The 72,089-nt window shown below is 45.9% G+C and overlaps 1 long non-coding RNA gene across 1 annotated transcript; it reads right to left on the bottom strand.

Annotated features, from left to right (window-relative positions):
- Positions 1–20,580: 20,580 nt before the first annotated feature.
- On the bottom strand, positions 20,581–41,956 carry LOC146857700 (uncharacterized). The gene is made up of 7 exons (XR_014979602.1): positions 41,832–41,956; positions 41,242–41,368; positions 40,943–41,048; positions 22,096–22,169; positions 21,506–21,632; positions 21,208–21,313; positions 20,581–20,691 (listed from the first exon to the last, which is right to left on the bottom strand). It is a non-coding gene; the product is annotated as an uncharacterized LOC146857700 (long non-coding RNA).
- Positions 41,957–72,089: the final 30,133 nt, after the last annotated feature.

Genomic DNA, 72,089 nt, shown 5'->3' on the forward strand with positions numbered 1-72,089 from the left:
GCTATCACGCCTACTGAACTGTCCATTTTAGAGAGCTGTAGTTACTGTACTTCCTTTCATAATTATGAAATAACAATATCCTGCCATACCTTTATTAAAGTATGACACTATCTGCAAATTTATGTTTACTTGTTCTTTCTTCATGGTGTGGCGACATTCATGGAAACATCCCTGGGGATCCCATTCTGTACTTGGAGAATCATCCTGTCTCACGGAGGACAATGAGTTGCTTGTGAGGGTAGAATCTATGCGTTTGGAAGAGAACAGTCAGACACACTCGCTATGCCAACTCCAGTGTCTGGACATGCATCACAATTAGCTGCTGGCTGCAGGCTCCAGCTTCTTACAGCCAACTTCCCTTCAAGGTCATCGGGCAAACATGAGCCCTGGCTTTCCCTCCTGAAACACAGTGCTCATAGGAATTCTGTATCATCCAGGGATGAGCAAACTCCATGCCCATCTCAAGCACAAACACACCCTTTTCCCCAAGAAAGCAATATTTTCAGAGTTGCTTAAAACACATAGCACATTCAGAAAACACAAAATTAACTGGTAAGCCGATTCAATGCGTTTTGGTAGAGGACTATCGATAAGACGACTTAAATGTACACTTTATACACAATTATATGTTCTAATTCAACGTGAGATAGGTGTTGTAGTCTTTCACTGTATTGCACCCAGTACTCAGCGGGATTTGCACCGTTGAGCCTTTAACGAAACTCCTATTCGCAGGCCTTGGTGTAATCTAGGTCAATAACACTCAGTTTGGATGTCAGTGAGCCCCCTGCTAAGTTCCAGTTTGTTATTTTTGAAATGTAAACTAAGCCTCTATTAACATACAGTACCTCTGCGCCGAAGGAACCAGGTTTTTAATGATAAATTCCTTTTAATTTACCACTCCATGTCGACGATCTCTTACTAAGTGCTGTAAATAGCACTTATCATTATGACTACCCAAGTGATTGGTACTCAGTTTCCTGTATAAATGAAGTTGTCAAACTGTACATTTCCATATTTATTTAACTGATAGACGTGCATTCATACTTTGATGTCTGTCGGCTTAATCCCAATTTTCGAAATATCTTCACACCTGTACCCACTCTAAATCATTCTAGGAAAGTTCACCCTACTTACACCACTTCATGGGGCCTTCTACTCCCAAATTCTGCTGAAGCCACATATCTTTCTTCCAATCTTCTCAATCCCTGCCCTTCCCTAATCTGTGTCCATTTCCAAAACCTGCTTTATTGCAAATCTGTTTTCCTTGTTCCAATTTATACCTCCCCGACTCTCATACCTTACTCTCTTCAATCACCACACCTTACTCACCTTACCTTTAATTACCTCAACTTGTCACACATGCTGCCCATATCATATTTCTGTCCCTCCATTAAACCCAGTCTGTTTAATTCTACTCCCCTACATTACGCCCATCACCCCTATTACTCGTACCCCATTTCTAGAGGATGTAGCCTCACAGCTAGAGCGGTTGACCCGGGAGCCGAGTTCGAGTCTCCGCAACGACGCTCAACATCCTGTGATTCTAGGCAAATCACTTAATCTCCCCGTGCCTAACAAAAATGAACGTGATCATCTATAACAAAACCGGTGCTCATGTAAAGCGCTCTGGTACCTGATTTCTTCAAGTCTAGTTTGCGCTATATAAAACTCTAAAAAAAATAAAAAATTCTGACTGTCACCCACTTCAATTTGTCTCCCATTTTGCACACTCCATCCTCCATTATTTTTCAACCTTCCACACCTCGACTCCTTACTTCAAAGCACTTCACTTGTCCGAAACCTTAATTTACCCAAACCCTACCTGAGCCCCATTTTGCAACAATTCAACTTCTCCATTATCATTACAAGTTTGGGTTACATCGGATATATATATATATATATATATATATATTACCTACTGGCGGTCGCCAGTAGGTAGTTATAATTAGGACCCCTTTTCCATAGGAAAACCGCAACATTCTATTTGGAATAACTTTGGCGCCGGTCGACGAATCCTTGCGAAATTTTCAAAACTAATGGGGCGCTACGCTCCGCTCCTACCCTGAAAGTCTCGGGGGGATTCGTCAAGCGGGGGCTGAGAAAAAAGGGGGGTCCCAAAACACGTTTTTCCCATGCATTTTTCCATAGGACCTTTAGACACAGCTACAGCCCGAACGGCTGAACAGAGTTATTTGAAATTTGGCAGAGAGGTAGTCCTCAGGTCAAGGAAGTGCCTTTTGTAGGTCTGGTGTAAATCTGTTCAGTAGTTCCTGAGAAAATAGCATTTAAATCAATATATATATCTGTGGCAGCTTACGGTGCGCTTACGGTGCGCTTACCGTACGCGTACGGTGACGTGCGCGAGCGCGATTCTGATTGGCTGTTAGATCTTAGTAAACATTCGAATCGGTCGAAACCAGGAAGCGGCGGCCGCCATTTTCTCTCTCGCACTCTGAGGGGGGAGGAAAAACAAAGGCCAAAAACATGTAAAGGGACTGTTTAGACAGCTCCTAACCACCTAGCCTTGATGAATGTGTCCCCAAAGAACCCCCAAGGCCAAAAATTCATTTTTATTTTTTTACAAAAAATCGCCGATTACGCTTACCGTACGCGTACGGTAAAAAAAATTTAACAAAAAAAAATAATCCTCTATTTCCCCACCCCGTGTGCAAATGGTACCTGCAGGGCACCATTTGTGCATGGCATATGTATAGCTGCAGAAAATGTAAAAGCTTATCTTTCACAACGAAAGAAGCGCACCGTGCGCGCACGGAACGAACTGCGTTAAGTGGGCGCGCACGCCACGAATGGCGTAAAGTAACTTAGCATTTAAAAAAACGTACAAATTCACTGAAAAAACCATAGGTTTCACACACGTTATAGTTAGGAATTAGCATTTAAAAAACCTTGCAAATTCAGTGAAAAAACCATAGGTTTCACACATGTTATAGTTAGCTGGACATTTTACTGATAAAAAACCAATGAAATTCCCCCGTTATAGTTAGTGCAGGCAACTATAACTCACGCGACCGCAATCCTCTGCTGATGACATATGTGTCTTTATGAAAAAAAAATATTTGTAATATATGTATAGCTAAAATTTAATGGAAGAAGACCTGGGCAAATAATTGTCTAAATACAGTATTAGCATCAGCAGAGGATTGCGGTCGCGTGAGTTATAGTTGCCTGCACTAACTATAACGGGGGAATTTCATTGGTTTTTTATCAGTAAAATGTCCAGCTAACTATAACATGTGCGAAACCTATGGTTTTTTCACTGAATTTGCAAGGTTTTTTAAATGCTAATTCCTAACTATAACGTGTGTGAAACCTATGGTTTTTTCAGTGAATATATATATATATATATATATATATATATATATTATTATGTTGTTTATGGAAGTGTTTTGTGCTTTTATGGCTTATTGATGAATACAGATGGTTTTGACTGGCTGCTTCGGATATTGTCCATAAACACGGTTTGAGCCTGATCTTGAATTCGGAGTAGTGTGAAATTGCTGCCCTTTCGGTTGTCAGGCATAACAGATTGTAAAGTGGGAAATGTGCAGATTTTGGGCGTGGCAAACCCTCATTTGCACGTCATTTCCTATTCCGACCTCATTTACTCTGAATGCGGAAGTGAAATCGTCGGAGCAAAACAATGTTAATCGAGTTACCCTGGGGAGATTTTTACTACGCCGTAATTCTGTGGCATTTGTAACGAAGCCATTGATTTCAAAAACATTTTTTGATAAAACAGACTGTAAAATCCTGATCACCCAAATGTTGGTCTTACATGAACGTGTCTACAAATAAATTGGACTTATTTATCCTTTATCGAGCACCAGCGCGAATGATGTCATGTCTGGAGCTCAAACAGTAAATTTGCCCACTAATATAGGTAGGGAGCATGGCTGAATCTACAAGTTGACATTTTTGTAGGGAGATAATGAAGTAGGGTCGAGATTAAGCCAATCCATATTATGGAGTTTATCTCTCTGCAAATTATGTTTTTGGAGTTTCTGTTTCCATGCGGAACCCCCATGTGAGAAGAAGGATGGAAAAGCTACTTGGGGAGGATGAAGGGTTGTCTGGTAAAATTGTGGGTGTTCCCTGGAGCCTCGACTGAAGAGGGTAACATTATTTTTCTTCTCCCAGTTTCAAGCCTTTCAATGCTTTGGCTTCTGGTATTGCAGTGAACACCAAGCTAGGTATGCAGGGCACGAGTCGAGGGTACACGCGTGTGGACGGCGTCCACCCACTAATTTCACAGGGTGAATGCCATCCACCCTGCCTAGAAATTGGGCCTCACTGAATAATGTGCTGCACTGCTCCCAGTGTAATTTCCACACCGGGACACTTTCAGCAGCGCCTGCACGTTGTCTGCTTTCAGTCTGCAAAAGCAACAACCTGCAGGTGGGGACAGGACTTTATTTTACACTCCTGCTGGGCCCATAACAAAGGCCGACTTTGAGGTGTCAGCAGGCCTCCTTTTGTTTGAGTCTCTTGGCTGGGAGCAGTCAATAGCCCCACACCTCACCTGATGCAAATGAAGCAGAGGGGAAACAAAGGCTTACACCTTGTTAGCACTTCACACATACTCAAGAGAGGCAGCTTTTCACTTTGTTCCCTCTGTTTATGGGATATGCATGCACTGTAAGAATGTTAGATGTGTTGATCTTTTCCAGTATTTACACAAAACAAATTGCATTTATATAGAACGTATAAATAAAATAAATAGGGGCGTATAAATAATTTAAGTACCACTATTTTTTCTTGTATAGCCCTGCTCATTCCAATGCACATTGTCAGAGCTCTTTACATCAACATGTGCATATTACATGTACAATAAATTGTATAAGTTTGTAAATTAATGTACAGGGTGTTTTACATAAAACTGGGGGGATTGCAAGGTGTAGAAGTCACATATCCTCTTCCATAGCTCACTGTGCGATTATCCTCGCAATGCCCTCAAACGAACACATGATAGACCTGCTAAACATTTATGTGAGGGCTTTAGATCTGATGTCACTTCTTGTGATACCTCTTCCTGTAAAGTCGTGGCTTGTGATGCCACTTTCTATAATGTCAATTCCTGTGATGCCATGTGTGATGTTGCGCGCCGTGATGTCACTTGGATACTGCCTAACTAGGTTAGCCCCCTACTTATTTATTTTAGGACTTGTGCCCTATGGGTATGCCGCCTGTAACTGATTTGTAGTTGGTGCAGCAGGTCTTGACAGAAAGGCAAGCTATATTATCTCCCATGCAATGAAGAAGAAATTTAAGACTGGGCTGGGCTGAATGACTAGAATTAAGCACACAGGGTTTAAATGCTCCACTAAGTAGAAAAACATCCATGCAATTAGATATTACGAAAATAAGCGACGTTTTAACATATTCCCTTCAAATATTAGTTCATACACCCTCTGTTGACATGCCCATTCGTACACACACCACTACAAAAATACACAAATACCTGATTAGTTCACGTTATGGGTATATTTAACGAAAATTTAAAAGATCACTGCGGTCTGATAATCTTTTAAAAATGCACTTTTCTTGCCACACAACATTTTTATTATGTGGGCGTTCAATATTGCTGCCTTTAAATACGATGTCTTTCCTTTTTAAATAAGACTGACTGCTGACTCTCTGAAACGGAAGTCACATTCAGTTCTCCATCACTGCTGTTGGTCGTATTGTAATGTACATGCCTGGAGAAATCAAATGGAACGCCTTAAATTAGGTATAAACAATAAACCATCTCCTACTGGTTTAAAAAAGGCCTTACAAAAGTATTTCCTCTCTCATAAACGTGGTTCGGAGGTCATTGTTTATTCAGTCATATTCTTTTATTCCTTTCCAGGGATGCGCGGTGTGATTATCGTGTTTTTAAATTGCAACAAATAAATGAAAAATGTAAGTAAATAATATAATTCGAAGTCTGACCGCGATCCAGAAAAGAGGCTTCCGAGCATTTGTTGAAACTGAAAGGTGACCTGTGACCCTCTCCACCCTTTTCGAATGTTTACTAAATTGTCGTAGAGAATGGGGGCAAAGTACAGTAATACACCGATGAGGTGATCTCAAAGAAGCCAAAAGCCTAACCCTTTTATGGATTTTGCATATCTCCATAGCATCAGCATAAAACCCTGATGACATCACACCATCGGCACTATGATGTCACAAGGCGCGAGGAACATGAATACAACGTACTCTAACGGGGACGACTTCGCTGTAGCAGAAGCAAGGAAAGAACATCGTAAAATCAGCAATCACCTCAGAGAATACACGACGATCTGTCCACGTTACTGGTTAAATGAATTAACAGGTAGATCCATTACTTGGAAAACACAACTGCTGTGATTTTCCGTTCCACCCCCACAGCCTAAAGGCACACCGTCTTTCCGAAGTGTGATGAGGAACACATGGTGACATATTCGGGGTACATAAAGGTCAGTTACTAGGGAGCCGTTGCACTGAAGACCCTGACATGGTCACGAGGCAACCTCTGCTGGAGCCAGAGACCAACGAGAAGACGGAGTCCATGGCTGAATTACAGGAACTCCCTCAATGGAAGAGAGAGGGTTACGCTGCCTGCCACAGAGAGAGAATGTGAGTCAATGAAGCAATAATGCTCAAAACAGACTTGAAACCCGATATGATAATCCACCTTAACCCTAATTTTCGAAACTTATTCACACCTATACACACTCTAAATCGTTCTAGGCAAATCCTCCCTTCTTACACCACTTCATGAGGCCTTCTATCCCCCATGCAGGAAGACAACACAAGCTGTACACAGACAATGGGTACATGGATATGCGCCCCAATGTACGAGATGTGACAGAAAATTGTAACTATATAATCCAGAATCCCAGTGCTAGCCTATCCTTGTAGAATTAGATGCCATTATTTCTTAGAAACAAATGTAATTATACATATGTTAAGAAAAAATGATATAAAGTTTGTATTAAAAAAAATATGAGGCCTTCTATACCCGAAATCTGCAAAGCCACTTATTTTTCTTCCAATCCTTCCCTAATCTGTCCTTTTCCGAAACCTGCCTTATTACAAATCTGTTTTCCTTGTTCCAATTTATACCTCCCCGACTCCCATACCTTACTCTCTTCAATCACCATACCTTACACTCCTTACCTTTAATTACCTCAACTTGTCACACATGCTGCCCATATCATATTTCTGTCGCTCCATTAAACCCAGTCTGTTTAATTCTACTCCCCTACTTTACGCCCATCACCCCTGTTAGTCGTACCCATTTCTAGAGGATGTAGCCTCACGGCGAGAGCGGTCCACCAGGGAGCCGAGTTTGTCTGAATGAAACTGGCATTCTTGTAAAGCGCTCTGATATCTTCGGTTCACGCTATATAAAACTCTAAAAAGAAAACCTTTTGACTGCCACCCACTTTAATTTGTCTCCCGTTTTTCACATTCCATCCACCATTATTTGCCAAACTTCCACATTCAAATTCCTTACTTCAAAACACTTCACTTGTCTCAAACCTTAATTTACCCAAACCTCACTTGAGACCAATTTCCCAACAATTCCACTTCTCCATTATCATTTCAAGTTTGGGTTACATCGTATATTGCGCATAAACACTGTTTGAGCCTAATCTCGAATTCGGAGTAGTGTGAAATTGCTTTACTTTTTGCTGTCAGGCATAACAGATTGTAATGGGGGAAAAGTGCAGATTTTGCAAGTGGCAAACCCGCATTTGCACATCATTTTCTATTCGACCTCATTTACTCTGAATGCGGAAGTGAAATCGTCGGGGCAAAACACTGTTAATTGAATTACCCTGGATAGATTTTTACCCTGGATAGATTTTTTTACTACGCCGTAATTCTGTGGCATTTGTAACAACGCCATTGATTTCCCAAAATCTTTTGGTAAACCCCAATCACCCAAATTTTAGTCTTCCATGAACGTTTCTACAAAAAAATTGGACTTATTATTTATCGAGCACCAGTGCGAATGATGTCACGTCTGGAGCTCAAGCAGTAAATGTACCCACTAATATAGGTAGGGAGTTTGGCTGAATTTAGAGATTAAATACAAATTGACATTTTTGCAGGGAGATATTTAAGTAGGGTCGAGATTAAGCCAATCCATATTATGGAGTTTATCTCTCTGCAAATTATGTTTTTGGAGTTTTTGTTTCAATGCGGAAACACCATGTGAGAAGAAAGATGGAAAAGCTACTTGGGGAGGATGAAGGGTTGTCTGGTAAAATTGTGGGTGTTCTTTATCCCTGGAGCCTCGACTGAAGAGGGTAACAGTATTTTTCTTCTCCCAGGTTCGAGCCTCTCAATGCCTTGGCCTCTGGTATTGTAGTGACCACCGAAGATGGAGTATTTTCTGCTAGGTATGATAATTAGCCTTTTGTAACAGATTCGTAGTTGATGCAGCAGGTCTTAAAGATGATACAGGGCCACTACAAACAAGAATGGTTCCCAAGGATATCAACTACAAACAGAGCAATATTTTTCTAATAGTGCAACAGTAATTGAACCAAACATCATTGGGCCAATGAAAGTGGTTTATAATAATAGTAGCTCCACATTATATTCAGGCCGTCTCCATCTTCTTTGTGATAAGTTGGTTGAAATATAGGTTGCTGTTTTAATGTATAAGCAAATGCTCGTTTAAAACAAAAAAAATATATAAAAACATTTAGAAAATGGGGAATTATTTAGTTTATAAATGTAACTTATTATTACATTAGGATATAGTAACTTTCTTGAATAATCACTCTATAATTAATTAAATTTATATTTGACACTTTCAGTCCTATTTACTAGGAAGTGGAGCGCAGCGTTAGCCACCTTGGCTTAACGCCGTGCTCCACCACTTCCAAAATACTGGGCTGCATCGTTTTTACAAGGATACGGTGCAGCCCTGCATTGCTCCCTGCACTGGTGCTAATTTTTGCTGCCCAGTGCCAACGCAGACACCCTTGCACCATAGTGCAAGGGTGCCTGCGTTGTAGGGAAAGACTGTTTATGTGCAGGAAGGTGTCCCTTCCTGCACAAGAAGGTTTCCCTTCCTGCACATAAACAATCTGAAATGGCATTTTGAAACTTCTATGTGTGCTGCTTAATGCAGCACAAGTAGAAGTTGCAAAACGTCACATTTTCTTAATTGATTGTTTATGTACAGGAAGGGTCACCTTTCTGCACATCAGTGGTCTTTTGCTGTTTCTATTTGTGCTTCACAACGCAGCACACATAGAAACAGCAAAAACGAGGAGAAATGAAACATTTCTCCTCGTTGCACCTGTTTCAGACCTGGTTTTCCCTGGTCTTAATTTTGGTGCGGCCCCATATTTACGCTGCCCTTGTAAATATGGGGCAGCATCAAAACCAATAGGTGTTGCGGTGGAACGTCCACCACAACACCCATTGCCCGCCCCTTTCACGCTAAGTATAGCGTGAAAGGGGACCTTATTTACAAGACAGCATTAAGACACGTTAAGTGGCTTAAAGGTGCCTTGTAACTAAGGCGAAGCCGATATTGCCACAGGAACGTCACTCAAAGTGATGTTTCTGTGGCGATAGGGGCTTGTAAATATGCCCCATAGATTGAGTGCTTAAGGACTGGTGAAAAATGACAAAATACTTTGCAGGTTATTCAGTGCTTGGTGGATGTGGGACACCTGCAAATAACTGATGGATTACTGTCAATACTAGTTAGATTTAATCCTGGATATGCTCTCTTAATAGTGCACACAGAACATTCATAATTTATTGGTAAATCTCCCACATCCACCAAACTCTAAATAATCCCTTTGGCCATTTTTCTATTTTTGCATGGAAGCCAACTGAGCTAAACCTTTGCTTAAAATGGCGGTGAATGTATGTCTGTCCATATATTTGTTTTTTGTTTGACCTCATCCACTTTAAAATGGGGTGTGACTGGTCCATTGGGGCTGAGGGGCCACACCCCTCCTCCTTTCGCCCTCATGAACAGTGTCTGTCAGGCTGCACAAAGGTCGCCTAACAGACACTGTTCACTTTCAGTTCAAGCTGCCAGGAGCCAGACATGCGCATTTGGCGCAGGCACCTGGCTGCCTGAGCCGAACTTTGCTGGGCTGAGGAAGTCACAGCTCCTGTGGGCCTGACGTCCTCAGCTTAGCATAGGTCCCTGAGGCCCTCCCTCAGTGCAGAGGGGTAGTGTCACTGATTGCTTCGCACCTGGACACTTCAGTTTTAAGCGCCGAAGCTGCCAGGGTCGAGTGTCAATCAGTGACACTTCATCACAGAGTAGGGTGGGGTCAGCAGTCTCACTGACCCCATCCCACTCTGTGATGACATTGGGACTGCTGCCTTCCCTCATTGGCTGACCTTAATGAAGGAAGGCAGCAGTCCCAAGCCTTCTGGAACCTCCGAGGCAGAGCTGGATGCAGGTAAGTGTTTGTTTTAGTTGTAAGCTGTTTGGTGCGTGCGTGTATGTATGTATGAATGTTTGGTGAAGAGTGTTGTGAGTGAATGTGCTTGTGGGTGCGTGCGAGTGAATACATTGCTTTAATTGTTCTGTGTTTGTTTGCGTGACAGGGTGTCCCGTCCGCCCCCCCCATCCAAAACGTACCTCAAAAATAAGATTTAAGCACACCATGAAACACAGACTAGACAATCTGTTCCTTATAACTTCCATAGTAATCTCTTGTGTGAAGAATCCAATCAACTGCTGACATTTATGTTTCTTTTCTCCCCTGCAGAAACACTGGAGCTGTGCTCCCATCCTGTAAAATATGAATATATTCATCTCATGGACTACCTTATGGTTTACCCTTACCTTGACAGACTTCTGGACAAAGGTGTAAATGTCCATTTTACGTTACACCGCATTTGCAGCATTTGATGCCTCTTTCGTGGGGTTTCATACTGAGGTCCGTGAAAAAAAGGACACCCGCTCCAGAGGTTTTCATATGTATCCATGAGTGTGCTACTTGCGACTTATCTACAACATCAAGAATGAAGCTGAAGTGTTGGAGAACAGTCCAGAGAATGAAGTCTAAAGATCCTAGGAATCCTTACTCATGTGAGGAGCGAAGAGCTGAGATGAGGGGTCTTGTGCAGTTTCTTAAAGAGGAGCTAGAATTTGACGAGTGAGAATTGCAAGTAGAAATTATGTAAGCAGTGTGGCTACTTTTGAGAACTTCTTGTTTAGAGCCTAAGAGGGAGGTACAGTCCATCAAAGCATCAAGTGGCTAGAAGGAAGAGCATAGTGCTGATGCAGCAGCCAAGAAAGAAGCAACTGATCCACAATGGAAAATCAGAACGTCTGAACAGTATAGAACAATCAAAGTACATATTTCCAGAACTTGATTAACTGAAATCAATTTAGCCTGAACAGATTAACAGACTAGGGCGCAAACTAGAACTGTATTCTCTCCCCCAAGAAAGCACCAACCCATTCCAAATGTACTGCCTTAGAAGTTGAACCATCTTAACAAAATCTCTACTATTAGATCATCCTTTGCTATTCTATGTGGTTTGGTTTAAGCCGTTGCAATGTAAAAGTGTACCCTAACAACAGATTACACCCTCATAATGCTTGCCGCCATCTCACACCTATCATCATTGCTTTTCAGACATTCATCCCCTTCATGCCTCATACCTTTGCACTCATTTTAATTTTGGTTCCTTGTTTTGAGTTACTTACACCCACAATTGTACTGCTCTATACCAGTCCACTTTACGCCACTCCACTCTACGCCATTCCACTCAACACCACTCCACACAATTGCATTCTACTGCACTCTACACCACTCCACTCCACACAATGCCTCTCCTTACCACTCTACTCTACACCACACCACTCTATGCCTCTCTACTCTAACCCACTCCACACCACTCCTCTACCCCATTCCACTCTACGCCACTCCATTCTACACCACGCCACTCCACACCACTCCATTCCACTCTACGCCACTTCACTGTATGCCACATCTATGCAATTCTACTCTACTTCACCCTACTTTATGCCATTCTACTCTACAGCATTCCACTCTACTCTATGCCATTCTACTGCACACCATTCCATTTAACTCTACACAAGTCTATGCCACTCTACTCTACACCTCTCCGCTCAACACTACTCCACTGTAGTCTACACAACTCCACTTAAACCACTCCACTCTATGCCACCCCACTCCATTCATTCAACTCCACTCCAATCTATGCCACTATACTCTACCACTTCACTCTACGCCCACTCTACGGCACACCACTCCACTCTACTCAATATCACTCCACTCTAAGGCACTGCACTCTACTCTACATCGCTCTGCTCCATGCCATTCTACTCTACACTACTCTAGGCCACTCCACTCTATGCTACTGTCCTTTATGCCACTCTCCCCTATGCCATGCCACACCACTAACTTTTAGCCATGTGGAACAGCTGCCACGCCACTGATCAATATGGCTAAGAGACTGGCAAAGCCAATGGGTCTTGCAAAGGCAAGAGCTATTGTCTTTGTCCATGGTTGTTTGTGTCTGCTGCTGCCCCAGAACTTTTCAGGTGCCTCCTGCTTGGGCAGCAGTGTCTGCCTACTTCAGCTACTGATAAGTTTTTGTGCCATTCACATTTTACTTCCACCTAGCACAGCATACAACACAGGGCAGTGCGATAGCCAATTTCAACTACTGACCAGTTAGCCAGCTATTCAAGTTTTTGGATGCCCACGGTATTTAGGACAACACTAAAGTATATAAAACTGTGATGGATAGAATGCTTGAATTAATCTCAGCCACTGGTAATTACTCAGGCCGCATCCCAATCCATTATTTAGCACACCATGCCATCTTAGTTTGAACCTAGCCATATGAAAATCTGTTTTGACCCTGCTCCAATGGAAACAGTCCAACTTGAACTACCAGGTCAGGTCCTTCATGAGATGAAGTAGGTTTAGGCCATCAATGTGTTCTCGGATCGTCTGCATTTTTTTCACTGAAGAAGAGGTTGATGGCATTGCACTTTGCTGTGGAGTGAGAAATAGGTGAATCTGGCAGCAGGGATGCAGTTCTTGATTGTCTTGAAGAACGTTCTGCTTCTCTTGGTGGATTTGTTGATGGTGGTGGTGTAGTACTGTACTTAGGCGGATGTGATGACCTGTCTGCATGTTGCACTGAGGACCTTCACTATCAAGAGCTCTCAGGAGTTCTGTTTTTCTTACCTGTATCATATGGATTGTATATTGCCAGGAATGTCTTTAGAATGCAAGGGCGCTAAAGGATTTGGCTTGCACTTGCATTTTGTAATTTGGGTGTGGATGTTTGTAGGAAGCTGGCTCTGTATATACTGTACCAAAAAGAGGTATAGTGTGCTCAGAGTCCAGTGAGTCCCCAAAGGTATGGCAGAGGTTAAAGTAGAAAATACCGTACTCTCAATTTAGTGGTAACTGGACAGAGCAGCTAAGCTTATCAGAGGGTAGTGTTAAGCATTTATTGTACACTCTCAGGCAAGAAATGATGTTTCACACTCAAAGACTGAATCCAGACCAATGGGTTGTACAAAAAGTTGTTACTTTGTTGTTTTATTTCTCGAACTAAGGATCATTTACTGCAGGTAAGTTTCAAAGTGGTTTAAAATTAGCAATACGTTTCAAGAATGTAGTAATGTTTTGTAAATGCAGTTATATACTTTACAGTATTAAGAATTTTTTCAGTAGATGTCAATTAAGTACAGCTGTATGCTTTTGCAGTGATAAAGATTGACAGTTCAATGCAATAGATAGAACTACAATGCAAATCTATGGAGGAAAACAATGTTAAACAGTTTGCAGGTAAGTATCTAAACTTACTTCCCCAGGATTTGAGGGTTTAGGACAACACCAGGCAAGGTTCAAGACCAGGTAGGTACTGCACCATAAGCGGCACTGGGGCGGAAGAGTGCAGAGGCCACTGGGCCCAATGTTATCCAATGGAGCCATGGGGTACCTCGAAGTGGCACGGTTTGAAGGTAGGTACCCATGGTCTAAGGGCAAATTCCACGGGGTTGAAGTGAGCACAGGGTGGCCACAAAACAGCACCTAAGCTACACCAATAGCGGCACAGGGGTGGCCGGGTCTAGGGTGCAAATCAGTGTCGGGCACCTTATGCTTTCCAACGGAGTTTGTCGTTTTTGGAAAGAACCTGCAGGCTTGGACTAGGAGGCTGGATGACAGCGACCAACAGTAGGGCAGGTAAGTTGGATAGCTGGGGGACACCATCAGCTGGGCTCCCTATAGTCAGGGGGCGGAGGATGCTGGGGTGTATTTTGGTGTCTGGGCTTCTCAACTGGTTCCAGTTGCAGTCCGGCTGCAGGCTTCGAGGGGGAGATGGGGTCCTGGATAGGTCAGCCACTGATGCAGATGAGGGCAGGATCACCAGGGAGACTTCACAGGATCGGTGAGTCACTCGAACTCGGGCCGTGGGTGTCAGGTGCAGAGTGTGCTGGGGACACCCATCCGCCTGGATCCAGAGTTCTTGAAGTTGGAGTTTCTTTGTTGGACAATCTGTGTCCTCGGAAGACAAGAGTCTTTTTCGAAGGTAGGGCAGGTCTCCAGGGTTCCTGGAGGCTGCTTCGCTGCAGGACTCGCTGGCTTCAGCTAGCAGGTTCTCTGAAGCAGAGGACAGGCTGGCAGGGATGGGGCCAAAGCATTTTTTGTTGTCATCTTCTCTGCAGCACGGCTCTTCTGTTCTTCTTCATCTCAGGTTGTCGTATGTAAGGAATAAGGTTCAGGGGTGCCCCTAAGCACCTAGATTTAGGAGCGTTACAGGGGGATGCAGGTTGGGACCAATGGGTCCCTTCCCTGGGGTGTCTACATCCCTCTTATGCCACCCTCCAGTGGGGGGGGCATATGCCTCGTCCTCATTGGGGGATACCCGATACCCCTCATCCTAAAAATGGAGGGGAATGAGATGTTTGTTTCACTTCATATCCCCCACCCCTCGCAAAGGTGGGCTCACCTTCCTTTCTCTCTAGATTTTTCCGCCAATACTCCTGCCCAAAGTGGGGGTCAGAACTGGTGGGAGCCAGTTCATGATAGCAGCAGAGGCTTTGGCTAACTTACAAAGGAAGCAAGCCTTTGAAGCTTCCAGTTCGTGGAACCTGCCCACCCTGGGGGAGGAGGAATGACACCTCTGCACAGGATGTGCTTAGTTTCAGGACCCATAGAGGTGGCAGATGGAGGGTAGCCATTCAGGAACCACTGCAGGATGGTCATTTTCCAGGGGGCATCTCTAAGATGCCCCCTGAGTGCCTTTTACATTAAATCAACACTGGCATCACTGTGGGTTTAATGTGCTGTGAAGTTTGGTACCAAACTTCTCAGTCTTCAGTAAAGCCACCATGGAGCTGTGGAGTTCGTGCTGAAAAACTCCCAGCCCATGTACTCAAAATGGCTTCACTGCACTTACAATGTCTGTGAATGGCACAGACACTAGCATTTTTTTTCACTGAGTTTTATATAGTGCGAACTTGACCAGGTTTCGGGTATCAGAGCGCGTTACATGAGGACAGATTCATTTTTGTTCGGCACGGGGAGATTAAGTGATTTGCCCAGAAACACAGGATAATCAGCGTCATTGCAGAGACTTGAACTCGGTTCCCCAGATTCGAGGTCAACCGCCCTAGCCGTTAGGCCAACTCCTCTCCCCTATTGCTCATGCAGCTATGCCCTCACCCGCGGTATGGTGTACCTGCTTTTAGGGCTGTAATGCACGCTAGAGGGGTGACTTACCCATGCTGCAGGCACTGTGAGTGGACATTGCACACAGAGATGTGGGCCATGTCAATTCTTTAGTTTGGTCTGCACCAAAACACGCAGCCTGCAGTGGCAGTGTGTGGGTGTTAAGGTGAGGGGGTCTCCGAGTGTGGCATGCCCACAGAGGGACCTCTCTGGTCACAAGGCTCTTGGTATCAGGGGTACCATTTACAAGGGACATGCATGTGGGCCAGAGGTGTGCTAATTGTGGAGACAAAGGAACAGTTTTGGGAAAGAACATAGGCCCTGTAAGCCTGATTGGCAGGGACTCAGGGCACACTCAGTCAAGTTGGCATCATGTATCTGGCAAAAAGGTAAGGGGTAACCATGCAAAAAAGGGCACTCAAAGACTGGATTCAGACCTTTAGGTTGTAAAACGTTATTTTGTTATTTTATTTCTAGAACCAAAAATCACTTAGTGCAGGTAAGTTTCACAGTGGTTTAAAAGTAGCAATACTTTTCAAGAATGCAGTAATCTTTTGTAAATGCATTTGTATACTTTACAGTATAAAGAATGTTTTCTGTAGAAGTCAATTAAGTACAGTTGTATGCTTTTGCAGTGATAAGGTTAGACAATTCAGCGCAATATATAGAACTACAATGAAATCCAATAGAGAAAAACAATGTTTAAGTTTTCAGCTAAGTACTGAACTTACTTCCCCATGCTTTAAGGGTTTAGGACAACACAGGGCAAGATTCAAGACCAGGTAGGTACTGCACCACCAGTGGCACTAGGGCGGCCGGATGCAGAGGTCGCTGGGCACAATGTTATCCAATAGAGCCTTGGGGTACCTCGAAGAGGCACGGTTTGCAGGTAGGTACCCAGGGTCTTAGGGCAAATGCCCTGGGGGATAAAGTGGGCACAGGGAGGGGCCACAATGCAGGACCAAAGCTACACCACCAGCGGCACAGGACAGTCGGGTGAAAGGTACAAATCAGCCTCTGACGCCCAATGTTCTCCTATGGAAGTCGTCCGTTTCGGAAAGAGGCTTCAGCCTTGGACCATGAAGCTGCACGAGGCGATCAACGACTGGGCAGGTAAGTTGGAATGCTGGGGGACACCTGGGCACCGTCAGCTGGGCTCTCCAAAGTCAGGAAAGGAGGATGCAGGGGTGCCTTTTGGTGTTGGGGTTTTCTCATCTGGTTCTGATTGCGGACGGGGGGACCCTTCGAACAGGAGCCAGTTGCTGATAGCAGCAGGGGTAGCTAACAAAGGCAGCTGGTCCTTTAAGCTTCCCCTTCATGGATCCTACCCATCCTGGGGGAGCAGGCATGACACCTCTGCCCAGGATGTGTTTTGTTTCAGGACGCAGAGAATAGAGGCTCTCTACGCAGGGGCCAAAAACCTGTTTTGAGGTGGTAGATGGGGGGTAGCCATTCAGGAACCACGCAAGGGGCTTGTTGTTTTCCAGGGGGCATCTCTAAGAAGCCCTATGAGTGCATTTTACATTAAATCCAACACTAGCATCAGTCTGGGTTTAATGTGCTGAGAAGTTTGGTATCAAACTTCTCAATCTTCAGTAAAGCCATCATGGAGCTGTGGAGTTCGTTCTGACAAACTCCCAGCCTAGGTACTCAAAATGGCTTCACTGCACTTACAATGTCTATCAATGGCACATACACTGTAGGGGCATATAGCCCATGCAGCTATGCCCTCACCTGTGGCATGGTGTACCTGCCTTTAGGGCTGTAATGCCTGCTAGAGCGGTGACTTACCCATGCTAAAGGCAGTGTGGGTGGGCATTGCACACTGGGATGTGGGCCATATCAACTCTTTAGTTTGGTCTGCACCAAAACACGCAACCTGCAGTGGCAGTGTGTGGGTGTTTAAGGTGAGGGATCTCCGAGGGTGGCATGCCCACAGAGGCCCTCTCTGGTCACAAGGCCTTTGGTACCAGGGGTAACGTTTGCCATGCACTTGCATGTGGCCCAGAGGTGTGTCAATTGTGGAGACAAAGGTACAGTTTTGGGAAAGAACATAGTCCCTGTAAGCCTGGTTGAAAGGGACTAAGGGCACACTCAGTCAAATTGGCATCATGTATCTGGCAAAAATGTAAGGGGTAAACATGAAAAAAGGGGCACTCAAAGACTGAATTCAGACCTTTTGGTTGTACAAAATGTTATTTTGTTATTTTATTTCTAGAACCAAAAATCACTTAGTGCAGGTAAGTTTCACAGTGGTTTAAAAGTAGCAATACTTTTCAAGAATGCAGTAATGATTTGGAAATGCAGTTATATACTTTACAGTATTAAGAATGTGTTCTGTAGAAGCCAATCAAGTATAGTTGTATGCTTTTGCAGTGATAAGGTTAGACAATTCAGTGCAATAGATAGAACGACATTGCAATCCAGCAGAGGAAAACAATGTTAAACAGTTTGCAGGTAAGTACTCAACTTACTTCCCCAGGCTTTGGAGTTTAGGACAACTCAGGGTAAGGTCCAAGACCAGATAGGTACTGCACCACCAGCGGCACTAGGGCGGCCGTGTGCAGAGGTCGCTGGGCACAATGTTATCCAATAGAGCCTGACGGTACCTCGAAGAGGCACAGTTTGCAGGTAGGTACCCAGGGTCTTAGAGCAAATGTCCTGGGGGTTGAAGTGGGCACAGGGAGGAGCAACAATGCAGCGCCAAAGCTACACCACCAGCGGCACAGAGCAGTCAGGCACAGGGTGCAAATCAGCGTCTGACGCCCACTGTTTTCCACTGGAGGACGTCAGTTTCGGAAAGAGTCTGCAGCCTTGGACCATGAAGCTGCAGGAAGGCGATCAACAACTGGGTAGGTAAGTTGGATAGTTGGCGGACACCTGGGCACCGTCAGACGGGCTCTCCAAAGTCGGGGACGGAGGATGCAGGGGTGCCTTTTGGTGTTGGGGTTTTCTCATCTGGTCTTGTCGCGGTCGGGGGGACCCTTCAAACAGAGGCTGGCAGGAGTTGAGGGGGGGACCTTGAGAGGTCAGCCACTGATGCAGAGGAGGCCAGGATCGCTGGGGAGACTTCACTGGATAGGTGAGTCACTCGATCTCGGGCCACTGGCATCAGGTGGAGAGTGTGCTGGGGACACGGCTCTGCCTGGATCTGGAGTCCTTGAAGTTGGAGTTTCTTTGTTGGACAATTCATGCTCTCTGGATTCAAGAGTCTTTTTCGAAGGCAGGGTTGGTCTCTGGTGTTCTTGGAGGCTGCTAGCTGCAGGACTCAGCAGTTTCAGCTCGCAGGGTCTCTGAAGCAGGAGACAAGCTGGTAGAGCTGGGGTCAAATAGTATTGTTATCCTCTTCTCTGCAGCACAGCTCTTCAGGCCTTCTTTTTCTTAGGTTGTCGTATCTAAGGAACAAGGTTAGGGGTGCCACTAAATACCTAGATTTAATGACGTTACAGGGTCCCTTCCCTGGGGTGTTTACGCCCCCTCTTATGCCACCCTCCAGTGGGGGGGGGGGCATATGCCTCATCCTGTTTGGGGGAGTCCCCTCATCTTCAAGTTTGAGGGGACTGAGATGTGTGCTTCGCTTCACCTCCCCTACCTCAGGGGTGGGGTTGACAAAGGAAGGCAAACCTCCCTTTCCTCTCTAGGTTTTCCTGCCGATTCTCCTGCCCAAAGTGGGAATCAGAGCCAGTGGGAGCCAGTTGCTGATATCAGCAGGGGTAGCTAACAAAGGCAGCTGCCCTTTGAAGCTTCCCCTTTGTGGACCCTGCCCATCCAGGGGGAGCAGGCATGACACCTCTGCCCAGGATGTGCTTTGATTCAGGACCCAGAGAGCGGAAGCTCTCTATGCAGGGGCCAGAAACCTGTCTAGAGGTGGTAGATGGTAAGTAGCCATTCAGGAACAATACAAGGGGCTTGATGTTTTCAAGGGGGAATCTCTAAGAAACCCTATTAGTGCATTTTTCATTAAATCCAACAGTGGCATCAGTGTGGGATTAATGTGCTGAGAAGTTTAGTATCAAACTTCTCAGTCTTCAGTAAAGCCACCATGGAGCTGTGGAGTTCGTTCTGACAAACTCACAGCACACGTACTCAAAATGGCTTCACTGCACTTACAATGTCTGTGAATGGCACAGAACACTGTAGGAGCATATTGCTCATGCAGCTATGCCCTCATCTGTGGTATGGTGTACCTGCCTTTAGGGCTGTAATGCCTGCTAGAAGCGTGACTTACCCATTCTGCAGGTAGTGTGGGTGGGCATTGCACACAGGGATGTGGGCCATGTCAACTCTTTAGTTTGGTCTGCACCAAAACACGCAGCCTGCAGTGGCAGTGTGTGGGTGTTAAGGGGAGGGGTCTCGGAGGGTGGCATGCCGTCAGAGACCCTCTCTGGTCACAAGGCACTTGATGTACCTTTTACAAGGTACTTGCATGTGGCCCAGAGGTGTGCCAATTGTGGAGACAAAGGTACCGTTTTGGGAAAGAACATAGGCCCTGTAAGCCTGATTGTCAGGTACCCAGGGCACACTCAGTCAAGTTGGCATCATGTATCTGGCAAAAAGGTAAGGAGGTAACCATGCAAGAAGGGGCACTCAAAGACTGAATTCAGACCATTAGGTTGTACAAAATAAAAGTGCCAATGGAACTAACAATGGAACCTTCTATTTTGCCAGCACCTGAAATTAATATCACCCTTTAGTATCTTTCCCACAATGATATGTTATTACACATAGATCAAGGGGATGTGTGCATTCTGAGTAGCACCCATTGTTACAATGCTAGTTCCCTAGGGAACATAATCAGATGAGTTAGACAAAAGCTAAGATGCACCACAGATTTGTAAAACAATCCAAAAATATCAATATATATATATCAAAATCAATTTCAGAGAACAGAGTATTCCTTGTTTTCAGTTTCTTTATTCCAAATTCATTGGACAATGCAAAGCAATACAGCCGACGCGTTTCGTCCTAACACAGGACTTCTTCAGGGCTGTTTAAAAAATACATAGATACAATACAGTTACAAACAAGTCATACAGTTAAAAATATCCTACGCTAGATATTGGTCTAATACACTGAACCTACATTACAACAGACAGTTTTCATAAAATCTTTTAAATTCAGAGAAATGATTTGCAATCCAATACAAGTATAATGAGAGTTGTTGTATTATATCTCATGTCCATAATCTCTCAATGGACCCCACATTGAAAACACAGCTAAACAATCTTATATTTTTTATTTTTTATATGAGATGTTCCTGTTGATAGTCATCTTGCATAAGCATCCAGAAACACGGAGAAAGAGGGGAAGAAAGGACGAAAAGAACAGATGGGAGCAGGAAGGGAGGAATAGGGAGATAGAGTTATACTGCCATTCACTTAGTTTCTTCGATCTATATTATGTCTTATAAGTAGGGTTATTCCTTATTTGCAGATATTTGTGTGTAAAACACCTATGTGTCCAAACCGGACCATACACTATAATGTGTCTATAATATACCTACCAAGTTGTAAATGGAGGTTAGAACACTCCTAAATATAATAATTTGAGTTTGTACGATAGAAGCTGAGAGTCTTCTGTCCAAATTATTTTCATCCATTTAGCTTAGTCTGTAATATGAGACAGATACTTTTAAAATAAGCAGGATCTGTATAATGTTTATATTTATTTTGTAAATATTATGAGTGGGCACAAAATCCATTATAGAGGCTGTCCACATAAAAACATTAGTATCTATTCAACAGAATATTTAAATTTAAAATATGAAATGAGAACACATGGTTAGTCCATATATCACATACCTTTGTCAGAGTATGGAATGTTCAAAACCATGTCCTTTATGAAGTTTTATGCAGGAATTAATTTTTAACTGACTTTGATATGAGGAAGTGATCCACTCACAAATATGGAGAAGACATACAATCCGATCTAAAGGAGGAAAGCCAAACAAAATAAAAAGTGAAGTGTAGAATATTTAGGGCAAGACCCTCTTGTATATGCTACCATATACTAAATGCGTGAAATTCGAAAAATATAACCACTCTACAAATTATTCCCCAGTGTTTCACTCCTACACTTTTCCACTTAGCGCTGCATCTACATGTTGAGCAATAATAAGAGCCTGGGATACAATGCAAGAGGAGAAACATTCAGATCCTATATTAAAATCCACCTCATGCTAGGATGACTAGTTCCTATGTGCCACTCTAACGTCATAAGCCCATGTCTGAGCAATGTCCAAACCCAGTGTTTCATCTCGTTTTAAACAGAGTTCAGCAATTAAAATCAATAAGAGAATACAATCTCTAAATCACTGATCTTGCTAAGTCCATATTGAAACCTACGGTAGTAATCTTTAACCTACAATGCAGTAGGGCCAGCGTGTACTTACCGTAATATGCTAGTTACGACAAACGAGCTGCAAAACAGTCTACGGCAACAGGAACGGTCCCTCGATCCGGCAACCTATTTAGTAGAAAGCAATCGCTTTATATATTTTTCAAATGGCCCGGCAAGTTCAGTCACCTGTGTTGAGTTACAAGGCGACGCCCCCTTGTGGATCACATGACATTTAGCGTGAACGTCGTGGCCATCTTTAAGTTGTGTATTTTCTCCTAATATAAAGAATAGTGAGAAACCAACGATGTTCATAAAAGACGTGTGTCAGACCAAAGCCACTTTATTAAGTATGATTTTTTAGAGTAGTTAGATAGTGCTAATAGAATTTGTAGTCAGTTGACTAAAAGGTAATCTCCTCGCATAAGTTATTTCGTAAAAAGAAATTTCGCATTAGAAAGCCCTTGCGGGTCATGTGATTATCGGCATGAGCAGCGTGGCCATCTTGGGATGTATAAAATCCCCATCAGAGAGTGGTGAACAACGGAAGGATGTGTCTTAAAAGGCCTGAATTTCTGCTGGGCATATGCAGAGTCGCAAAAGCAGTATATGAATTGCAAATAAGAAGACAAAATATGTATTAGAGCTATTTAAAGATCTCGATCTATATCAATGAATTTCCGATCTAACAAGGGATATGGCGATCATTCTATAGTATGTATATGGTCTGCCTGTAATGATAGCTAAAGTTTATTTATTAAGTTCGAGATGAAAGCTTTTTACAGTTCCTAATCAGTAACAACACCAGTGTGGTAATCGGAAGGAGTATACGGGTAAAGTTCACTGTATGGCGGCCATCTTGGGATGGGTTCATATAAATGAACATACAGATAGTACTAATTATACAAATACTGTAGGGACAACAGAGTAAACCTATTCTATGTACAATCATATTGTGATCAATGAACTGATCTTATCCTGTGTTCTTCCATATTATCCACGTGTTTAATTAACGATTTGAAAATTATCATAGTCTGTATCTTTAATTATCTACACCAGAAAATATATATTTTTGTTGAAATAATAGTATTTAAAGAAAATAATTGGAGTAAGTTTGATACTAGGTTCCATTTAAACACACTCAATATATGGCAACCAGCTTCAAATCGATTTGTATCTACAGTCATGCAGGCAAGTCCAAGTATACATATAATAACTGGTCACAACATAGCCCTGTTCTATATTGTCTACAGCTTCATCTTTTCAGATTGGAGAATCTATGTGTTTCCAAAAACTACATCAGGATGTACCCTTTGGTGAATTAGCAGTATAATAAAAGATACTTCATGCAAGTTTAATACTTGGTTTCATATATATAGAGAAGATGATACAGGTTTTGAGGAAAGATTGAATGACAGAAACAAGAGCATATGACAACAGCTTTGCATAGTTCAATATACATGTTGTGTTAACAGCGACTAGTATAGGGAGTGCCACAGTTAGGGCAAAAATTTTTATAGGAAATAATGCATCTCGTTGTCACTGTTATGTCCCATCTCAACACTCCGTAATCTACATATCCATTCTGCTTCCTTCTTCCTGAGTGCGAGTTCTCTATTTCCACCCCTGGGGTGTGCTGGGACATGGTCTATACCCATGAACCGAAGCTTGTCTACACTAGAATGTTTTTCCTGCATGTGAAAAGTCAATGGGTACCTCATGTCCCCATTCCGGACAGCTCGAACATGTTCTTGGATTCTGGTTTTTAGGGGTCTTTTTGTACTGCCCACATATATTTTATTACAGGGGCAGCATATTATGTAAACTATGTATTTTGAGTTACAATTAATGAGATGTTCAATTGTATGTTTGCGTCTAGTGTTGAAGCTAAAATTCTTAGTCTTATTCATCCCTAAATCACAGACGCTACATTTGTTACATGTAAAGAACCCTACTGTTTTTGTAGTGAGCCAGGTTTGTTTCTTGGTGGTGGTAACATAACTTGGACAAAGCATATCTCGAAGATTTTGTCCTCTTCTGTATGTCACCATAGGCCTTTTGTCCAAATGTTCATTTAGACCCGGTACGTCTGTTAGTAGATGCCAGTGCTTTCTGAGGGTATTATACACCCTACTACTTTGTTCATTAAACTGAGTATTAAATGAAATGTAACTTTTATTGGGCACTTTCTTGTTCTTAATGGCTAACGTAGTAGTTCTATTGATATTCTTTGCTTTGTTTTGTGCTTCACTCAGGATATGTTTAGGATATCCTCTTTCCAAAAACAGTCTTTCTGTCTCCCTTAAATAGGAAGTAAAGTCCTCATCCATGCTGCAATTCCGGCGCATGCGTATCATTTCCCCATAGGGGATATTTTTGATCACATGTTGTGGATGTGAGCTTTGATAGTGTAGAGTACTATTGCAGGCTGTGGTCTTTCTATGTGTTCGGCTATGGATATGGTTGTTTTGGATAAAAAAAGTTATATCCAAGAAGTCAATTTTTTCAGAGCTATGATTAATGGTAAATTTAACATTAAAAGGATTGTCATTGAGATAGTCATAGTATGACATCAAATCCTCTACCAGTCCGTCCCAGAGTATGATGACGTCATCAATATACCTGCCCCAAAATATCACATGGTGCATCCATGGTGATGCATGTTTGCCCCAGGCATGCCCCCGCTCAAACCAGCCCATGAAGAGCCCGGCGTAAGCAGGAGCAAACCTGGAGCCCATTGCAGTGCCCTGGATTTGATGGTACCAGTTAGAGTCATGGAGGAAATTGTTCTTGGATAAAATAATGTCTGTCATTTCCAATAGCATCTCATTGTGATGGAAGTGGTCCGCAGCTCTCTGGCCCAGGAAGGATTGTAATGCTATAATACCTGTTAGACCTGTCAGCCCTTTGGGTGGTCCCTCCTCATCATTATTTATTTTGTCCCACTTTTGCCTCAAACCCTGTTTGAATTTTTCCTTTTTGGGAACCACCAGACTTTTTAGTGTTGCTGCAGATTCAGGGAGCCATTTTACCTACCCCTGAAACTTCTGTCTGAGGGCCTGAAGCACAAAATGGTGGCCACCTGTGACATCACCAGCATCCACTGGAACCTACCAGCACCTTCCAGAACATTCCAGAACCCTGTGACAGTTGGAGGCGGTTTGGAATGTTGGGGAGTTAAGAGAGAGAGTTGGCAGTTGGAGCTGGCAGTTGGCACCTGACTGGTGAAGAGAGAGCAGCACAACAGTGAAGGAGGAAGGAGTGAAGCAGCAGGGGTGGAAACTTGTGCCTGGAGTGGGGTCCATAAACCCACCCTTGATACTTGTCCCTACTGATGGATCCCAGCCTGTAGCCCTGTGTGGGAAGAAGCCAGAAAAACTCATCCTAAGGACCTGGACAGCAGGAACAGGCCTTAGAAGCAGAAAGCAGCAAGATCCTGACCTGGAAACTGGTTTCCCTGGAGTCCGGCGTCGAGTAGCCTAAGACCTGGAGCCCGAGGTGGAGAAGCGGCGCTGACTGAAGAAGCAGACGTCGTACCCGGAGCCGCCTGAGGTCGTGAGAGGGCGCCGACGGAGGTCGTGAGGAATACCAAAGGTCGAGGAGGAAGTTAACCGAGGTCGAGTGAGCGGCGTCATCGGAGGAGTGAAGTCCGCCCTCCGGAGTCGTCGGAGACCGAGGTGAGGTGTACCGGAGGTCGGGAGTGAGGATCGCACTCCGGAGTCGCCCGGAACCTGAGAGGAGGAGCACCGGAGGTCGGGGGTGAGGATCGCACCCCGGAGTCGCCGGAAGTCGACATCGAGGCCAGGCCGGCCGACGTCATCGAAGCCGAGAGCGCCATCGGACCGGAGCCGCCCGAAGTCGACATCGAGTAGAGACTGCCCGACGCCGTCGAATCGGAGGTCGAGATCGAACCGAGGCCGCCGACATCGGACCGGACCCGCCTACCGGCGTCGTCTAGAACTGACATTGTGCCGAGGCCGCCGAGACCGAACCGGAACCGCCTCACGGCATCGACACGACTCCAGCGGCGTCGGAACATCAGAAAAAGGGCAGTAAGTGGAGTAGAGGGCGCCTAAGGCCCTGTGGAGACCTGAGAGACTGCTCTAAGGGGCTAGGGAGGTGCTGGAACCAACCTGACTGTGCCAGGGGTGAATTGGGACTAACCTAGAGAGGTTGTGTGGAGAGAGAAAGCCAGGGCACTGGTATCCCCCCCTTGATCTACCTCAGTTTAGGCCTCAGCCTTGTCCCAGCCAGGGAGTAGTACCCCTCAAGCCTTCCACAACCCTACAAGCTGTGCCTGGGCCAAATCAGCCCTTAGGGATTGAAAAGTGATCTGATTACATGAGTGCTGCTGTATACTTTTAATTACTTATTGAAGGCACTGTATTTATTGTGTTTAACCTATTTATTGCTTCACTATATTTATTGGTCCACAGGACTGGTTGGTGTACAATATTTATTGGTACAGTATTTATGCCTCAGAATATTTAATTGCCTGTATTACCTGCACTTATATTTATGTCCCTTGTATTTATGATCACCCCTATTTATTGAATCTCCAGACAGTAATTATTTGATCTGCACTATTTAAAATTTGTATATTGTGATTGACTTATTTATTTTCTCCAATCAGCAACTAAGAGAAAAAGCAGATAAAGAAAGTTATTTTCATAATTTTTACGGTGTAGAGTCGTTTTTGGAACGGATGCACGCATGGTTATTGTTTGGGTATGTTGTATGCTTAGCACGGAGCCTGATTCCTGACCACTCGAGCCAAGCTACCACAGTGTGTCCGGAAGACCACCACCACCCCTTCTAGTGTGGGAGTGGTTTTCCAACATAAATTGGTGTTCAGTGGTGGGATAGAGCTGTGCCTACGCATACTCAACAATAACTGTGGGTAGTCCATAGGCCTACACCGGGAGTTTTCTCAAGAGCGGCCTTCCTAATTGTGGGTTTTTGTTTTTTTCCAAATTTACTCTGGTGGTGGGAGGAGGTATTATTAAAGGTACCCCCCTGCATTGTTACTGCACAAAACCTGTCCTCTAACCTGAGTGGGCAAGATGGAGTTTGTACTAGAAAATCTAGAAACGTACACTGTGGCCCAACTCAGGGAGTTTTGCCAGCGGGAGGGGGTGTACTGCCCCCCAGGAGCAAAGAAGGGTGCACTCCAAACCAGCTTAAGGGCTTGGGGGGAGGCACGCAGGGAAAGCAAGGCTGAGGAGGAAGACAGGGATGGAGAGCCTGACCCCGAGGGGGCTGAGATGTACCAACCTGAGGTGGGGAACCTGTCAGCAGGGCCCAGAACCATTTCTAGGAAGGGCAGCAGTGCCTCTAGCGGTGGCTTGTCTGAAGTGGAGCTAACAGACCGGAGGGAGAAAAGACAGCTCACATGGGACTTAGCAAGGCTGGAGAAGGAGAAGGAGGAGCAGAGGATGGCCCACGAATTGCGACTGAAAGAAATAGATCTTCAGATCTTGAGAATCGGGGCACAACCTGTTCCTAATGGTGGCAGCCAAACCCAAGAGATCACCAGGGAATCCAAACCTTACCTGCCAAAGGACATAGTGGCTAGCTATGGAGTGGGCGACGATATCGCCAAGTGGCTAGCGGCCTATGAGGTCTCGTTGAGGGCCCATGGGGTTCCAGAGAAGTACTGGGGAGGGGGATTGTACAAGTACATGCCTCCAGCTGGTAGGGATGCTTTATTGGCCCTCGAGGAGGATGAGCAGACCCACTACCCCACCATGAAACTGGCGCTCATCAGAAAGTTTGGACTAACACCTGAAAAGTACAGACAGAAGTTCAGGGGTAGTCACAAGCTGGGCACGCAGAATTGGGTGGACTTCCTGGACTATGCGAAGAAGGCAATGGAAGGTTGGATTCAGGGCAGTGAAGTGAGGAACTACGAGGGGTTGTTTGACCTGGTACTGAAGGAACACCTGCTCGAGAAATGTTTCCCTGAACTGCGGCAACACCTGGTGGATAGCAAGCTGACCAGTCCCCGGAAGCTTGCTGAGGAGGCGGACATTTGGGCTAGTACCCGGGTGTCCACAAGGGGGACTGGAGGGGATACTCAAAAGGCCGGACAGGGCGCCCCCCAGAAGAAAGAGGGAGGGGAAAAGAAAAAGGAGTTCTCCAAAGGCCCCCAAAATAACTTCCAAGGGAAGGGAACAGGATTCACCTCTAAGGCTAACCCACCCAGAAACCCTAATCCTGGCCAGAGTCAGCAGCCAAGGGTTGTCCATTGCTATGAGTGCGGTGGCGTTGGACACTATAAAGGAGATCCGAAGTGCTTGAAACGACCACCCCCTCCCACTGGAGGAAAGACCCCCGGAGTAGCTAGTGTAGTGCTCGGGGAGGAGATGCCCTTAACTAAGGGAAGGGAGTGGGCGGGTGTCACTTTAGTGTCCCTGGGAGAACGGGAGATGGTTCCTAAGATCCAGGTGCCCGCAAATACCGCAAAGTATGGGCAGTGGGTCACCATCAACGGCCAAAGAGGGGAGGCTCTGAGAGACACAGGAGCCAGTATGACTATGGTGCGTAGCCAACTGGTGTCTCCAGAGCAGGTAATTCCCGATGTACTCCACCCAGCCGCGATGGCTGACGGCAGAACAGGCCACTATCCAGTGGCCGAGGTTCCCTTTGAATGGGGGGGGGTTGCAGGTTCACTTCGAGTTGCCGTAAGCCCTGCCGTGCCAGTCGATTGTCTGCTGGGGAATGACATGGAGCACAACGCTTGGAAGGAGGTGGAATACCGGACTCACACCGAGATGCTGGGTACACCTGACTGGGCCTGTGTTAGCACAAGGTCCACGACTACCCGAAGAGGGAGTTCATTTCGGCTGGAGCCTGGAACAAAGGCCCAGCCAGCTGCCAGTCAAGGGAAGAACCGAGGACAGGAGGAGCCTGCCTCGGCGTCCCCACCCCGTAGGACGGATAGGCCACCGGAGGTGGTGGACCAGGAGTCTGCGGTGGGGGACGTTACCAACCTGGAGGACCTACCCATCCCGGCCGAGTGGCACGTGGAGGGAGGCCCGTCCAGGGAGGAATTCTGCCAGGGCCAGAGGGAGTGCCCTACCCTTGAGGGGCTGAGGCGACAGGCCGAAGCCCAGGCAGCAGGGAACGTTGAAGGGAACTACAGTGTTTACTGGGAGGATGGCCTCCTCTACAGTGAACCCAAGGCACCCCTACACGGATCGTCACGAGCCTTGGTAGTCCCTCAACGTTATCGAGCCTTCCTTCTGGAGTTGGCTCACGAGATACCATTGGCAGGACACCTGGGGCAAGACAAGACCTTCGCCCGTCTTGTCCCACACTTTTATTGGCCTCAGATGAAAGTGTCGTCCGATACCTACTGCCGGACATGTGTGTCTTGCCAAGCCAGTGGGAAAACAGGGGTGAAGCTGAAAGCTCCCCTGGAACCACTTCCTGTCGTTAGCACCCCCTTTGAAAGGGTGGGCATCGACATTGTGGGTCCGTTAGATCCACCGACTACAGCTGGTCACAGGTTTATCCTGGTTCTGGTGGATCATGCCACACGGTACCCAGAGGCAATACCTCTGAGGACCATAACAGCACCTGTTGTGGCAAGGGCCCTGATGGGAATCTTTACCCGAGTGGGTTTTCCCAAGGAAGTTGTGTCCGACAGGGGGACCAACTTCATGTCAGCGTATATGCGGGCGATGTGGAAGGAGTGTGGAGTGACCTACCGGTTCACAACTCCTTACCACCCCCAGACCAATGGTCTGGTGGAGAGGTTTAACAAAACCTTGAAGGGCATGATCAGAAGTCTGCCTGAAAGCCTGCGGAGGAAATGGGACGTCCTCCTACCCTGTTTACTTTTTTCCTACAGGGAAGTGCCACAGAAGGGAGTGGGCTTCAGCCCCTTCGAGCTTCTGTATGGGCACCCTGTACGTGGACCTCTCAACCTGGTGAGAGACGGATGGGAAAGAACTCCCAGAAAGCTTCCCCAGGATGTGGTGAGCTACATGCTGGCCTTCCGGAGCCAAATGGCTAAGTTGTGGAAGCAAGCTTCTGACAACTTGGAAGCCAGCCAAGCAGTGATGAAGGCGTGGTATGACCACAATGCTCACCCGGTGGAGTTGGAGCCTGGCCAGAAGGTGTGGGTGATCGAACCGGGAGAGCTTAGTGCCCTCCAGGATCGCTGGTCAGGACCCTTTGAGGTGTTGGAGAAGAAGGGTAAGGCTACCTACTTGGTGGACCTGAAGACCCCTCGTCAGCCCCTGCGGGTGCTGCATGCCAACCGCCTCAAACCCCACCACGAGAGGCCCGAAGTCATCTTGATGATGGTGACTGACGGAGGAGAGGACGTGGAAAGCGAGCCTCTCCCTGATCTGTTTGCGTCTCAAGAGAAGGATGGGTCGGTGGAGGGAGTGATTCTCTCCCCATCTCTAACTCCTGAACAGCAGGAGGACTGTCGCCAGGTCCTGGGGCAGTACTCCTCGTTGTTCTCCCTTGTCCCGGGTAGGACTCACCTGTGCGTCCATGACGTGGACACAGGAGACAGCCCACCTGTGAAGTCCAAGATCTACCGGATGTCAGACAAGGTGAAGGCCAGCATTCATAGTGAAGTCACTAAGATGCTGGAGCTAGGAGTGATCGAACCTTCTAGCAGTCCCTGGTCCAGTCCGGTGGTGTTAGTACCAAAAGCTGCACCACCGGGTGCCCAACCAGAACTGAGGTTCTGTGTGGACTATCGGGGACTGAATTCAGTGACAAAAACTGATGCTCATCCGATCCCTAGGGCGGATGAATTGATTGACCGGCTGGGAGCTGCCCAATATCTAAGTACCTTTGACCTTACTTCAGGGTACTGGCAGATCTCGTTGACTGATGGAGCAAGGGAAAGGTCAGCCTTCTCCACGCCCAATGGCCACTACCAGTTCTGTGTGATGCCCTTTTGGCTCAAGAACGCACCTGCCACGTTTCAGCGCCTGGTAAACCAGATCCTCACCGGAATGGAGAGTTTCTCTGCTGCTTATCTGGATGACATAGCCGTCTTCAGTAACAGCTGGGAGGATCACTTGCGTCACCTGCAAGCTGTTCTCCAGGCCCTGAGACAAGCTGGATTGACGATCAAGGCCAGCAAGTGCCAGATCGGGCAGGGGTCGGTAGTGTACCTTGGACACTTGGTGGGTAGGGGAGCGGTGCAACCCCTCCAGGCGAAGATCGAGGCCATCATGGCCTGGAAACCCCCCAAGACTCAGACTGAGGTCCGAGCATTTTTGGGCCTCACGGGATACTACCGCCGCTTCGTGAAGGGGTACGGTACCATCGTAGCCCCCCTCACGGAGCTCACGTCCAAGAAACAACCTCGACGGGTAGTCTGGACGGAGGCTTGTCAGCAAGCCTTTGAGAGATTGAAGAAAGCCATGTGCGAGGCCCCGGTCTTAAGGGCCCCAGACTTTTCCAAGGAGTTCATTGTCCAGACAGATGCATCAGAACATGGCATTGGGGCAGTGTTATCGCAACTCAACGAAGAGGGTCTGGATCAACCCGTGGTCTTCCTATCCCGGAGACTACTTCCCAGGGAACAGAAGTGGAGTGCAATAGAGCGTGAAGCCTTTGCAGTGGTATGGGCTCTGAAGAAGTTGCGGCCATACCTGTTTGGCTCGCACTTCCTAGTTCAGACCGACCACAGACCCCTTCGTTGGCTGATGCAAATGAAGGGGGAGAATCCCAAGTTGTTGAGGTGGTCTATTTCCCTACAGGGGATGGACTTTCAGGTGGAACATCGGCCTGGAGTGGACCACGCCAATGCAGACGGTCTCTCAAGGTATTTCCGCCTTAGTGATGAGAACTCCCAAGGGGTTGGGTAGCTCTCCCCCCACTTTCAGCTGGGGGGGACGCGTGTTAGACCTGTCAGCCCTTTGGGTGGTCCCTCCTCATCATTATTTATTTTGTCCCACTTTTGCCTCAAACCCTGTTTGAATTTTTCCTTTTTGGGAACCACCAGACTTTTTAGTGTTGCTGCAGATTCAGGGAGCCATTTTACCTACCCCTGAAACTTCTGTCTGAGGGCCTGAAGCACAAAATGGTGGCCACCTGTGACATCACCAGCATCCACTGGAACCTACCAGCACCTTCCAGAACATTCCAGAACCCTGTGACAGTTGGAGGCGGTTTGGAATGTTGGGGAGTTAAGAGAGAGAGTTGGCAGTTGGAGCTGGCAGTTGGCACCTGACTGGTGAAGAGAGAGCAGCACAACAGTGAAGGAGGAAGGAGTGAAGCAGCAGGGGTGGAAACTTGTGCCTGGAGTGGGGTCCATAAACCCACCCTTGATACTTGTCCCTACTGATGGATCCCAGCCTGTAGCCCTGTGTGGGAAGAAGCCAGAAAAACTCATCCTAAGGACCTGGACAGCAGGAACAGGCCTTAGAGGCAGAAAGCAGCAAGATCCTGACCTGGAAACTGGTTTCCCTGGAGTCCGGCGTCGAGTAGCCTAAGACCTGGAGCCCGAGGTGGAGAAGCGGCGCTGACTGAAGAAGCAGACGTCGTACCCGGAGCCGCCTGAGGTCGTGAGAGGGCGCCGACGGAGGTCGTGAGGAATACCAAAGGTCGAGGAGGAAGTTAACCGAGGTCGAGTGAGCGGCGTCATCGGAGGAGTGAAGTCCGCCCTCCGGAGTCGTCGGAGACCGAGGTGAGGTGTACCGGAGGTCGGGAGTGAGGATCGCACTCCGGAGTCGCCCGGAACCTGAGAGGAGGAGCACCGGAGGTCGGGGGTGAGGATCGCACCCCGGAGTCGCCGGAAGTCGACATCGAGGCCAGGCCGGCCGACGTCATCGAAGCCGAGAGCGCCATCGGACCGGAGCCGCCCGAAGTCGACATCGAGTAGAGACTGCCCGACGCCGTCGAATCGGAGGTCGAGATCGAACCGAGGCCGCCGACATCGGACCGGACCCGCCTACCGGCGTCGTCTAGAACTGACATTGTGCCGAGGCCGCCGAGACCGAACCGGAACCGCCTCACGGCATCGACACGACTCCAGCGGCGTCGGAACATCAGAAAAAGGGCAGTAAGTGGAGTAGAGGGCGCCTAAGGCCCTGTGGAGACCTGAGAGACTGCTCTAAGGGGCTAGGGAGGTGCTGGAACCAACCTGACTGTGCCAGGGGTGAATTGGGACTAACCTAGAGAGGTTGTGTGGAGAGAGAAAGCCAGGGCACTGGTATCCCCCCCTTGATCTACCTCAGTTTAGGCCTCAGCCTTGTCCCAGCCAGGGAGTAGTACCCCTCAAGCCTTCCACAACCCTACAAGCTGTGCCTGGGCCAAATCAGCCCTTAGGGATTGAAAAGTGATCTGATTACATGAGTGCTGCTGTATACTTTTAATTACTTATTGAAGGCACTGTATTTATTGTGTTTAACCTATTTATTGCTTCACTATATTTATTGGTCCACAGGACTGGTTGGTGTACAATATTTATTGGTACAGTATTTATGCCTCAGAATATTTAATTGCCTGTATTACCTGCACTTATATTTATGTCCCTTGTATTTATGATCACCCCTATTTATTGAATCTCCAGACAGTAATTATTTGATCTGCACTATTTAAAATTTGTATATTGTGATTGACTTATTTATTTTCTCCAATCAGCAACTAAGAGAAAAAGCAGATAAAGAAAGTTATTTTCATAATTTTTACGGTGTAGAGTCGTTTTTGGAACGGATGCACGCATGGTTATTGTTTGGGTATGTTGTATGCTTAGCACGGAGCCTGATTCCTGACCACTCGAGCCAAGCTACCACAGTGTGTCCGGAAGACCACCACCACCCCTTCTAGTGTGGGAGTGGTTTTCCAACAATACCAAACTCTTTTTTGATACAGGTATACAAGCTTGTCACATCTAAGGTGACAAAAATTAGGGTTTCGGACCATGTGAAGCCCTCAAATTTACCCAAGATGTCCTTTGTATCTTTTATGTACGCTGGTAAATTTTGTACCAAGGGTTGAATGTATTGGTCCACGTACTCAGATAGCTTTTCTGTTGGTGAGTTTACCCCTGAAATAATGGGGCGGCCAGGTGGAAAAGGGCCGCCCTTATGTATTTTGGGTAGTATATAGATGCAAGGGAAAGATGGCGTTGTTACTTTCAGGTATCTGCATTCGTCATCACTGATCAAACCATCCTCCCGCCATTTCACTAGTCTCATATTAATGTGGTCTCCCAGTGTCTTCATAGGGTTAATTGCGATTTTCCTATAGCAATTACTGTCCATAAGTTGTCGTTCTATTTCCTTCATATAACAATCTTTTTCCATCAGAACCACATTGCCCCCCTTGTCCGCCTCGCGAATAACAATTGTGTGGTCAGTTCTTAGATCTTTTAGGGCTGCTTTTTCCCCAGATGTCAAATTATGGGCACGTGTGTTCGCACGGATTGGACTTGCTGACAATTTGTGAAAACCTTGTGTAACCCTTTCAAAGAAGATGTCTATATTGGGATGGGTGCCAATAGGTACAAACTTAGATTTTAGTTTCAACCCGCTATCAATACATGTATTTTCAACAACATTAAGTTCATCACATACAGATTCCATATCAATTGAAGTTTCCAACTCTATGGACATCATTGTTTGAATAGTTTTTATTTCTTGTACAGTATACGTAGACAATGTTATTTCATTAGGCGGTTGGTTACAAGTAGGTGGGTTACGTATGAAGTGGTCTTTAAGTTTAAGCAATCTAACAAACTTAAATAGGTGCACAAAAATATCAACATCACCACCCAGTTGGTTGGGGCAAAATCCCAAACCCTTGTTTAAGACAGATATTTCATTTCTAGACAATTCTCTATTTGAAAGGTTTACAATTAATGTTTTCAGTGTCCCCTCCTCGTTGGTTCCCATTATTTCCCTGTTCTCTTGGATCTCGTGATTCTGACCCCTGGTTCTGGTTTCGATTTCTTGTTGTCGTTTTTGTTTAGATTTCTGCCATTTCCTCCCTCCCCTTCTTGTCTTTGATCTCTTGGTGTTGTTTTTGCACTTAGTTTTAGTCTCTTCATCTCCAATAAAAAAGTATTGGACCTTGTTTCACTATCTGCAGCCCCCACCGAGTCTTCTGTGGTTACTGAACTGACTGCCGATGAGATGGAGGTTATGCTATTTGTAGAGGCGAGTTCTGACGTCTCCTCCCTTTGTCTTTTTCCCTCCCCTGGTGTCTTAATGTTGTCATATTTATGGGAGAATGTATAGACCCTACCGTCTCTGTAGTCCTTATCATCCCTCTTTATCTTTTTTAATTTTTTGTCCCTTAAATATAATTGATATTCTTCAAGGATTCCATACAAAACTGCATAGTTCTTTTTGATGGTATCGTTAAGCTCTGATGTTTCAATTTCTTTTTCTAATTCTTCAATATCCTGTTGTAATTTGGCTCCCTTGATCTCTGCATTTTTTATCAAAATTCTCATCATATTGAATGAAGCATTGCGGAGGTTACCCTCCCAATCTTCCAGCTGCTCCTTGTTTAAGTCCTCAAATGTGGGGAAGATTAAGATTCAAAGACCTCGTGGGATTTTTTCATTCTGTATATATTTTTCCAGAGTGGTGCTGTCCCACCACCTGGACATCTCATGCTTTTTTAGTTTTTCTAGTCGCTGAAATTTTATTTTTAATCCCTCTGTAGCTGGGATATTTGTATTAGAGCCACTGGCAAATAAGTCTTGGGCCAACTCCTGTCGTCTGTCTTTAAATGTAGGCATGATTGAACTTTCGAATTAATACTTCAAGTTCAAATTGACTTCTATAAACTTGTAAAGGGTTTAATCAGTGCCACAGAAGGGAAGTAAAACAAAAGTGCCAATGGAACTAACAATGGAACCTTCTATTTTGCCAGCACCTGAAATTAATATCACCCTTTAGTATCTTTCCCACAATGATATGTTATTACACATAGATCAATGGGATGTGTGCATTCTGAGTAGCACCCATTGTTACAATGCTAGTTCCCTAGGGAACATAATCAGATGAGTTGGACAAAAGCTAAGATGCACCACAGATTTGTAAAACAATCCAAAAATATCAATATATATATATCAAAATCAATTTCAGAGAACAGAGTATTCCTTGATTTCAGTTTCTTTATTCCAAATTCATTGGACAATGCAAAGCGATATAGCCGACGCGTTTCGTCCTAACACAGGACTTCTTCAGGGCTGTTTAAAAAATACATAGATGTATGTATGTATTTAATACTTGTTAAGCGCGGCTGTCACCCAAAGGGTATCCTGGCGCTGAGATCCTATCGAGCCATCACAGATGTTATCTTGCGCTTGGAAACAGGAAGGTCTTAAGCTCCTTTTTAAAGGAAGGCAGATGTTGACTACTCCTCAGTATCAAGGGTAGAGAATTCCACAATGTGGCGGCCGTATAGCTAAAAGCACGGCCACCCATCCTTACTCTAGTGATCCTAGGAATCCTCACAAAAAACGCCGACGACGATCTCAATGGTCGAGCCGTTTGATACCATGAGAAGAGATGCTGAAGAGGGATAGGCCCCAATCCATGCAGCGCTCTAAATACCAGGCAAAGTGCCTTAAAAGCAATCCTCTGCTGCACTGGCAGCCAATGCAGATCGGCCAAGGCTGCTGAAGAGGAAGCAGAGCGTGGTCGCGACAAAGCCAGTTTCGCAGCCATGTTCTGAATCCTCTGTAGTTTAAGGATCAGAATTTTTGGAGCTCCTAACAGTAGTGCGTTGCAGTAGTCTAACCTACTGAGAATGGTACTACGCACTACCTCTGCTCTTGCACCTGGTGGAAGCAATGGCAAAATTTTACGCAAAGCCCGAAGCAGGCCCATACAGGTCGCTGTGATCTTATTTACTGAAGCATCCAGCTGCAGGCCAGGTTCGAACAGCACTCCCAGGTTGCGAGCCGATTTAGCGGCTTCCACGGAGCCTGGGATAGAATTTGGCCAAAAGTCATCCGGTAGAACACGAGGAGAGCGATCAGAGGAGCAGTAAAGAACTTCCGTTTTTGATCCATTAAACTGAAGGGCATTAGCTCGCAGCCACTCAGCAGTGGCCGACATGCAACGATGGAAAGTGTCTTTCGAGACAGTCTCACTACCCTCAAATGAGAAAATCAGCTGAGTGTCATCGGCATAATTGATGACTGATATGCCGAATGACTTGATTAATTTTATCAGGGGTTGGAGATATAGATTGAACAGGATCGGACTAACCGCCGACCCTTGAGGGACACCCTGGTTTACCTGACGCGTAGCTGAGCGAAATGGAGGTAACGCCACTGCTTGCTGTCTGTTGCTGAGATAGGACATTAGCCATTGTAAAGCCAGATCGGTCACTCCCACGTTTCGGAGACGATTCAAGAGAACCTCGTGGTCAACGGTGTCGAACGCGGCCGACATGTCGAGCAGCACCAGAAAAGCTGACTTGCCCCTGTCGACACGCGTACGCAAATCGTCTAATACTGTAACTAATGCAGTTTCAGTACCGTGGGCCGGTCTAAAGCCAAATTGGGCTGCATCCAGGCAGGAGTTAGTTTCCAGGAAGTTGGACAAGGCTCTCGTGACCCATCTCTCAAGGATTTTTATCGCAAACGGTAAAAGCGAGATGGGTCTATAGTTTGCTGAGCATGAGGGATCTAAGGAGGCCTTTTTTAGTAATGGAGTAACTATTGCCAACTTCCAACTGTCTGGGACTGTCCCTGTCATCAATGACTGACAGCAAATAGAATGGAGTGGAGGAAACAGCTCGTCTTGAAATGCCTTCCAGATCTTATGAGGCATTGGGTCAAGAGGTGACCCTGAGGATACTCCATTGGCCAAGACGCCAAATTCCTCTAGCGAAAAGATAGGAAAACAAGGCATGCAAGGAGAATCCGTCTTGTTATTATCCCATACCAACGCCGAGGATCCAGAGGATTCCAAGGAGAAAGGTAGCGACGATGCCAACTGTCCAGGCACTGAGAGTCCTTTCAGGATGTTTCTAATTTTCTCCTCAAATGCGAGGGCCAAAGAATCACACAGATCCTGAGAAGCCGGAATGGTAGGGACTGTGCAAGATGGATTGGATAAGGTGTTAACCAGTTTGAATAGGGTCTGTGATTTATTAGTGGCCTTCCCCAAGGTATCTTCTAAGAACTTTGCTTTCGCACTTCTTAGCTGGGTCTTATATACCTGTAAGGCTCCTTTGTAAGCTACCCTATCCACTTCCTTATATCCCCTCCTCCAAGTACGCTCAGCCTGTTTACAGCAGATCTTATGCTGTCTCAAATCCTCATTATACCAGGCGTTAGCACCTCTAGGTCTATCCCTCACCCTCCGTAGAGGGGCCAGCTCGTCAAGAGATGTCAGAATCTGCTGACAGAGGGCAGCATAGCTCTTGCTCACACTGTCCTCCACCACAAAACCCTTAGGCAGAAGAGTAGGGCGAACCGGCTCCCTTATAAGGCGAGCCCATTGACGATTAAATTTGAGGACACTTGGATTGTTTGGTTTTAACGGGGCGGGCAGAGCAATGGACAAAGTAATCAGAGAATGATCAGTCCAACACTGTTCCAAGACCTCCCTCACTACGACCAGTTCCCTCTCTGCGAAGACCAGGTCTAGCGTGTGCCCCTTAACGTGAGTGGGTAGTGAAACCAACTGTGTAAGTTGAATGTTACTACACGCTTGACAAAGTTCTCTATATGCCAGATCTTGAGGGCCAGAAGGCCAGAGGTTGAAATCTCCCAATACTACAAACTTAGCGTGGGAGTTTGAAAGATCATAGATCAAATCAACCAGTGACTGAAGGGAAGATATGGTCGAGGAGGGGGGTCTATAACATAGCAGCCCTGCAGCCAGAGTACCGCCCTGGATCATGATAGAAAAGCCCATGAGCTCAAACCCTGGCACTTCTTTTACTGCCAATTCCACCAGGGAGATAGATTCTTTGAAAATAAAGCCTATGCCACCCCCCCTGCCAGAGGCTCGAGGAATGTGTCTTATAAGATAACCTGGTGGGCAAGCCCAACCAAGTTCCAAGCCACAGTCCACCGTGGTCCATGTTTCCGTGACAAATAATATGTCCAAATGTAGGGATTCTATTAAAAGTGCTATCTCGGCGTGGTGCTTAACGAGGGAACGAACGTTTAATAGGCCACAGGACAAGCTCCTGCGAGATGATAGCCGTGGCCGATGTAGAGCTGCATCCCCCCTACAATACGATTCCTTATTACCGTCCTCGTAGTTAGCTACCAAGTGAGTGGCGCCGGGAGCGCCCGGGACGCGAACGGGCGCAAACGGGCTTACCTCTGGCGCACCTCCGGCGCGTCTACGGCGCAACCGCTGCGCGCATCCGCTGCGCGTCTGTTCACCCATCCCTATTTAAGGTGTAGCACCGCACGGACTTCCGGCTACTAGAGCCTCTATCCCCTACCAAGATGGCGCTTACAAGTGGCCCAGCGTCAGCACCCACCCAAGATGGCCGACGGAACACCCCGACCCCACTGACTACAATCCCGCAAAATGCGAGTGAGGACACAGATTATGGTGCAGGTAAGCCTGAACTATGCCCCTGCTTGCTGCCCCAAACAAACGCTAGGTAAATAAGAAATAACAGCAGCGCAATTACATACGGCGCAGTTTAAAAAGGTATATCCACAGGTATACAAAATGCAAGTAAAAGCTGTCAGCAACGCGCACGATGGCAAAAGATCTGCTGAGTGCGGTTACAGAGCCGTTTAAATAAGCCCTCTAATGCCCGAGCTTCCGGCTACTAGAGCCTCTATCCCCTACCAAGATGGCGCTTACAAGTGGCCCAGCGTCAGCACCCACCCAAGATGGCCGACGGAACACCCCGACCCCACTGACTACAATCCCGCAAAATGCGAGTGAGGACACAGATTATGGTGCAGGTAAGCCTGAACTATGCCCCTGCTTGCTGCCCCAAACAAACGCTAGGTAAATAAGAAATAACAGCAGCGCAATTACATACGGCGCAGTTTAAAAAGGTATATCCACAGGTATACAAAATGCAAGTAAAAGCTGTCAGCAACGCGCACGATGGCAAAAGATCTGCTGAGTGCGGTTACAGAGCCGTTTAAATAAGCCCTCTAATGCCCGAGCTTCCGGCTACTAGAGCCTCTATCCCCTACCAAGATGGCGCTTACAAGTGGCCCAGCGTCAGCACCCACCCAAGATGGCCGACGGAACACCCCGACCCCACTGACTACAATCCCACAAAATGCGAGTGAGGACACAGATTATGGTGCAGGTAAGCCTGAACTATGCCCCTGCTTGCTGCCCCAAACAAACGCTAGGTAAATAAGGAATAACAGCAGCGCAATTACATACGGCGCAGTTTAAAAAGGTATATCCACAGGTATACAAAATGCAAGTAAAAGCTGTCAGCAACGCGCACGATGGCAAAAGATAGATACAATACAGTTACAAACAAGTCATACAGTTAAAAATATCCTACACTAGATATTGGTCTAATACACTGAACCTACATTACAACAGACAGTTTTCATAAAATCTTTTAAATTCAGAGAAATGATTTGCAATCCAATACAAGTATAATGAGAGTTGTTGTATTATATCTCATGTCCATAATCTCTCAATGGACCCCACATTGAAAACACAGCTAAACAATCTTATATTTTTTATTTTTTATATGAGATGTTCCTGTTGATAGTCATCTTGCATAAGCATCCAGAAACACGGAGAAAGAGGGGAAGAAAGGACGAAAAGAACAGATGGGAGCAGGAAGGGAGGAATAGGGAGATAGAGTTATACTGCCATTCACTTAGTTTCTTCGATCTATATTATGTCTTATAAGTAGGGTTATTCCTTATTTGCAGATATTTGTGTGTAAAACACCTATGTGTCCAAACCGGACCATACACTATAATGTGTCTATAATATACCTACCAAGTTGTAAATGGAGGTTAGAACACTCCTAAATATAATAATTTGAGTTTGTACGATAGAGGCTGAGAGTCTTCTGTCCAAATTCTTTTCATCCATTTAGCTTAGTCTGTAATATGAGACAGATACTTTTAAAATAAGCAGGATCTGTATAATGTTTATATTTATTTTGTAAATATTATGAGTGGGCACAAAATCCATTATAGAGGCTGTCCACATAAAAACATATAGTATCTATTCAACAGAATATTTAAATTTAAAATATGAAATGAGAACACATGGTTAGTCCATATATCACATACCTTTGTCAGAGTATGGAATGTTCAAAACCATGTCCTTTATGAAGTTTTATGCAGGAATACATTTTCAACTGACTTTGATATGAGGAAGTGATCCACTCACAAATATGGAGAAGACATACAATCCGATCTAAAGGAGGAAAGCCAAACAAAATAAAAAGCGAAGTGTAGAATATTTAGGGCAAGACCCTCTTGTATATGCTACCATATACTAAATGCGTGAAATTCGAAAAATATAACCACTCTACAAATTATTCCCCAGTGTTTCACTCCTACACTTTTCCACTTAGCGCTGCATCTACATGTTGAGCAATAATAAGAGCCTGGGATACAATGCAAGAGGAGAAACATTCAGATCCTATATTAAAATCCACCTCATGCTAGGATGACTAGTTCCTATGTGCCACTCTAACGTCATAAGCCCATGTCTGAGCAATGTCCAAACCCAGTGTTTCATGTCGTTTTAAACAGAGTTCAGCAATTAAAATCAATAAGAGAATACAATCGCTAAATCACTGATCTTGCTAAGTCCATAGGGAAACCTACGGTAGTAATCTTTAACCTACAATGCAGTAGGGCCAGCGTGTACTTACCGTAATATGCTAGTTACGACAAACGAGCTGCAAAACAGTCTACGGCAACAGGAACGGTCCCTCGATCCGGCAACCTATTTAGTAGAAAGCAATCGCTTTATATATTTTTCAAATGGCCCGGCAAGTTCAGTCACCTGTGTTGAGTTACAAGGCGACGCCCCCTTGTGGATCACATGACATTTAGTGTGAACGTCGTGGCCATCTTTAAGTTGTGTATTTTGTCCTAATATAAAGAATAGTGAGAAACCAACGATGTTCATAAAAGACGTGTGTCAGACCAAAGCCACTTTATTAAGTATGATTTTTTAGAGTAGTTAGATAGTGCTAATAGAATTTGTAGTCAGTTGACTAAAAGGTAATCTCCTCGCATAAGTTATTTCGTAAAAAAAAAATTCGCATTAGAAAGCCCTTGCGGGTCATGTGATTATCGGCATGAGCAGCGTGGCCATCTTGGGATGTATAAAATCCCCATCAGAGAGTGGTGAACAACGGAAGGATGTGTCTTAAAAGGCCTGAATTTCTGCTGGGCATATGCAGAGTCGCAAAAGCAGTATATGAATTGCAAATAAGAAGACAAAATATGTATTAGAGCTATTTAAAGATCTCGATCTATATCAATGAATTTCCGATCTAACAAGGGATATGGCGATCATTCTATAGTATGTATATAGTCTGCCTGTGATGATAGCTAAAGTTTATTTATTAAGTTCGAGATGAAAGCTTTTTACAGTTCCTAATCAGTAACAACACCAGTGTGGTAATCGGAAGGAGTATACGGGTAAAGTTCACTGTATGGCGGCCATCTTGGGGTGGGTTCATATAAATGAACATACAGATAGTACTAATTATACAAATACTGTAGGGACAACAGAGTAAACCTATTCTATGTACAATCATATTGTGATCAATGAACTGATGTTATCCTGTGTTCTTCCATATTATCCACGTGTTTAATTAACGATTTGAAAATTATCATAGTCTGTATCTTTAATTATCTACACCAGAAAATATATATTTATGTTGAAATAATAGTATTTAAAGAAAATAATTGGAGTAAGTTTGATACTAGGTTCCATTTAAACACACTCAATATATTGCAACCAGCTTCAAATCGATTTGTATCTACAGTTATGCAGGCAAGTCCAAGTATACATATAATAACGGGTCACAACATAGCCCTGTTCTATATTGTCTACAGCTTCATCTTTTCAGATTGGAGAATCTATGTGTTTACAAAAACTACATCAGGATGTACCCTTTGGTGAATTAGCAGTATAATAAAAGATACTTCATGCAAGTTTAATACTTGGTTTCATATATATATAGAGAAGATGATACAGGAGTTGAGGAAAGATTGAATGACAGAAACAAAAGCATATGACAACAGCTTTGCATAGTTCAATATACATGTTGTGTTAACAGCGACTAGTATAGGGAGTGCCACAGTTAGGGCAAAAATTTTTATAGGAAATAATGCATCTCGTTGTCACTGTTATGTCCCATCTCAACACTCCGTAATCTACATATCCATTCTGCTTCCTTCTTCCTGAGTGCGAGTTCTCTATTTCCACCCCTGGGGTTGTACAAAATGTTGTTATTTAGTTATTTTATTTCTAGAACCCAAAATCACTTTGCGCAGGTAAGTTTCACAGTGGTTACTTTTCAAGAATGCAGTAATGTTTTGTAAATACAGTTATATACTTTTATCATATTAAGAATGTTTTCTGTAGATGTCAATCAAGTACAGTTGTATGCTTTTGCAGTGATAAGGTTTTACAGTTTAATGCAATACATTGAACTACAATGCAAATCTATTGAGGAAGACAATGTTAAACAGTTTTCAAGTAAGTACCTAAACTTATTTCCCCAAGCTTTGGGGTTTTAGGACAACACAAGGCAAGGTTTAAGACCAGGTTGGTACTGAACTAACAGCGGCCCTTGGGCGGCTGAGTGCAGAGGTCACTGGGCCTAATGTTATCCAATGGAGCCTGGGGGTACCTCGAAGAGGCACTGTTTGAAGGTAGGTACCTACAATGCTAAACAGTTTGCAGGTAAGTACTCAACTTACTTACCCAGGCTTTGGGGGTTTAGGACAACACAGAGTAAGGTTCAAGACCAGGTAGGTACTGTACCACCAGCGGCACTAGGGCGGCCGGATGCAGAGGTCGCTGCACACAATGTTATCCAATAGAGCCTGGGGGTACTTCGAAGCGGCACAGTTTGCAGGTAGATACCCACGGTCTTAGGGCAAACGCCCTGGGGATTAAAGTGAGCACAGGGTGGCCAAAAGCAGCACCAAATCTATACCACCAGCGGCACAGAGGTAGCTGGGTGTAGGGTTCAAATCAGTGTCAGGCAACCAATGCTATCCAACGGAGGTCATCGTTTTCGGAAAGAGGCTGCAATTTTGGACTAGGAGGCTGGATGAAGACGACCTACAGTTATGCAGGTAAGTTGGATAGCTGGGGACACCATCAGCTGGGCGCCATAAAGTCAGGGGGCGGAGGATGCAGGGGTGTCTTTTGGTATTTGGGCTTCTCAACTAAGTCTGGCTGCAGGCGTTGAGGGGGAGATGGGGCCCTGGATAGGTCAGACACTGATGCAGATGGGATCAGGATCACCGGGGAGACTTCACAGGATAGGTGAGTCACTCAAACTTGGGCCGTGGGTGTCGGGTGCAGTGTGTGCTGGGGACACAGATCCGCCTTGATCCAGAGTCCTTGAAGTTGGAGTTTCTTTGTTGGACAATCTGTGTCCTCGGAAGACAAGTGTCTTTTTCAAAGGCAGGGCAGGTCTCCAGGGTTCTTGGAGGCTGCTTAGCTACAGGACTCACTGGCTTCAGCTCGCAGGTTCTCTGAAGCAGAGGACAGGCTGGCAGGGATGGGGCCAAAGCAGTTGTTGTCATCATCTTCTCTACAGCACGACTCTTCGGTTCTTCTTCATCTTAGGTTGTCGTATGCAAGGTTCAGGGGTGCCCCGAAATACCTAGATTTAGGAGCGTTACAGGGGTATGCAGGTTGGCACCAATTGGTTGCTTCCCTGGGGTGTCTACACCCCCTTATGCCACCCTCCAGTTGGGGGGGGGCAAATGCCTCATCCTCATTGGGAGAGTCCCCTCATCTTCAAGGTGGAGGGGACTGAGATGTGTGTTTCACTTTGCCTGCCCCACCCCTCACAAAGGTGGGCACAACTCCCTTTCTCTCAAGGTTCTCACGCCAATTATCCTGCCTAAAGTGGGGGTCAGAACCGGTGGGAGCCAGCTCCTGATAGCAGCTGAGTCTTTGGCTAGCTTACAAAGGAAGCAAGCCTTTGAAGCTTCCAGTTCGTGGAACCTGACCACCCTGGGGGAGGAGGAATGACATCTCTGCACAGGATGTGCTTTGTTTAAGGACCCAGAGAAGTGGCAGAGGGAGGGTAGCCATTCAGGAACCACTGCAGGGATGGTCGTTTTCTAGGGGGCATCTCTAAGATGCCCCCTGAGTGTATTTTACATTAAATCCAGCACTGGCATCAGTGTGGGTTTAATGTGCTGTGAAGTTTGGTACCAAACTTCTCAGTCTTCAGTAAAGCCACCATGGAGCTGTGGAGTTCGTGCTGACAAACTCCCAGACCATGTACTCAAAATGGCTTCACTACACTTACAATGTATGTGAATGGCACAGTCACTGTAGAGGATTTTTTTTTTCTTCATGGAGTTTTATATAGCGTGAACTTGACCAGGTTTTGGGTATTAGAGCGCTTTACATAGCACCAGTTGTGTTACATAAGGACACATTCATTTTTGTTAGGCACAGGGAGATTAAGTGATTTGCCCAGAATCACAAAATGTTCAGCGTCGTTGCTGAGACTCGAACCCGGTTCCCCAGATTCGAGGTCAACAGCCCTAGCCGGTAGGCTGACTCCTCTTCCCTATTGCTCATGCAGCTATGCCCTCACCTATAGTATGGTGTACCTGACTTTAGGGCTGTAATGCCTGCTAGAGGGGTGACGTACCCATGCCGCAGGCAGTGTGGGTGGACATTGCACACAGGGATGTGGGCCATGTCAACTCTTTAGTTTGCTCTGCACCAAAACACGCAGCCTGCAGTGGCAGTGTGTGAGTGTTAAGGTGAGGGGGTCTCCGAGGGTGGCATGCCCACAGATGGAACTCTCTGGTCACAAGGCCCTTGGTATCAGGGGTACCATTTACAAGGGACTTGCATGTGGCCCAGAGGTGTGCCAATTGTGGAGACACAGGTACAGTTTTGTGAAAGAACATAGGCCCTTTAAGCCTGATTGGCACGGACTTAGGGAACACTCAGTCAAATTGGCATCATGTATCTGGCAAAAAGGTAAGGGGTAACCATACAAAAGGGGCACTCAAAGACTGAATTCAGACCTTTAGGTTGTACAAAACGTTATTTTGTTATTTTTTTTCTAGAACCAAAAACCACTTAGTGCAGGTAAATTTCACAGTGGTTTAACAGTAGCAATACTTTTCAAGAATACAGTAATGTTTTGTAAATGCAGTTATATACTTTACAATATTAAGAATGTTTTCTGTAGAAGTCAATTAAGTACAGTTGTATGCTCTTGCAGTGATAAGGTTAGACAGTTCAGTGCAATAGATAGAACTACAATGCAATCCAATAGAGGAAAACAATGTTAAGGTTTGCAGGTAAGTACTGAACTTACTTCCCCATGCTTTGGGGGTTTAGGACAACACAGGGCGTGGTTCAAGAGCAGGTAAGTACTGCACCACCCGCGGCACTAGGTCGGCCGGATGCTGAGGTAGCTGGGCAGAATGTTATCCAATAGAGCCTAGGGGTGCCTCGAAGAGGCACGGTTTGCAGGTAGGCACCCACAGTCTTAGGGCAAATGCCCTGGGGGATAAAGTGGACACAGGGAGGGGCCACAATGCAGCACCAAAGCTACACCACCAGCGGCACAGGGCAGTCGGGTGCAAGGTGCAAATCAGCATCTGACGCCCAATGTTCTCCAATGGAGGTCGTCGGTTTCAGAAGGAGGCTGCGGACTTGGACCATGAAGCTGCACGAAGGTGATCAACGACTGGGCAGGTAAGCTGGATAGCTGGTGGGACACCTGGGCACTGTCAGCTGGGGTCTCCAAAGTCAGGGAGAGAGGATCCAGGGGTGCCTTTTGGTGTTGGGGTTTTCTCATCTGGTTCGCATTGCGGTCGTGGGGACCCTTCGAATAGGGGCCAGTTGCTGATAGCAGCAGGGGTAGCTTACAAAGGCAGCTGGTCCTTTAAGCTTCTCCTTCGTGGATCCTGCCCATCCTGGGGGAGCAGGCATGACACCTCTGCCCAGGATGTGCTTTGTTTCAGGACCCAGAGAACAGGGGCTCTCTACGCAGGGGCCAAAAACCTGTCTCGAGGTGGTAGACAGTGGGTAGGTAGCCATTCAGGAACCATGCAAGGGGCTTGTCTTTTTCCAGGGGACATCTCTAAGAAGCCCTTTGAGTGCATTTTACATTAAATATAACACTAGCATCAGTGTGGGTTTAATGTGCTGAGAAGTTTAGTATCAAACTTCTCAGTCTTCAGTAAAGCCACCATGGAGCTGTGGAGTTCGTTCGGGCAAACTCTCAGCCCACGTACTCAAAATGGCTTCACTGCACTTACTATGTCTGTGAATGGCATAGACACCGTAGGGGCATATTGATCATGCAGCTATGCCCTCACCTGTGGTATGGTGTACCTGCCTTTAAGGCGGTAATGCCTGCTAGAGGGGTGACTTTCCCATGCTGCAGGCAGTGTGGGTGGGCATTGCACACAGGGATGTGGGCCATGTCAACTCTTTTGGTTTGCACCAAAACACGCAGCCTGCAGTGGCAGTGTGTGGGTGTTAAGGTGAGGGGTCTCCGAGGCTGGCATGCCCTCAGAGGCTCTCTCTGGTCACAAGGCACTTGGTACCTGGGCTACCGTTTACAAGTTACTTGCATGTGGCCCAGAGGTGTGCCAATTGTGGAGACAAAGGTACCGTTTTGGGAAAGAACATAGGCCCTGTTAGCCCGATTGGCAGGTACCCAGGGCACACTCAGTCAAGTTGGCATCATGTATCTGGCAAAAAGGTAAGGGGGTAACCATGCAAAAAGGTGCACTCAAAGGCTGAATTCAGACCATTAGGTTGTACAAAACGTTGTTATTTTGCTATTTTATTTCTAGAACCAAAAATCACTTATCGCGGGTAAGTTCCAGAGTGGTTTAAAAGTAGCAATACTTTTAAGGAATTCAGTAATGTTTTGTAAATGCAGTTATATACTGTATCATATTAAGAATGTTTTCTGTAGATGTCAATCAAGTACAGTTGTATGCTTTTGCAGTGATAAGGTTTGACAGTTCAATGCAATACATAGAACTACAATGCAAATCTATTGAGGAAGACAATGTTAAACAGTTTGAAGGTAAGTACTCAACTTACTTCCCCAGACTTCAGGGGTTGAGGACAACACAAGGCAAGGTTTAAGTCCAGGTAGGTACTGAACTAACAGCAGCACTTGGGCAGCTGAGTGCAGAGGTCACTGGGCCTAATGTTATCCAATGGAGCCGGGGGTACTTCGAAGAGGCACAGTTTGAAGGTAGGTACCCACAATGTTAAATAGTTTGCAGGTAAGTACTCAATTTACTTCCCCTGGCTTTGGGGGTTTAGGACAACATGGGGTAAGGTTCTAGACCAGGTAGGTACTACACCACCAGCGGCACTAGGGCGGCCGGATGCCGAGGTTGTGCACACAATGTTATCCAATAGAGCCTGAGGGTACTTTGAAGAGGCTCAGTTTGCAGGTAGGTACCCACGGTCTTAGGGCAAATGCCGCGGGGATGAAAGTGAGCACAGGGTGGCCACAAAGCAGTACCAAATCTACACCACCAGCGGCACAGGGGTGGCTGGGTGTAGGGTTGAAATCAGTGTTGGGCAACCAATGCTTTCCAATGGAGATTGTCGTTTTCGGAAAGAGGCTGCAGGCTTGGACCAGGAGGCTGGATGAAGGTGACCTACGGTTCTGCAGGTAAGTTGGATAGCTGGGGACACCATCAGCTGGGCGCCACAAAGTCAGGGGGCGGAAGATGCAGGGGTACGTTTTGGTGTTGGGGTTTCGCAACTGGTTCCAGTCGCAGCCGGGCTGCAGCCATCGATGGGGAGAAGTGTTAGGATCACCGGGGAGACTTCACAGTATAGGTGAGTCACTCAAACTCTGGCCATTGGCGTCAGGTGCAGAGTGTGCTGGGGACGCGGATCTGCCTGGATCTGGAATCCTTGAAGTTGGAGTTTCCTTGTTGGGCAATCCGTGTCCTCGGGATTCAAGAGTCTTTTCCAAAGGCAAGGGCTGGTCTCTGGGGTTCTTGGAGGCTGCTGGCTGCATGACTCACCAGTTTTAGCTTGTAGGTTCTCTGAAGCAGGAGACAGGCTGGTAGAGCTGGGCCAAAAGCAGTGTCATCGTCCTCTTCTCCTCTGCAGAACAGCTCTTCAGCCCTTCTTTTTCTTAGGTTGTCGTATCTAAGGAAAAAGGTTTACGGGTGGCCCTAAATACCTAGATTTAGTGGTGTTACAGGCTGGACAGGTTGGGACCAATGGGTCCCTTCCCTGGGGTGTCTACACCCCCTCTTATGCCACCCTCTAGTGGGAGAGGGCATATGCCTCGTCCTGATTGGAGGAGTCCCCTCATCTTCAAGATGGAGGGACTGAGATGTGTGCTTCGCTTCACCTCCCCCATCTGAGGGTTGGGGTAGACAAAGGTGGGCACACCTCCCTTTCTGTCTAGGTTTTCCCGCTGATTCTCCTGCCTAAAGTGGGAATCATAACCAGTGGGAGCCAGTTGCTGATAGTAGCAGGGGTAGCTAACAAAAGCAGCAGCCTTTGGAGCTTCCCCTTTGTGGACCCTGCCCATCATAGGGGAGCAGGTATGACACCTCTGCTCAGGATTTACTTTGTTTCAGGACCCAGAGAGTGGAGACTGTCTACCCAGGGGCCAGAAACACGCCTAGAGGTGGTACATGGTGGGTAGTCATTCAGGAACCACACCAGGGCTTGTCGTGTTCCAGGGGGCATCTCTAAGATTCCCTCTGAGTGCATTTTACATTGAATCCAACACTGGCATCAGTGTGGGTCTAAAGTGGTGAGAAGTTTGGTACCAAACTTCTCAGTCTTCAGTAAAGTCATCATGGAGCTGTGGAGTTTCTGCTTTACAAACGTCCCAGCCCATGTACTCAAAATGGCTTTCCTGCACTTACAATGTATGTGAATTGCACAGACACTGCAGGGGCATATTGCTCATACAACTATACCCTCACCTGTGGTATGGTGCACCCTGCCTTTATGGCTTTATGACTTGATAGAGGGGTAATATACCCATGCCACAGGTAGTGTGGGTGGGCATGGCACACAGGGATGTATGCCATCTTGACTCTGCAGTTTGGTCTGCACCAAAACATGCAGCCTGCTGTGGCAGGTTATGGGTGTTATGGTGAAGGGTCTCTGAGGTTGGCATCATACATGCTGCAGCCCTCAGAGGCCCTCTCTGGTCACAAGACCTGTGGTACCAGAGGTACCTTTTACAAGAGACTTGCATGTGGACCAGAGGTGTGCCAATTGTTTAGAAAAAGGTACATTATTGGGAAAGAACACAGGCCCTGGGAGTCTGATTGGCAGGGACCCAGGGCACACTCAGTCAAGTTGGCAGCATGTATCTGGCAAAACGTTAGGGAGTAACCATGCAAAAAGTTTCACTTTTCTACAATGTTCACATAGTTTTCAATGGATTGTTGAGTCCAGGCATGCAGGCACCGTGCATAGTACAGGCAGAGTGCTCACTTGGCAGACTCCTAATTTAGTTCAGGCACAGATTCCCCCATTCCCTGTTGGTGCTGGGATGTAAGGTGAATACTGCATTTTTTTCCATTAACTACTTCCATCTTTTTCAGGAGGAAGATTTCTTTGAAAAAATTAAGTACCAAACAAATATACATGCCTTTCAGTTTCTGAGGAATAATGGAGATATTCTGTTGCTTCAATCTGGGGCACACCTGGAGACTTCCACATCACTTGTGGAGTTAAAAGTAATTCTGAGCCTAACACTGAACATGGGAATCCTACACAAACCCAACTGTACAGTCCTACTCATGCGGTTTGGGCAACACCCAGCTTCGCACTGTTCATGATCACAGCTAGGTTTTTGATTTTGGACTCTATGTTGCTTTTCAATGATAATTCAGCTACATTGCCCCAAGATCACCCATTCCATGACAGACTGTTCAAAATACAGCCTGTCGTGGAACTTTTGTGTGCCAAGTTTCTAGAGGTTTACGGGTCATTCGCCATAATATAAATCACCCCCTAAGCCTTTGTCTTGAGTGATGCTCCTTACAGCGGGATTCGCTTGAGGATGAAGCACCCACAACAGATGCACTGAGGAGGTGTGAGCAGTCTGCACCTTCACTATAAACAGCCAAATCTGATAGAAATCAGGAAGAGAGACAATGGGCTGTTCACCTTCTAAGGAACTTTCACAACCTGAGATCAATTACTGCGGGCCAAATGCACTAATTGGCGAGCAATTATAGTCTCAGACTGCACTGTATGAGAGAGGCTGCTCCCAATTTCAATTATTCATCTGTGAATTCAAGGTTATCCAATGCTTTATTTATGGTGCAACTATTTACAAATCTTTTTAACTAACTGTTTTCCAAGTATAGTACATTATCTCAAAACAACTTAAGAGACCTCCTTTGTTGTCAATCAACTACCAATGCATTTCAGACAAGCAGTGCTTCAGGGGAGGTGATCTTAACTATTCGCAACTGAGGAAGCCTGATACATGATTACCAAAACAAATACATACCACTTGACCCTTTCGCATGTTTTTAAGGCTTGTGGACAGAAGGCTTACCAGACCAATGCGACAAAATATTGGAAAAGGTTTCATATAGGTTGAAATTACAGTGTTTTGGGAACTACAACTAACAGATACTGCGGTTCCACAACCCTACTGTCCATCAAATTACTGTTCCTTCAGCAGCTCTCTGTATCAGAAAGGACCTAATCAGATTTATAAGGGGGAGGCTTGTCTCAACTTTTCCCACTTCAGTGTCTGGGATCCCTTCCTCCAGTCTCAATACATTTCCACTGGCAAAGCACACTCATAGCCATGTTGTGTATATGAACAGTCAAGGGCTTCTAACCTGTGTCAATCTGTTCACTCATACACTGCACACCACCACACTAGCATACACACACATGCTTAAGTGCATAGGATCTTGGTGCTACGACCCAAGATCACAGTGACCAGCAGAACACTAACGCTGCCACCCCTGTGCCACACGTGTGAAGCACCTGACCGGGACAGTAGTACAGCTGTCAACATGAGGATTTCGCTTGGTGCACCTCTCAAAGTTCAAGACCAGCATACATCCAGTACCTCTCGCAAGCCAATGTCAAGCCTAGAATTCTGAATACACACTGCATTAGTGACTCACCATGCAAACTTAAACTATTTCCCTCAATCATCATGTAAAGTTGACTAAGTCTTTGTGTGACAACATCACTGACAACTTTCACAACCATGCACCAAAACAATAACTCACTAACACTTGACCAATTGATTGACACTGTCACCACCCCATTACATGCGCCTGCTATTTACAATGGTCCTGAACCCACAAAAGCTTTATTTTAAGATCTTGATAACATTTTAGATCACCTTCCCACTCTGGTCCCTCTGAACATTCTTGGGGTTTGGGTTTATAACAGATACACAAACACCCACATACAGAATACAATCTCCTCTCTACTTCATGCTGACCAGATACTCATTAATAGTCACGCATGCTACTCATTAATAGTCACGCATACTTCCATGATGATTCACCGAGTGTCAACTCATCCATCTCTAGATATAAAATCCTGTACCTTATCCCTGCTTGCTGTACCACAGTGCACAACAATCTCTCTACTTCACCCAGTCCCACCATCTTCTATGACCTCAGAAATACACTTCCCTCACTTAGATCCACACTTGCATCTCAGAACCTTTAACCCTCCAGCACCACATGCAGAGCAATGGATCCTTTTTGATGTCCAATCTCTCAATGCCCTCAATACCTGGAAACTTACAAAAGCCCACTCCTTGTCCTTGCTATAACTTGACAAAACCAAACATTTTTCAATCACAAATTTTTATCTTCGCTCCAGAGTCATCCAACATGTCTTCTTCATTCCTTACAATCACTGTCCTCCAAAATTCCATATCTGTCACTTCAGAAACTCTTGCAGCCACCAATTTTGATAAATATTTCTACTAGAACATTTACATCAGGATCACACTGGCCACTAGGTGTGCAATACCCCTAGCTCTCTTATTCACCCCATACTCGTACAACCAGACCTATTGCACAGCATCTGCCTCAAGGCATGCAATCAACATAAGAGCAATTCACCATTACCAGCCCTACACACACTCACCTCAATCATGCGTAACAGGCTACAAAGTAGGCCAGCTTCTAAACAAATCATTGAGAGCTACCTGTCCATACATTAAATTGGTGACACTTGAACAACTGATCATTAGCATCATTGTCCCATTTTAGGCACACACTGTCATCTGCCATCCACCCAGACTTTCAAGAATCTAGAACAACATCCTAGATCAACTAAACCCCTCTGCCACTGATTATATTTGGAGACTGTACTCAACTAAAGAACGACAAAAGAAACACACTCTTCTCACAACTTCTTGTTGACCGTAAGCTAAACATTACATATGCCACTCAATCACACTGCAATCCTCTTGACTGCATACAAATCCCACAGCACATCAATAACTCTCAAATCTCCCTGCACTTATCCTCCTTTGACCACATCCTCATCCACTTGTTCCTCACAGTACCTCCACCCAGTAGTCACCTAAATCCCCCGTCTCCAGCCATCCCTGATTACCACAACACAGTGCATAACAATCTCATTATTTCACCTGATCCCAACTCCTTCAATAACCTCACAACACACTATACTTAACATTAAACTCACCCTTCCCTTTGTGAACTATGATGTTACAAGCACATTACCCTGGATCTTTCCTGACACTGATCTTTAATAACTAAAGTGCGATCCCAGATGTGCTGCTGGAAACAATATCAAAGTTCTGAAAACTCAAAAACATTTGCTTCTTGCTCTCACCACTGCTCTTGTCTAAAACCTAATTATACAAATACTGAAATATCATCTTCATTCCAGCCTTATCAAAACCTTTATCTCTTACCTTAACATTACGGCTCCCCGACTACACAATTCTAACACATCTTCTGCACTTATTGCCAGTGAAGCTATTGAATAATTTCTCTCAAATATGTGCATGACGGCCACACTGCTATATTAAACAATCTTCTTACTTTTACACTCCAAAAGACAAACGCCAAAAGCCACTTCTTTCACATCCTTAACCACAACCTCAACTACTGATTGTCATCCCATTCTGAAATCAGATAATATAAATGCAGTTGAAATGTTGCCATCGAAGAAGACATACAGATACATGAATGCACTTGATAGAATGTTAATCAATAAACCGTGCAATGTATTTTATTTGTTAATGTAATAATTTAGGATGTCTTTAAAATGGCTCATTAATAAATGCGTGTTTTAAAAAAAACATATGTACGAGGCAGCTATATTGAATCCTGAACAGTAACAAGCCCAAAAGACTTTTCTTCCAACCTTTGCTCATAGTGGAGCTGTACTGTGTGTCTGCTTAGCACTGATGTCATCTTAGAAATGTGCTTACTATAAGATGTTTGCTTAACTTTTCACCCCATGTTAGATCATTGCAATAGAATGCTACGAGCTTACTAGATTTGTATAGAATAAATGGCGACATAGGCTTTTGTAAAATATTGCTTCCGAATAAAATATATACTTGTCTCTCCGTTGCTGACTAGCTGTTGTCTAACCAATGAGTTTAAAGAGCATCCTTAGCTTAGGTAAGAGGGTTCTCATGAGAAACCTCCCTCATGTAACAAACATAATACAATTTGTATCAAACTTGAAGACGAGGGCAGACTGTGGAAATCGAAAGAAAATGCATCGCGCGACTGGCAACACCATCACATGGAAGACTTTCAATCTTCATCAAGTGAAGATGCCCTTGTATAATTATACAATTTCAGAAAACCTATATTAATGAGTGTTCCTAGAATAGCCACACTTCCTAGTCCTTTGTGTTGTCCAGTGGTCACACTGCTGGATTATTCCCTGTCCTTAGACTCTTCTTTATAGAGTTGATTCCTTTGGCTGTTCTTGTCTGAAATCAGTATAGCTTTAAACTAAATGATTGATCAACAATATTCAAATTCCTCCTTCTCCATTGTAGAACAACATACCTCACCACTCACCCCCCCACGAGACAAATGCAACAAGTATTTTATTCTTCCATAAGCTGTGTCCAAAACCTCATAAACATACATTACTAGAATACATGGTAAACGTAGTGCGACATTTAGCACCAAAATTACCAACACAGGATCATTACTCGTAATCGTTTTTTATGCTCTCAATTCTTTCTGTGCACACATGATCCCATGTAAACCCATCATTGCATTAATTTCCTTTGCGTTTCAACTACATTCAAGACGTTGTTCACAATTAGAACATTATTCAGAGATCTGTTTCCATCACCTCTCTGATCATACTTTCATTTGAGTTTATGCCCTTCGCAATTCCAGTCCATCATCAGATACATAAAGCATGTGCATATGTAATTCTTTGCTCATCAGTGTCCCTCATTTATATGAGCAACACAGTGTGGTTTATCCATTTCTTTCTAATCTCCATCATCTAGATGCCAACCATGTTCCCATTTTTCTTATTATTTTTACAAACATCTTCTAACACCGTCTTGTACATTTTCACATAAATCTATCTGTTGCACTTCTACATAGTTTTGCAGTGTCCTTTTTCCTTCCCACACTCTCAAAATATTTTTTTAGCTTCACTTCATGATATGCGCCCAACATACACACATCTGTAGTTTTTTATTTTATGTGAATCCCTACTGTAATCTTTAAATGTTCTGTGCTATTCACATGGCCAATAATTTTTCGCACTCCTTGTCACTGATGGGGTTGCTCGAGTGGTTCACTTTTTAACTCTCCAATTGTTTTTTGCAATATCGGATTATTTAGCATCCATCTCTCATCCTGTTGGAGCCACCACAATGAATATGCTTTGCAACTCCTCTTAGGCGGCACTTGTTTCTTGCTTTCCTGTATTGTACTCCTATATGTGGATGATACTGAAATCTTGTCTTTCCACTCTTTCACCCTAAAGGTACATTCCTACATATCTACCTTTCATTTACTTGTCTCCTAACTATCTGCTACTACATCGCCATGGACTTCCTTCTAATTAATGCTGTAAAATCAAATAGATAAACTTCCAACCTCCAGGAACCTTCTCATCTCCTCCCCATCTCAGAGACCATCACTCCATTCTCCACGGGGAGAAACGAGGGAATGATTATTGATGCTATTGATTCACTATTGAGGAATCATCTCCTCCACAGCCTAGGGACAGAGTATCAGCTCCTAAGCAGTAGAAAAATCCAGCATCACCCCTCTTTTCATCCCAATACAAATCTCCTTTGTACACCTGTTCAATGAACAAGCAATTGCAGTAATCTAAGTAATCTAGATTACTGCAATAGCTTGTTCATGGAACTCAACAAGTATGTATTCTCTCCTATTGTCTATGTTATCAGCTTCCCAACCTGAACATTCTTCTCTGTTTCACATAAAACCCACCTCTCCCTCCTGCCTTTAGGGTGTTTGAGTTGCAGCCAATGGCAAAAAACAGTTCAAAATCTGTACCCTAATCTTCAAAACAATTTATGGCCTGGACCCTCACCTGTCACGCCTCAACTTGATCACTTTGATCTGCTAATGCTCACAGCTCCCACCGTCTCATGTGCCAAGTACCGCTTGTGCTAATCCTACCTACTATGTACCCTGAAGCCCGCAAGCCTTAATTATTAAGTTTAGTTTCACAATCATACAAAATTCCAGCCACATATACTTACATGTCTTCTGTGCAAGTATAAAACCATTTTGGCTATCACAAAGAGAGGCAGAAGTGTTTGAACTAATGTTTTAGCAGACAGTTCGTTGTCTTCATTCAAGAGAACAATGGACAGTTGTTTTCCTTAAAAATACAACAACACTAAATTCATTAGTGAAGGTGGTAATTGTTAATTTTTAAGTGCTCCCGTAAAGACTTCTTTAGGCGGCAAGGCAATGTAGGTTTTATGACAGTTGTCAAATGTTGTCCTTAGGGACACATTCTGGACATGCAGACTTTTCTCAGGACAGGATTCAGGAGATGGAATTCTATAGGCATTGCTACCATGAGCGATGTTTGAGGACCAAAGAGTCTAAAAGCATTTCACTTACTAAAAATTTAATATGCGATGGTGGATAATGAGGCTTTTCCTTACCTGCATCTGCGCCATGCCCTAAAAGTGTTGTAGGTCTAGGGTATTGAAAGTGAGGCAAAGGACATCTCGCCCATAAAGTATAACGTGTTAATTTAATCTTTTCATACACAATGGTATCCATGATCTACAAACCTCTGTACAACAACTATGTAGTCTGGAATGTCTCCAGGCTCGATGGCTGGCTGATCTAGGTCATATTGAGAAAACTGTTTAGGAATAAATTATGTAACCTAAAGTTGTGAGGATTCATCCAAGCTTCAGGCAGGTAAAATATAAACATTTACATAGAGTCTCTGATTACAAGTAATTGGTGCGAAATGTATTCCTCTGGATAAAATCCAACTCCTCTAAGTTGGAATTTATTGTGTGACATAAAGGCCACCCAATTATGAGTCTTTCCTCGTTAATAGAGAATAATGTGCAGATTTTAGTCCTTACTACATTGAAATCAGCATGTTCTGGTACTTACCGGCAACACTGCCTTTCAAGTAATATCCACAGGTTTGACCTGCTAAAATTTATTCAGAGGATGTGATTTTTATTTCACTACTTATTACTACTGATACATATATGTGCAGGATTTGGAGTTACTGTACATATTGAATTTCAAAGGGCAGCTCATAATGAGGGCCTGTATCTAACTACACTCAAATACAGATGTTATGGTTGGATAAAATGAATAATCATTTATGTTTGAGAGGATGTAGCCAACCATGTACTTTTTTCCTTATTTGGAATGTCGAAGTTACGTGTGTTTTGGAAGGAGGTTGCGTAATGCCTCAGTAGCACCACTGACGTCTCTGTGCCTTCACATACTGGGGTAATGTTGTTTGGGATGTCGGATGTTTAGAATCCTGCCTTGATTTATGTCAAGCTTTTAGGGATGTAGGATTGGTTGCAGCACGCTGAGAAATTGCCAGACCGTTGGGCAGAAGAAACACACCCTATTTTACGACATGGTGCACGGCAGCGTTATAGGGCATCCATACTGGTAGAGGTCATCTTTGCATGTTTATTAAACTAGTAGGCCCAAGGAGCATGTTCATTTGAAGAGAGACCAACTGGTCTGAATGAATTTGGCCATCCAATAATAAATTAGCTAAGAACCACATTGAGAATCAGCAGTCAAGTCAAAAATTGGTTATACCGCTGTTAAACCTGGTAGGGTCTCCAACACCCTTGCCCAGCTGAAAACTATGGGACCTATACCAGGAGATGGATGGCAAACACTGGGTCACTATGATCAACACTCTGATAAACCTGGGTGAGATACTCCATGGGCGGTCTGTTTTGATCGGATAATGGAGGATGAGCCTCTTTCTCCAGCAATCATCGGAGTCGCTCTCCTATGAGTGATTTGAAAGATTGTTTATGCTGTCATTTGTTACTGGTCTCTCTGGGATTGAGCTGTCCTGTGTCTCTGATGTTGTGGAGGCGGCACCAGGCCTGGCGTCATGCAGAAATCTTTGAGGCTATTAATGGTGAGTCAATGGGCCTTGAGGGTGAAGTGAAGGCAGAAAGGGTACCATCAGCTGTTGGGCATACTTTCTCTCAGCAGGTAGGGGGTTACATCTTTGAATTCTCTGGGTTTATCAAGGCTTTAACCCCTTCGCTGCTAGGCCTTTCCCCCCCCCCTGTGCTAAGCCTTTTTTTGGCTATTTGGGGTAGTGCGCGCTTAGGCCCCTGTAACTTTTTGACCACATAAGGTATCTACGCCAAATTGGTGTACTTTTCTTCCAACATCATAAGGATTCTAAAGGTACCCAGGGTTTGTGGATTCCCCTGGAGGGTCCCAGAAATTAGCCAAAATAGAGCTAAATTTTGTTTTGTGGGGGGACAAATCAGAAAAAAGGGCTGCAAATGAAAGCGTCTGGGTTTTTCCCTGCAAATGGTATCAGAAAAGGGTTTGTGGGGCTGAAATCACAATTTTTCCAGCTTTTAGGGGATCACAGACTATTGTCAGAAAACCAAAATTGTTTACACAGTTTTGGCATTTTTCTGGAACGTAGCCTATTTCGCTATTTTTTGTGCTTTCAACCTCCTTCCAGTTAATGCTATACATTTTAGAAAAGTAGATAAAATTCTAAATTCAGCAAGGGGTCATTTGTGTAGATCCTTCAAGGTTTCTTTATAGAAACTAACAGTTAAATTTAGGAAAAAATTTAAATTAGTTGAAAAAAACAGCCTTTTGTGTCAAAGTTTTCACCTGTAACTTCTTCTAATTATGACAGCTCATTGAAAGCAATATACCGTTACATTTGGTGGACCTTTCTGGTTGTGGGGATATATAGGACATGTAGGTTCACCAAGAACCCGACAAACCCAGAGTCAAAACAGCAATTTGCAATGGCTTTTTATTATGTACCGGGTATATAGCAATTATTGTGGGAAAATGTATACATTGAAAAATCGGTGTGAAAGACACCTATGTATTTCTGAAATGGGAACAAATTATAGAGTTTAGAAACAGTAGATATTTTCACATTTTCGAAATTTGTAATATTCATACTAGCTTGAGAATAATCGGTAATTTTTCAAAATGACTTCTTTTTTGCACAATGTCTTTCATTTGGAAGGCGGAAATGCATCAAAAGTCAATAGGTAATAACAGCTGCTTTACAAATCTGAACTACCCTAAGTCTCCCGATAAAAATGCTACCTCAGTTGTGTTGGTAGGCATAGTGGCCACGACAGGAAATGGCTCAAAACCCAACGTGAACACACCACATTTTCACAATGAAAAATGACCCTTTTTTTGCAAAGTGCCTAGCTGTAGTTTTTGAACCCTAGCTCTGCCGGCACCTAAGGAAACTTAGCAAACCTATACATTTTTGAAAACTAGACACCCAGGGGAAACCAGGATAGGGTGACTTGACTGCCTCCCACCAGGTTCTGTTAACCAGAATCCCTGGCAAACCTTAAAAACTGTCAAAAAAAACACATTTTGCCCACATTTCTGTGGTGGAAACAGTGCTTAATTTGTGCCGGTGCTTAGCACTAGCACTTATCTGACAGTACCGGGGCTATTGATTTTCTCCCCTGTGAGATGGGCCTAGTTATTATTGAAAATAAATGTATTCATGTGATTACCAGTCTTGAACACCTTCCGTCCCGAACTTCCAATGCATGTCTGCCTGGCATGTGCAGAGGATCGCCTAGCCAGGGCCAGGCATGATGACTGATCACGTTAGTGATGCCAGTACTGCACGCCTGCATTTCAAGGAGCATGTCGCCTCCATTGGCTAATTATGGTTGAGGACGGGGCTGGCTTTTGGGTGGCGTGCGTGACCTGGGTTTAGGCAGTCTGGATCCTCACAATTCTGGTCCGTCGCAGACTGTATTGTGTGTGTCCAGTCATGCGCAGTGTACATTGCACATGCAGGCGTCGCGAGGTAGAAATATAGAGGAGCCATTTGCCAGCACCAGCGGTCTGCTCCTGACAGTACCCCCGTAGCTGCAGGTCAAAGGTGAGACGACGAGTATTACTGTCATGGTGCTACTATGTAAAAAAGTGTGTTTTAAGTGTTGTTGTGTAAGTGTTACTGTACATCAGAAACACTGGAATCAAAGCACTACATGCGCCTCGAGGAGCTGCCTGGCACTTACGGTGAGCCATTGTTCCTCAAAGACCAGCCTCAAAGCACTATGTGCTCTGTGAGGCTTTATCTATGAAGTGACACCCATTGTACTTCACACAGGCGGATCTATAGCAGACAGTATAGCGCCAATATAGCACCAGGGAGGGAGTTGTAACAGGTAGTCTCTTGTCAGTCGGGAACTCCAGTCCTCTCACAGACCCACCCAAACTTCGCACTTTCCATCCGCCAGAAAGGGAAAGGCTGAGGGAGCTCAGTCAAAGAAGGAGCCCGAGGGGTAAAAGAGAGAACATGCCAGAGAGGCGTAAAATATAAGGGAAGAGGGGAAGCCAGGAGATGAAGAGGGAAGACTATGGTGGGTGCAGTGCTGAGGCAGGCAGTGTAGGGAAGGGCTCCATCTCTCTCTGAGGGCCCCTGAATCCCGCCAGACTCCTTCAGTATCGCTTCTTTCCAATTGGTGCAGGTGCTTAAAAAGGATGACCTGACCTCAGGAAGAGGCTTAAAGGAAGGTGGCGTGTCTTGTGGAAAAAGGCCTGTGTGGGTAAAAAAACAAAACGTTTGTACTAAAAGTATGGCCTCAGTGAGAGGCTGTAGGTAAATAATCACAATGATCTGAAAGTCTTGTATGGGTGGAAAAAAATCAGTCAGTTGAAAATCGCGCATGGCTGAGGACAGTGTAGTTAATGTCCTTCTGGTAAAAGATCTCCTGTGTTGAAAGTAAGGCATGTATGTTATAAGGTGGCAATCATCAGTATATTAAACTGTACCATAGCAGCCAAGTTTTCAGAATGCAACGCATAACATTCCAATTGTGGTTTCAATGTACTTATGAGTGACATTAAACTGGCAGATGTGTGGCACTGAAAGTCACACTTTCTTGTGAATAAAACCAAGCAATGAAGTAAATGAAATACAACCTTTTTAGCAATGAGAAGCTCTAAAAAACCAGGTTTTTTGGTGATAGGCAATTTTGATGTCGCCTCAATAAGTTTTGGGCCCCTGCCTGTCGTGGGTACTTGGGCCTCCCACACGAGTGAGGCACCGTTTTTATCGGAAGGCTTTGGGGAACGTGGGGTGGGTGGAATTTTGTGGATCCACGCAGATTCCAGAACTTTCCACGACAGAAATATGAGGAAAATGTGTTTTATTGACACATATTTAGGTTTGAAAGGGATTCTGGGTAGCAGAACCTGGTGAGAGCCAGTCAAGTCACCCCATCCTGGATTCACCTGGGTGTCTAGTTTTCAGAAATGTATAGGTTTGCTAGGTTTCCCTAGGTGCCGGCAGAGCTAGGATTCAAAATCTACAGCTAGGCACTTTGCAAAAAAAGGGTCAGTTTTCACTGTGAAAATGTGGTGTGTCCACGTTGTGTTTTGGGCCGTTTCCTGTCCCCGGCACTAGGCCTACCCATGCAAGTGAGGTACCATTTTTCTTGGAAGACTTTGGAGAACGCGGGGTGGGTGGAATTTCGTGGATCCACGCAGATTCCAGAACTTTCCACCACAGAAATGTGAGGAAAATTTGTTTTTTTTGGACAAATTTTTAGGTTTGCTAGGGATTTTGGATAACAGAACCTGGTGGGATGCAGTCAGGTCACCCCATCCTGCATTCCCCTGGGTGTCTAGTTTCTAAAAATGTACAGGTTTGCTAGGTTTCCCTATGTGCCGGCTGCGCTAGGGCCCAAATCAACAGGTACGCATATTGCTAAAAACAAATCCGTGCCTAGTCTGCTTTCTCTCGCTCTGGGGGGGATATCGGGGGTAGAGTTGCCCTGATATGCCCCCAAGGAGGTCAGACACACTGTGGCTATTTGTTTGGGGTGGGGGGGCATTGGTATGCCCATTCTGGGCAGCCCCCACCCCCACACATAAAAAAGCCAGCGTAATCATTGACGTCTAGTGGGCTTTTTGCCCTCTGGGGGGGTGGGAAGATTGGGGGCTACTGCCCCCCATCTTCCCCCCAGGGGGGGCAGAAAGGCTGTTATTGTTGCGGGTGGAGGTGGGGGCATTGGCATGCCCTTTTTGGGCAGCCCCCACCCTAATTAAAATTTGCCCAAAACAATCCCTGCCTTCTAATGGGCTTTTAGCCCCCCTCCCCTGGGGGCAGATTGGGGGCTACTGCCCCATCTGCCCCCCAGGGGGGCTAGGAAGGCTGTAATTTTTACAGGGGAGGGGGTGGGGGCATGGGCATGCACGTTTTTGGCAGCCCCACTCTAATTCAAAGTTGCCCCCCAAAAAAACCTGCCATCTAGTGTGCTTCCCCCCCCCCCCCGCCCCCCCGGCGGGGCACATTGGGGGCTAATGCCCCCATCTGCCCCCCAGAGGGGGGCTTAAAGTCCACTAGATGCCAGGGAGCTTTTTGGGCAAATTGTAATTAGGGTGGGGGCTTCCCAAAACAGGCATGCCAATGCCCCCACCCTAATTAAAATTTGCCCCAAAAATTCCTGGCATCTACTAGGCTTTTTGCCACCCCGGGAGGGGGGAGATTGGGTGCTAATGCCCCAATCTGCCCCCCCCCCGGGGGGCAAGAAGGCTGTAATTGTTGCAGGGGAGGGGATGGGGGAATGGGCATGCCTGTTTTGGGCAGCCCCCACCCTATTTAAAATTTGCCCCAAAAAAATCCCTGGCGACTAGTGGGCTTTTTGCCCCCCCTGGGGTACAGATTGGGGGCTGATGCCCCCATCTGCCCCCCAGGGGGGGCAGAAAGCCTACTAGATGCCAGGGATTTTTTTGAGCAAATTTTAGTTGGGGTGGGGGTTGCCAAAATGGGCATGCCGTTGCCCCCACCCTAATAAACATTTTCCCCAAAAAATCCCTGGAGTCTAGTGGGCTTTTTGCCCCCCCAGGGGGCAGATTGGGGACTACTGCCCCACCTGCTCTCCAAGGGGGACAGGAAGGCTGCAATGTTTGTGGGGGAGGGGGTGGGGGCATGGACATGCCTGTTTTGGGCAGCCCCCACCCTAATTCAAATTTGCCACAAAAAATCCCTGGTGACTAGTGGGCTTTTTGCCCCCCCCAGGGGGTGCAGATTGGGGCTAATGCCCCCATCTGCCCCCTGGGGGGGCAGGAAGGCTGTACTTTTTGTGGGGGAGGGGGTGGGAGCATGGCATGCCCGTTTTGGGCTGCCTCACTCTAATTCAAATTTGCCCCAAAAAACCCTGTCGTCTAGAGGGCTTTTTGCCCCCCCCCGGCGGGGCAGATGGGGGCTTAAGCCCCCATCTGCCCCCCCCGGGGTGGCTGAAAGTCCACTAGATGCCAGGGAGTTTTTTGGGCACATTTTAATTAGGATGGGGGCCGCCCAAAACGGGTATGCCAATGCCCCCACCCTAATTAAAATTTGCCCAAAAAATCCCTGGTGACTAGTGGGCTTTTTGCCCCTCCGGGAGTGGAGATTGGGAGCTAATGTCCCCATCTGCCCCCCAGGGGGAGCAGAATGCCTACAAGACGCCAGGGATTTGTTTGAGCAAATTTTAATTAGGGTGGGGGTTGCCAAAAACGGGCTTGACAATGCTCCCACCCTAATAAAAATTTGCCCCAAAAAATCCCTGACGTCTAGTGAGCTTTTTGCCCCTCCGGGGGGTAGATTGGGGCTACTGCCCCATCTGCCCGCAGGGGGACAAGAAGGCTGTAATTTTTGCGGGGGAGGGGGTGGGGGTATGGGCATGTCCATTTTGTGCAGCCCCCACCCTAATTCATATTTGCCCCAAAATAACCCTGGCATCTAGTGGGCTGTTTACCCCCCCGGGGGGGGCAGAAAGGCTGGAATGGTGGCAGGAGGGCGGGCACAAAGACTGTAATTTTGTAGCCGGGGGTGGGGGCATCGGCATGCCCATTTTGGGCAGCCCACACCCCTAATAAATATTCCATAAAAAATCCCTGGTGTCAATTGGGCTTTCTACCCCCCCCGGTGGGCATATTGGTGGCTACTGCCCCAATCTACCCCCCCAGGGGTGGCAGAAAGACCAATTATGCCAACATTTTTATGGGGGGAGCAAAGGCCCTTGACCAAGGGGCAGCGCCCCCCTTCCTGGTGCCTAGTGGGTGGATCCCTGCTGGGTGAATATGCGGCGTTTCAGCGAGGTTGTCAACCTCGGCCTGGGTGGGATGCATTGCCATATCTGCCCCCACCTATTAGAAATCTTAAAAAGAGGGCTGAAGCGGTCAATGGGGACCCGAGGCGGCATCTTGAACTTTAATTAGCAGGGGACTTTTAATGTTGTGTGGAATATCCTGCCTTCCGCCAAGTACTCAGACTATTCCGAGCACAACTCCAAGCACCACTTACCTGGGAGCCGAAAGATGCACCCTGGGAATCGCAGTCCTTAAGTAATCTGGGAACTGTGATAGGTGAGCACATCATTAGAGGGGAGGAGCGGACTATACACCAATTGCAGTGCGGGAAGGATATATTTAAATGCACAGCGCAAAAAAGCCTCCTGATACATCATGGCGCTGATGAAGGCCGGACAAGGCAGAAATGCATTTGGCAAGTAATTTTAATAAAGAAGCTTCCTCTGTTCCCCGATGTGGCCTCTGCTCTTTCTTTTGGGAGGAGGCTTTTTGCAGAAATTAAACTCGTCAACCAGAGACGTGGTATAGAGGCCCCCGTTTCCTAATTAGGCCTGGATGTTACTGGCTCCTGCTTCGGCATCGTTTCTCTCTTCAAGGTATTGAAGGATCCAGGCCCCCCTTCAAGTTTGGGTGAATATGTGGCGGTTATCAACCTCGGCCTGGGCGGAATGCATTGCCATATCTGCCCCCGCCTATTGGAAATCTGAACAAGAGGGCTGAAGCGGTCAATGGGGACCTGAGGCGGCATCTTGAAGTTTAATTAGCAGGGGACTTTTAATGTTGTGTGGAATATCCTGCCTTCCGCCAAGAAATCAGACTGTTCCGAGCACAACTCCATGCACCACTTACCTGGGAGCCGACAGATGCACCCTGGGAATTGCAGTCCTTAAGCAAGCTGGGAACTGTGATAGGTGAGCACATCATTAGAGGGGAGGAGCGGACTATGCACCAATCGCAGTGCGGCAAGATATATTTAAATGCACAGCGCAAAAAAGCCTCCTGATACATCATGGCGCTGACGAAGGCCGGACAAGGCAGAAATGCATTTGCCAAGTAATTTTAATAAAGAAGCTTCCTCTGTTACCCGATGTGGCCTCTGCTCTTTCTTTTGGGAAGAGGTTTTTTTGAGATATATATACACACACACACACACGCACACACACACACACACACACACACACATTTACCTTAATTATACTTACCTTGCAATGTAAAGGCATCCATGGAAAAGGCATATTTGTGGTAAAGGCAAGCATTGTAAAGGCAATGCATGGTAAAGGCATTGTATGGTAATGGTATTGTGTGGTTTCGACTGCATGGTGAAGACTGTTTCTCAAGTCAGGGCCCTTCTCTCCCCCATTTTGCAGCTCAAAGCATTGTTACCTGGGTTTCTCCTGCATGTTTGCTCTTCAAGGAGTAACGCTGCACCCCGTCTCAGGTACACCTGCAGTTTGTAGTGCTGATCCCATGGCGGTCACTGGAAACACTGCTTAGAGCCTGTTCAGTCCAGCTCGGAAGCCTTGACGGATGATGTGCATTACTGTGGCCATCTTGGATTTGCCAGCCACATGTGCTCTGAGTTTCAATGGAGCTCTTTTCAGCCAGGCAAGCTTGTTGCGTCTAAATGTTCATTAGCAGTGCCTCTCCCAATTCTCCGGGCTCCCAGATCAGCATACTTATGAACATCTCCAGTTGGCTGGCTTTATTTACCCGCTTTGGTGAGGACCTGAAGCATAAAGCTCAGGTAGTTTCCACCCTATCCACGACCTAGATATCAGTTCCTCATCCTTTTTTTCATGCTCTCAGATGCAGCATCAAGGACGAAGATATTGATAGAAATTCCAGTAACAAAACACTTGGGAAATGTATCTAGTGTCAAATGTATCACTACACTTCTGAGTGGTGAGGTGAATGGGATTGGTGAGAAGGTACATAGAGACTGAGTATCCACCAGATAGATTGCTACCAAAGCTAAGTAGCTTTTTTTTCCTGATGGATACTTCTAACTGCAGGTTGTGCACTCTTTAAATCATTACCCAAGCAGCATTGCCATAGTGGCGGATCTGAAGAGATGGTCAAATAGGAAAGTTTGCAGCACAGATCTGGCATAATGGCCAAGCACGCAGTCTTAAGTGGTAAGGCAATAATGCATGGGGATGGTAAGGAATGAAGCCTACATTGCATCCAGAGGATAATGCAAAAGGAGCAGTGTTTGCCAAGGGTGGTATGAACCCTGATACCCTGAGGAAACTCCTTCTTGGCAAAGGCATACCAAATTTTGATGCACATCACAACCCACTGAGAAACAGTCCACTCCTAATCACGTTGCCTTACTTGGAACCAGCTTAGCCCAGGAAAAACTGATCATCAATCCAGTACTCACAGTCATGGAAATGTAAAAACAGAGGGCCCTGCCAGTCCCCACACAGTGCAGACTCTCCTCCTTTTTGGTGGGATGAAGATGTGGGTATAAAGTCAGCAGAGAGTGCACTGATCAATATGAAATAGAGTGACTTGCTACTTGTAGAAGGCTAACAAAAAGACCCTCTACGCACGTATATATTTTATGTAGTGGTAACAGATGTGTGTCTGGCAAAGATTGATTGGACTAGTATCTCAAATTAAAACACCTGTGGACTAGCTAGATTGGCTTGAGGATGTGTTTGAAAGATACTCGGGTATAGCTTGTCCAACAGAAATGACACAGAAAGCTGTAAATGCTGCTTCTGATGGAAACATCTGCCTGTGGATTCCTCACCTTTTGAATTACCCCTGAGCCAGCATTCCACAGAAACGTTTTCTTAGTTCTCCACACGTCGATGAGGACGTCAAAATAGCACAGCTCTGCTCCTGACTCCGTATGACGTCATCGGAGCCAAAAGAAGACCTCGTCGGTGTGCTGACATCAGTTCCCTTTTTTCCGCGCCGTCGAAGCGCAACCTTTTTTTCAAGGACTCTCCATTTTTACTGGGTTAACTTTGTTACTAGATTTCTTCGTGTTGCACTGGAAACGGCTACTTCAAAGAGATCGGGTTTCAAGCCCTGCAGAGAGTGTGGGGGTCATATGCCCATCACAGATTCCCATGAAGACTGCTTGTAGTGTCTCTCTTCGGACCACGGCGTCGAAGGGTGTTCGTGCTTTCAGAAGATGAACTCGAAAGCGTTGAATGAGCAAGAGGTGAAACTCTTCATGGCTTGTGCGAAGGAAGAGAAGAGGGGTCATAAGAGGTCAAAGTCAAAGTAGTCGACTTCGCATGCTTCGAAGTCAAAGAAGCATAAGAAAAAGAGAGACATGAATCTCGATGTCAGTCTTCGAAAGGCAGGTCATCAAGGTCGACTTCACCTGTGAAGTGGCGTCATGAGAAGGATGCCGTCTCGCCGTTGAATTCCCTTCTCCACAATCGACTCCGGCCCATACTCTGGCATTGCGGTATTCACTGACACCAAGAGGTTCTCTGGTTCAGAGAGAGTCTTCTCCGGTTCCTGCGGCTTTGCCTGCGCCGACTCCATTTTCTCCTGCGCCGCAGCTTCAGCCCCCTCATGTGGAACAGGACCAAGGGGCGCCGGGTCCTTATCCTCCTTTTCCAGGACCTGGAGCAGATCCATCGCATTTCCTGAATGCGATGTTTGGCATGTTTGCCAAGGCATCTTACCCTACCAGTGCGCCGTCTGGCCCAGTAGATCCGCTTGTCTTTAATTTGGGTATTCCCCAACGGTATGCCCAGGCACCTTTCGTCCCTCTTATGCCGACGACTTTGTCATAGCAGTTTCTGGCGCCGAGGTTTTTGACTCCAATACTGCAGTCTCCTGCGCCGTCTGGCGTGGGACCGGTGTCATTCCGGATTCGATCGACGCCATTGCCTGCTTTGTAGGGGCCCTCTTCAATGCCGGCGATGTTATCACCGGCACCGTGGCCGACATCGATCCCGAAGCAGTGTTCCAGGAGGCAAGTGCAGAGACTGCTGGAGGAAGAGGAGTACTAGCAGAAACATGAGGAAGGGGAGATCCTCGACTCCGTAGACGACTTCGTAGGTCTGCAGGAGGCCAGTGGCCTGGATACTTCCCCTGAATGGGAGCTTTTCTCTCCAAAGTCCTTGCCTTCTCAGGATGTTGCACCATACCATGCTGTGATCAGGAAGGCTGCTGAACCTTTAGACCTTCAATTGTCCACAACTGACATCAGGCCCAATATTCTTACTGAGGTGTTGCATTCTCCATCTTCTTTGATTGAGCTTCTTTTGCCTTTTAATGAGGCTTTGACAGAGCCAATTCTTGAGGTGTGGTAGAAGCCCTTATCTGCTCCTGCTGTTTCAAGGACTGTGGCAAGAAGGTACAGGCTGCCTTTCTGACTGCTCATACTTTGCCAGAAAGTTTGGTGGTGCAGGCTTTCTGTTCTAAACAGTCGGCTGGGTCGTTTCCTGCAACTCCGGAGACAATGACTCTAAGAAATTTGAGCAATCTGCCAAGAAGATTTTCTCTTCTTCAAGCACGGCATCAAAATCTACTAATGCCACGTGCTTGTTGGGGAGGTATATCCATGCCTTAATGGAGTCGGCCAAGAAATTGGCTCCTAAGTTACCAGACAATTAACGTAGCTCCTTTTTGGAGGTCTTAGCGAATAACCAGGCTGCGGCCCTTCAGGTTATTCAGTCTGGCCTGGACACTGCGAATTTGGTGGCCAGGGTGATGGGTTCCTCTGCTGCTACCAGGAGGCATTCTGGGCTCAGGTCTTCGGGGTTCTCTCCAGATGTGCAGACTTCTCTTCTTAATCTATCATTTGATGGATCCAGACTTTTCGGTGAAAAGGCGGATTCTGCACTGCAGAGGTTCAAAGACAGTAGAGTTACTGCAAAGTCCTTGGGTCTGCAGTCCCAATTGAGGAGCTACGGTTATAGGAGGTATCGTGGTTTTGGTAAGACTGCTTCCTTTCGTTGCCGACAGCAGCCTCTGCAACAGCAGCAGCAGAATCCTCTGTACAAAGGGTACCGTTCGTTTGCAGGAGGCCTCCCGGCAACTTTCCTCCTCCTCTTCTTCCTCCCCTGCCCCCAACGCTGGTGCCACGGGAAAGCAGCTCTGGATCCCCCATCTTGGAGCATGTTGGTCCTGCAGGAGGTTGGGTGTCCCATTTTCTGCAAGATTGGAAATCTATCCCTTCTGACCTTTGGGTTTTGAATCTTGTGGAAAATGGCTACGGCCTACCCTTCTGAGAGTTTCCACCTCCTTACCTTGTCGCCAGGGCTGGTGTTCGGAGGACCATTTGCTGCTTCTGCAGCAGGAGGTTCCTGTTTTACTTCAGAAAGGTGTGATAGAGGTGGTTCCAGAGCAGGAAAGGGGTCAGGGATGGTATTTCTTGATCCCTAAGAAGGATGGCAGGTTTAGACCGATCCTAGACATCAGGGTCTTGAATTTTTACCTCGAACAGGAGAAATTCAAGATGTTGACCCTAGCTCAGGTTCTTCTGGCGGTGCAACAGGAGGACTGGATGGTGTCGGTCAACTTGCAAGATGCATATTTTCACATTCCCATCCTGACGATGCATGGGAAGTATCTCCGTTTCACGGTGTGGTCTCAGCACTTACAGTTTGTGGTCCTCCCTTTCGGTCTTACTTCCGCGCCTCGGGTCTTCACAAAGGTGATGGCGGTGGTGGCAGCTCATCTCAGAAAGTCAGGGATTCCTGTATTCCGCTATCTGGATGACTGGCTGCTCAAAGCAAAGTCTCCAGAGAGGGGAACAACCATTACAATGCAACTTTTACAACGCACTGCCATTACAACGAAACTGTAACAACGCAAATGCTGTGACAACGCATGCCATTACAACGCAAGTCTTTACATCGACTTGCACTAGATGGCGTGCTAACATTAAAAATAGTGTAGGTTACTATCCAAACACCTTCCCTACTGCAACGTGGACTGGAGTTAGAATAGTAAATTACCCTTTTTTAATGTTAGCACGCCATCTACTGCAAGTCGATGTAAAGACTTGCGTTGTAAAGACTTGCGTTGTCACAGCATTTGCGTTGTAAAAAATTTGTTGTAACAGCATGCGTTGTAAAAGCATGCGTTGTAACATCATACATCCCTCCAGAGAAGGTGCTTCACCATGTGCAGGTAACAGCACAGCTGTTGTTCGATTTGGGCTCCTCAATAAATGTGCCCAAATCTCACCTGGTGCCCTCACAGCGCAACCTGTTCATAGGGGCAGTACTGGACACGATGTGTGTCGAGCTTTCGCCCCTCCACAGCGGATTCTCGACATTCAGCAGATGATTCCTTTGTTTCACAAAGGGACGGTTGTTCCAGTCCTGACGGTGCTACGCCCGCTCGGTCTGTTCGCTTCCTGCATACTCTTGGTCCACCATGCCTGCTGGCACATGAGGGCACTCCAGTGGTGCCTCTGCAGGCAGTGGTATCAGCACAACGGAGATCTCAGGGAGATGGTCAGGATCTTCAGAGACTGCAGCAGAGTTGTCTTGGTGAAGTGTGGAGGGCAACCTGTCTCAAGGAAGGCCCGTTCAACTTCCTCCACCGGTGGCCACGGTGATCACGGATGCCTCTACTCTAGGGTGGGTGCTCATCTGGCGGATCTGGAGATCAAGAGTCTTTGGTCTCCAGAGGAAAGGTTGCTCCACATCACCATTCTGGAATTGCGGGTGATACGTTTGGCTCTCAAGGCTTTCCTTTCTTCCCTTCGTGGTCAGTCGGTTCAAGTCCTAACGGACAACACTACCGCGATGTGGAACATAAACAAACAGGGAGGCATAGGGTCGTATCATCTCTGCGGACAGTCTCAGTCTGCAGTTCTCGTCCTAGTATGATTGGAGGCTTCATCCGGACATGGTCCAACGCATCTTCAAGAAGTGGGGGTTTCCTCGGTTGGACCTTCTCGCCACTCAAGAGAATGCGCACTGCCATGGCGTTCTGCAGTGTTCAGTTTCTGATGCGGGGAGCGTTGGGGGACGCGTTTCAGTTGGAATGGGGTTCGCAGCTCCTTTACGCGTTTCCTCCTATACCCTTGATTCCTCAGGATCTGAGGAAGATTCGCCAAGACTGGGCCCAAGTTGCATTGATCGCCCTGGATTGGCCAAGAAGGGTGTGGTACACAGACCTTCTTC

This window comes from Triturus cristatus, chromosome 3_2 (assembly GCF_964204655.1).
Source record: "Triturus cristatus chromosome 3_2, aTriCri1.1, whole genome shotgun sequence".
Lineage (NCBI taxonomy): Eukaryota > Metazoa > Chordata > Amphibia > Caudata > Salamandridae > Triturus > Triturus cristatus.